Below are 71,615 nucleotides of genomic sequence, written 5' to 3' on the forward strand. Positions count from 1 at the left end.
ACTTAACCAGCATGGCTACCACAGCATTTTGCAGCGATACGCCATCCCATCTGGTTTGGGCTTAGTGGGACTATCATTTGTTTTTCAACAGAACAATGACCCAACACACCTCCAGGCTGTGTAAGGGCTATTTTACCCAGAAGGAGAGTGATGGAGTGCTGCATCAGATGACCTGGCCTCCACAATACACCGACCTCAACTCAATTGAGATGGTTTGGGATGAGTCAAACCGCAGAGTGAAGGAAAAGCAGCCATTAAGTGCTCAGCATACTAGCATACTGTATGTGAGAACTCCTTCAAGACTGTTGGAAGATATTTCCAGGTGAAGCTGGTTGAGAGAATGCCAAGAGTGTGCCAAGCTGTCATCAAAGCAAAAAGTGGCTATTTGAAGAATCTCAAATACAAAATATATTTTGATATGTTTGAGTTTTTTGGTTACTACATGATTCCATATGTGTTATTTAATAGTTTTGATGTCGTCACTATTATTCTACAATGTAGATAATAGTAAAAAGAAAGAAAAACCCTTGATGGAGTAGGTGTTCTAAAACTTTTGACCGGTAGCGCAAGTATCAAAAGTAAATGTAAGTGCTAAAATATACGTAAGAATCAAACGTAAAAATATGGATAACTTAAAATTCCCTATATTAAGCATGGCACAATTAGTCTTGATTTATTTACGGATAGCCAGGGGCACACTCCAACACAGACATACTTTACAAATGAAGCATTTGTGCTAAGCATTCAAAAAGTAACAGGTGTCAGGGAAAAAGTATGGAGTAAAAATAACATTATTTTCTTTAGGAATGTAGTGGATTAAAAGTACAATTTGTCAAAAATATAAATAGTAAAGTACAGATTCTCAAAAAACTACTTTAGTACTTAAAGTACTTTTACTTGAGTACTTTCCCCCTCTGGTTTTACTGTAATGTGATGAAATATCTGGACTCAGGAGAAATTAGACAGTGTGACAATGATATTTTTGTTGAATCAATTAGAGCCCATTCATACAGTCAGTCCTAATGTATGACAACCAGCAACCACAATTCATGATTCGTTCCGTTGCCCTGTGGATAATGAAGCAAAGCCAAGAGCCCCCTGCTGGTTGATGAAAGACATGCACGAAATTGACCTTTGGAAATCGACGTCATCTTCACGCGTCAACAACAGACCATCGTTTCACATGTGAGTTGTTCTATTAGCTAGCTTGATGTTACATTTTCTAACCTTTTAAAATGTTATTATGTGTCTTGTTTTTGAGTCCATTCATATAGCTAGTTTATAAGTTATGAGACAATCAAATATACAGACGATTTGAACTGGAAGAGAACGGTCGCAGTGATCTAGCTTGTGAGCTATTTATTCTTATGGGTTATTCTTGTTAGCTAGCTAACGTCAGCTAAACCAAAACAGTTTATTCTTGTTGTTAGCTAGCTAGCTAAATCGAAGAAGATTCCGATTGTTAATGTATTGACAGCTCCTTGAATTTAGGTTGTTCTTAATAATCAAAAGTGTACTTTCAACTGACAAATATTTTGTCTCATATTCATGGCTGGTCCGTATTAGTTTAAGAGTGACCAGGGGGTAAGCATCTGCTTTTCATCTTATTCAACAACATTTTTTTCCAGACAGAAGATACCAGTACCCAAGTAATCAAGTTGCGTTGGTGTCCTTACTTTAAAATGCTGGCGAAAATGGAGGAAAATAACCAGTGGAGAGAGGCAGGATTGAAGAGGAAGTATCCTGAAGATAGAGCGAGAATGAGAGGAGAAGTGAGTGGAAGAGGAGGAGCGGGAGAAAGAGGAGAAGATGAAGGCAGAAATAGAGGAAGAGAAGCAGGTGAACGAGGAGAAGATGGAGAGGGAAAGAGAGGAGGAGCGGGTGGAAGAGGAGGGGGTGAAGGAGGAGGTGCCAAGAAGCGTCTAGATGCCTTGAGTGTGGGATACTTCCGCAGAGTGGGAGAGAGACTCAGCGAAGGCTTCACAGAGGACGAGGAGAAAGGTGAGAGCCCTTGCACAGGGAAGGAGATTGTGTCAATTATGTGCATAAATGTTTGCATGAGCATACAATGCTGTGACCTTTACAACATAGCTTCACATCTTCATTTCTTCCTCCCCTATAGTTCTCTTTGTGGAGAACGTGCTGACGGAGGTCAAAGGGCAGGCTGCCCTGGTTGCCATGGATGTGACAGGAAGTGTCACCCTCCAGCGTCTGCTCCCATTGGCTAGCCCCGGCCAGGTGGGGGAGGTGCTGGCTGAGCTTGGCGGAGAATCTGGGTCCGATTTTAAGACAGTGTCATGTGACAAATGTGGGGGTCATGTCTTGGAGAGCGCCCTCAGACAGATGCCCAGATGGAGAGGTGAGTCTGATTGTGACCAGTCTGAAAACAATTTCTAGCACCTGAAATGTCAAGATATAATAGAATGACATGAAATGAATCTCCTTTATATTGTCTCTTAGAAAAGAGCTCATCAGAGGAGGAAAAGACAGCTACCACAGAAGGAGATTCCGCGACGGAAGAGGGGGATTGTGGCATACTAGAGGCCCAGGTTCTGTCCCTGTGTCACGTGGTGATGGAGCACTGTGCAGAGTTCATCAGACACACACACGGCTCCCACGTGGCCCGCACGCTCATACATGTACTGGCAGGCTGCCTTGGTCCAGCCCGCACCGACACAGCACGCCCAGGTACACACACACACACGCACACAATTATCCAAACACACTCATACACACAATAACTTATCTTGTCTGTGTATTTTGTTCCAGGTGTAAAGGACAGGAATGTCACCACTCAGCTGACCTACTTTGAGGCGCCCACATCATTCTGGTGGGAACTAAAAACCCTGTCTACCTCCCTGATGGATAATGTCAATGGTAAGTCTTCTGTCATCAAGCTACAATACATTGAAACCCCTCATTGCACTTCGCAGTAGATCTTCATAGTACATATAAGCAAGTCACAATGGCATTACATGACCTATCTCTCCACTTCCATCAGTGTGTGTGACTGATGCCGTGGCTAGTACAGTGTTCCAGACCATGTTGACGGTGTGTCACAGAAACCGACCCAAGCTCTGCAAGCTGCTCACCAAAGGTATCGTGGAGTACCTGACATCACTCAGCTCTGCTCCTGGAGTCAGGTCAGTGAGATTTCCTCGAGACATTTGAGTCCATGTATCTTTGCACTTTTTTTTATCAGGGCCCGGACGATATTGCAATATATTTCCGTGCCAAAAATGAAAACACAAAGTAGACTCTTTGTTCGTTTAAAAACCTGCTGTATGTAAAATATTTTGTGTTGTGGCTGGGAAAATAAATACATGTGGCTGAATGACATCATAATGATGTTTGTTTAAAACATTAGGGCTGTTTTCCTGAAGAATTGAAATCCACTTCGTGTTTGGTTTCCTTGCCACGATACTAACGAGTATCGGTGTACTGGTATCGTCCCAGCCCTACTTTTTATACGTTTGGTTTTATTGTCTTTGTCTCTCTTTTTTGCCTCTTTCTCTTAGTCCTCTCTTGGTCTTTCTGAAGGACCAGGCCTCCAGTCGGCTAATTGAAATAGTCCTCCAGTTATCCCACAAGGCCTTGCTCCGTGACCTCTATAAGAACCACCTCCAGGGTCAGCTGGTAACCCTGGCCATCCATCCAATCGCCAACTTCCCCATACAGAGACTGACAGCAGCCTCCACCAATTACAAAGTGGTATGCCAATATGTATACCCCCTATAGTTATTGCTGTGATTAAGTTATATGTATGCATCATGGTTACTTAAGTGTTATTCATACAGATACCATACTATTAGTCCTGAAATCCATAAGATGGTAGATACTGATTAATTTAATCTGTATTTACCAGGGTGCATGATAAAACAGAACAAAAGTTTACAATGACAGTGGTAACTCAACCTCTACTATTTGTCTCTCCCTCCCTCAGTTCCTGAAGGTGTTTGATGAGCTAGCCGAGGGTTTGGAGGCCATCTTGGCAGCAGGTCACATGGGTGTGATCGTCCAGCTGACAGACAGCTGTGCAGAGCGGGAGGAGAAACAGGGAGAGATGATGCAACGCCTCCTTAATGCTTTTCACTGTGCTGAACCTGCCTCTCGACACACGGCCTGCCTGCCTCTCTTCCTGTCCCTGCTCACACACGAGGTGTACTACAGCTCCGAGGCAGTAGAGGGCAACACACGAACAGAGGTATTGGTCTCAAAGTCCCCAAATGAACTTGATGTTCTGAATGCACCCACCCATCCTACTTTGGATCTGACACCAAGGCTCATTGACGCCAAGCATATTGTGTGTCTATCCATAAAAAGACCAACACTGTCGTCTTTTGTATTCCCTCTTCCCTCCCTAGCGCCCCCTATCCTCTATCTGTTACCATGGCTCACGTCTGGTCCAGTCACTGGCCAAGTTCAAAGACCGCTCCCTGCTCCTGAACAGCCTGCGCTCTCTGACCCCCGCTGACCACCTGACCCTGGGAACCGACCAATCAGGCAGCCACGTTCTGCAGCTCCTGGTGACCTCCTCCAGCGATAAGGGGAGGGGAAAGATCCTGAGGAGACTGGAGGTAGTACTTGCTGGAGAGATGATAACCGAAACAGTACTTCCTCTCATTGTTAGTCATGGTCCAAAGCTGACTGTTTTGTTGATCACATTCTCACAGCAGTCCCCATATCTCCTAATCCCCACTCTCTCCCTGCCATGTCCTTACTTGGCTCCCAGGGCCAGTATGTCCAGATGGCCTGCTCCAGGTATGGCAGCCGTGTGTTGGAGGCAGTCTGGAACAGCGCCACTGTCCCCCAGAGACAGAGCATCGCTAAGGAATTAGGTAAAATCTACAAAAATGTGTTAGTGTTGTTTAAGTTGTCACCCAAGAATGGAGCTGCTAGTAGCTACTCACTAGTTTACTGGTTAGTATTGATTTCATTGTGTTGGGGGTTGTGGCAAGCATATAATCAAATTCTGTCTTAGGTTGGACCACATAGACCAACGTTTCCCAAACTCGGTCCTGGGGACCCCAAGGGGTGCATGTTTTGGTTTTTGCCCTAAAATAATACATTTGTCTTCAAGCTTTGATTATTTGAATCAACTGTGTGGTGCTAGAGCTAAAAACCAAAGTGTGCACCAATTGGGGTTCCCAGGCCCGAGTTTTGGGAAAAGCTGTTTAAGACCATGTGTTTTGTTTTTAATGCCATTCTTGCTCTTTCTCTCTTTCTCTCTCAGTGCCTTGTGAGACACAGCTTAGATCAGGCCAGTTTTCTCGTCACGTTTGGGCCAAATTTGCACTGACCCACTTTGTGAAGAGGAAGGCCCAGTGGCAGGAAGTGCAGACGGGTGAATCGAAGAAGAGGAAACTCTTTAGTGACATTCTGGAGTGAGAAATTGTGCTGGGAATTGTCTTCTATGGAATTTCAATGTGATTTTTCTACTCGATCAAATAAAAAGTATATAAACATCTACTCTTCATTTGTATGCATGGTTAGGAGTGATAGTAAAGTACACTAATTACCAAATCTCACATTAAGATTAACAGAAGTCATGCTTAATTGTATAGAATAGCAGTATATTTTTCTAGCATTTTAGTATGAAAATCCAGACATTTTTTTACTATACCAACACTATTTTAGGGGCCTGTAATAAGGCATTTATAAATTGTGTGTTCACCATTTATCAATCATTACTTTCACATGAATAAATAATTTAATAATCATTATTGTTGCAGTCACTAATCTAAAGTGAGTGCTATTTACAGTGCCTTCAGAAAGTATTCAGACTCCTTGGCTTTCCACATTTTGTTGCGTTAGCCTTAATCTAAAATAGCTTCTCTTTTTTCTTTTTTTTAAGCATCCTCTACACAATACCCCATAATGACAAAGCAAAAACAGGTTTACACATTTTTGCTAATTTATTAAAACTTAAATATTACATTTACATAAATAATCAGACCCTTTACTCAGTACTTTTGTTGAAGCACCTTTGGCAGCGATTACAGTCGAGTCTTCTTGGGTATGACGCTACAAGTTTGGCACACCTCTATTTGGAGAGTTCTCTCTTCTCTGCAGATCCCCTCAAGCTCTGTCAGGTTGGATGGGGAATGTTGCTGCACAGTTCAAGTCCGGGCTCTGGCTGGGTCACTCAAGGACATTCAGAGACTTGTCCCGAAGCCACTCTTGCGTTGTCTTGGCTGTGTGCTTAGGGTCATTGTCCTGTTGGAAGGTGAACCTTCAACCCAGTCTGAAGACCTGAGTGCTCTGGAGCAGGGTTCATCAAGGATCTCCGTATTTTGCTCAGTTGATCTTTCCCTCGATCCTGACTAGTCTCCCAGTCCCTGCCACTGAAAAACATCCCCACAGCATGATGCTGCCACCACCATGCTTCACCATAGGGATGGTGCCAGGTTTCCTCCAGATGTGACGCTTGACATTCAGGCCAAAGAGTTCAATCTTGGTTTTATAAGACCAGAGAATCTTGTTTCTCATGGTCTGAAAGTCTTTAGGTGCCTTTTGGCAAACTCCAAGTGTGCTGTCATGTGCCTTTGACTGAGGAATGGCTTCCGTGTGGCCACTCTACCATAAAGGCCTAATTGGTTGAGTGCTGCAGAGAAGGTTCTGCCATCTCTACAGAAGAACTCTAGAGCTCTGTCAGTGACCATTGGGTTCTTGGTCACCTCCTTGAACAAGGCCCTTCTCCCCCGATTGCTCAGTTTGGCCGGGTGGCTAGCTCTAGGAAGAGTCTTGGTGGTTCCAAACTATTTCTATTTAAGAATGATGGAGACCATTGTGTTCTTGTGGACCTTCAATGCTGCAGAAATGTTTTGGTACCCTTCCCCAGATCTGTGCCTCGACACAATGCTGTCTCGGAGCTCTACAGACAATTCCTTTGACCTCATGGCTTGGTTTGTGCTCTGGCATGCACTGTCAACTGCCGGACCTTATATAGACAGGTGTGTGCCTTTCCAAATCATGTCCAATTAATTGAATTTACCACAGCTGGACTCCAATCAAGTTGTAGAAATATTTCAAGAATGATCAATGGAAACAGGATGCCCCTGATGTCTCATAGCAAAGGGCCTAAATACTTATTTACATAAGGTATGTTTTATTTTTAATAAATGTGTAGAAATGTATAAAAAACTGTTTTTGCTTTGTCCTTATGGGGTATTGTGTGTAGATTTCTGAGGATATATATATATTTTTTAATAAAGATGTAATGTAACCAAATGTGGAAAAAGTCAAGAGGTCTGAATACTTTCCGAAGGCACTGTATATTTATAAATGTCTGAGGGACCAGTGTAATTTCCCACAAACAGATGGGCATGCCATTGGTATACAATCCTGTAGTACCCGGCTATAAGAATAAGCACTCAACACAGGATGATTATTTAAATATATATTTACACGTAAATAGCTAGTTTACTAACATTTACAAATATGGGAGTAATAATTAATAAATGGTGAGCATACAGTTTGTAAATGCCTTATAAATGGTTTATTATGGACCCTTAAAATAAAGTGTTACCAAAATCCTTTATGCAAACTACCATAAAAACTGTCATAAAATACACATTTGTTTATATTATCAAGAGGAAATGACCTAACAGGAAATTGTGACCCTGAGCAGCAGGTGTGTGGATGGCACCTCATTAAAAGGTTCTCTGGTTGTTTGTCAAAAGAGGTGAAAGTTGGAAAACAACCATTAAGGCTCTCCATCAAATATTTAGCTAGTGACAGTAAATGAGGCCTTGGATTTGGAGATCAAATTTAAGGTCTGGCCACAGCTTCTGCAACGACTGCTTGCATCAGCACCGGAGAAGCTCAGCCTCCCTGGAATGTTGAGTTTCTTTGAAAAGGAGTCTTGTTTTGTAAATGCAACAGCCCTAAGAAGCTTTACCAACAACATGACACAGTTTGAGGACACGGGTTATAAAGATTTAGAAGAAGAGAGCTATCCTGATCGCCTGTTGCAAAGGTAAAAAGTCCAGAGTTGTCCGATGGCAAAAGGTGAAAGCTGAGCCAGTTGAAGAGGAGATATCAGCTTCCTCTATCATGACTGATTAAGTGTGAGGATAGAGCTGAGGCCTATCATCATTGAGGTTAGAGCCAGACTGGCCCTCTATCAAGTAACATAAGACCATGAAGTTCAGATTCACGCAGTCTCCTCTGAACAGTTGATGTTGAGATGTGTCTGTTACTTGAACTCTGTGAAGTATTTATTTGGGCTGCAATCTGAGGTGCAGTTAACTCTAATGAACTTATCCTCTGCAGCAGAGGTAACTCTGGGTCTTCCTTTCCTTTGGAGGTCCTCATGAGAGCCAGTTTCATCATAGCGCTTGATGGTTTTTGTGACTTTCAAAAAGGTCTTGAAATTTTCCATATTGACTGACCTTCATGTCTTAAAGTAATGATGGTCTGTCGTTTCTCTTTGCTTATTTGACCTGTTCTTGCCATAATATGGACTTGGTCTTTTACCAAATAGGACTATCTTCTGTACACCACCCATACCTTGTCACAACACAACTGATTGGCTCAAACGCATTAAGAAGGAAAGAAATTCCACAAATTAAATTTTAACAAGGTCGTTTGTTAATTGAAATCCATTCCAGGTGACTAGCTCATGAAGCTGGTAGAGAGAATGCCAACAGTGTGCAAAGCTGTCATCAAGGCAAAGGGTGGCTACTTTGAAGAATATCAAATATATTTTGATTTGTTTAACACTTTTTTGGTTACTAAATGATTCCATATGATTTTTCATAGTTTTGATGTCTTCACTATTATTGTATAATGTAGAAAATAGTAAAAATAAAGAAAAATCCTTGAATGAGTAGGTGTGTCCAAACTTGACTGGTACTATATATCCTCTGGGTTTTTTTCCCTCACAAACATCACAGATGTTATTTGTGGATATTTACTCTCAATTCCGCCCGAAGTAGGATATGTCTCCTCTTCTTACCTTGTTCTCTATGTTTAGCATTTTACTGGTCCTGTGTATGACCTCTATTCTCTTCAAATCTGATTAAGATGGAACACGGGGCAGAAGTTGGCCTATAAAGTTCTGCAAGTGTTCCAACTCCCCTGTTATTACCAAAACCTCAACCAGCCCAATACAGCAAGTTATGAAGATGCAACTTGCACAGGTCCAGACTACTGAGAAGCTCAGTCGACAAAGGTCAACTGTATCCAGACACTAAACCAGATAAGACACATCCAGTCAGAAACGTGTGCTCAGTGTGGGAGAAGCTTTGGAAGGCTCACATACGCACCCATGAACGCAATACGCCTCATTGTACCACATGTGGGAGGAGCTATTGCTAATAAGGATGACCTTGTGCTTCATATGCGACCTACTGGTTAGAAGCTGTTTCCTTGCTTACAGTGTCAGGCTTCACAAGGAAAAGTGCCTTGTTGTATCATGGTCAAAGCCACACAGGTGAGAAGCCGTATCACTGCACTTTATGTGGAAAGAGCTTCACCAAGAGAGTGGCTTGAAAAACCACGAGCGAGCCCACAGTGGATGCAAACCTCATCAGTGCCAAGATTGTAACCCATCTGAAGGAGCACACATTTCTTCACACTAGAGAAAGTCTGTATTCCTGCATTCTGTGTGACACAACATTCAACAGAAAGTCCAGCCTTGAGCATCATATGTGCAAACATGCTGGACAAAGACCCTTCCACTGTTAAAAATGTGTCACGGACTTCCCAAGAAAACATGAGCTTGTTACACATCAGATGATACACTTTGAAGACCGACTGTTTCAGTGCTCGGACTGTGAGAAAGCGTTCCGCCTTCTCATCTCACATCACACATGAGAACTCACACCGGAGAGAAGCTATGTGAGAAGATGTTCAGCTCTCTCAATTGTCTGAAAAACCACCACAGTGTGAGAAGAGATTTAGCTGCTCTGGCAATACACCTCCATAGCCACACCAAGGAGAAACCATACAGGTGCTCCATATTTTACTTTCATTTAACCAGGCAAGCCAGTTAAGAACACATTCTTATTTTCAATGACAGCCTAGGAACAGTGGGTTAACTGCCTTGTTCAGGGGCAGAACGACAGATTTTTACCTTGTCAGCTCGGGGCTTCGATCTTGCAACCTTTCGGTTACCAGTCCAACGCTCTAACCTGCCGCCCCATATGTGAGAAGAGTTTCCGATGCTCGACCACTCTGAAAGGCCATCGGGAAACTCACTCCGAGGACAGGCTCTTCTGTTGTCTGCAGTATGGAAAGACCTTCAAAATGGCTTGACGGCCTCAAATGGCACGAGAAAAGTCATGCCAACCAGAGACTTTGCAGCTGTGATTACCGTGGGATCGGTTTTAATACTCCCATTTCTCTGACATCACATCAGATCGTTCACTCCACAGAGGGACCGTTTCACTGTGGTGAGTGTGGCAAGACATTCACTAGAAAATACACTTTCAAGAAACACCAAGACTTCCACTCCGGTTCCAAAGAGTACAAAATGCCCATACTGCGGGGAAACCCTTAGCTCACCAACAACCTCAAACTCCATGTCCGGAATCACCAATGTGAAAGAAGGCTGTACCATTGCACTGACTGTGAGAAGAGTTTCAGTTCAGTAGCGTACTTGAAGAAGAACCAATAGCTCCACAGTGGGGAGAAGCCCTACCACTGCTCAATGTGGAGAGTCCTAACTAGCCACCAGCTGGGCCACACTGGAGAGAGGGAACACCTCTGTGACCAGTGTGGGAAGACCTTCACCCAGCTGATACACCTCAGAAGGCATGAGAAGATCCAGTCTGGGGAGAGGCCACACCAGTGTGATGTGGAAAAGGTTTGGTCAAGAGGGATCAGCTGAAGAGCCGTCTGCAAACTCATGTCGATAAGGCATGAAGGAAAGGAGGGTTTGTTTGTCACTTGAGATTGATTTCGTTTCACCCAGTGTTTCCCTAAAATAGGCAATTGATTTGACTTACTGCACATTTGATTAGATAGTACCATCTATGGAAGCACCTCTTTGAAGGAGCTATTTAATTGCAAATAAATATTGCATGATTCATGTGACTGCATTATACTTGCATCAAAGCTGCACGAAAAGGATGTCATGCTTATTCAAATGTATTTTTGTTAAGAATCAATAAACGTTTTGGTTAATCAATTTTATTCCCTCCACCATTGTCATTCTAATGATGTTCCACTATGTGCTTGGTCATAATGGTATTGCAACTTGAAGCACCTGTCATAATGGTATTGAAACTAGAACTGGGAGCACTTACCTGATTGTTTTACAAAGGTCTGGTAAAAAGGGCCTCTTCTTTCCAGCTCAGCATTTGAAGAATAAAACAATATGACCACACAATGCTCTATACTCTCCCCTAGATGGCAGTGTGATAGCAAATAATCAGATCATGCATTGACGTCACCATTAATCAGCTCATAAAGCACATATCTGTATGGATAATACTGTGTACATCATTGTAATTGTGAGTTCATTTTCAGTCTAATATTGGGCTTATAGGCTGAATGCATTGGCGGTAAAATAAATGATATTGATTTTGAACTCAAGGCTTTGTTCTCTATGATGGAAGTCCTGGTCTAGGTTCAATAAATGAAACGTAATGTTGACCTGGTTACATAAATACGGACAGTTTAGTTCATTCTCTTCATATTGCGTACAGTGTTTTTTTCTCCAACAATAGGCCAATGTCCAACCATTCAAATCAGTACTAATGTCGTAAACCCATTCTGAATTCTCGAGCCAAAAAGAGCTTAAGAACCGCGTGGCCTTCCTCTTTCCTCTTGACCTGCTATTAATCAACATTAGGGGGATTTAGTGACCATTTAGTGGGAGTTCAGACGATACTGAGGTTGATTTGCCACTTTTGCTCCTACAATGCAATCACTTAGCCTGATGAGCTGTTTCTACTCTGTGGGGCACGATTCTTATGCAACAAAATCTGCATGAATAAGAATAACCCATTTCAGCCACAGTGCACTGTATTTATCCTCAGAAGCACTAGGTTGTTTATTAGTGTCTATTCCTAATCAGCTCTACATGCACTGATGAGAGACGGCAGAACACTGACCTTTGGGGTACAATGAGGCAGTGCCCCATGCATTTAAAATCACATCCATTCCCCTGGGATTCTGTGTTGCAATCACTCAATGCTACTCAATGTCTTAGTTACTTGAGTACATGGCAGCTATTAGTTGCGCAGTACAGCTGCCTTCATCTTTACTCCATCCCCACTCGTGCCAAATTACCTCTTCCATAACATACCAACTCACAAGCACGCATAACATGTGTAGATGTACTCCAATTTACTAAAAAAAGTTTACTTGTCAAGTTAAGATTAGTCAGAATGAAAATTATCTCTGGCATAGATAGTACTACACCTCTCTCTCCCCATCCCTCCGGCTCATTTGCCCAGTCTGTTTCAGTCTATGCCCAGAGAATGAGTCAGCAGAGGAGGGAGAGAAGGTATCTGGCATCAGTCACGATTTGAGACATGATTCTGAAGCCTGATCAGTCTCATTTTCTATTTGCCCTCTGAGCTTCACCCCCGTAGTCCAAAATTGTAGGTTATCATTGTGCCGTGTGTGTTCCGTGTGACAGTGAATCCACAGGTATTTTTAAGTTGGTGTGATTTTGATTTGTTAATGTATATGTGGTGTTTCTCAAGTGTATATTGCTGAATGTGTTCAGGGGTGTGTGCTCTGTCAGTGTTTGAGAGAGATGTGTGTATTTAAAAAGCTCTCATTAGTCCTAGGCTGAATATATGCTTAACCTTTTCCAGCCTACTTTTTTACTTTACCACAGATTGCACCTCACTGCTAGCTATTTCTGTCCCTCTGTCTTCTTGAAAGAAAACAAACAACCTACCCCAAAAGATGCTTAAACAAATAAAAAGACAGATGCCATAGGACTCTGGGACTCCTTGTCTCCTTGACAACAGTCTCCAAGCAACTGTCACTCCTCCATCCCCCCTACCCCCTTTCTTCGCACTCAAGAGTTCACCTGGATCTACTCCAGCTTGCATCCATGAACATCAGTAGCTAATTGAAATACTCCCACTTGCATCCATGAACATCTGTAGCTAACTGAAATACTCCAGCTAGCATCCATGAACATCAGTAGCGAACTGAAATACTCCAGCTAGCATCCATGAACATCAGTAGCTAACTGAAATACTCCAGCTAGCATCCATGAACATCAGTAGCTAACTGAAATACTCCAGCTAGCATCCATGAACATCAGTAGCTAACTGAAATACTCCAGCTAGCATCCATGAACATCAGTAGCTAACTGAAATACTCCAGCTAGCATCCATGAACATCAGTAGCTAACTATCTTTCACCAATAGATCTGTGTCTGTGGCTTCGGCTGTGTACTCCCCTCTGAAACGGAACATGATGATGTATAATGTTATTTTTGCCCACAAACTAGGGTAAAGCAGAAAGCCCTGCGCAGTACTGAGACACTCCAATGCTTTTCCTTTAGGGTTTGTAGGTGTTGGTACACCATGTGGTACACCATGGGACAGTGGCAAATGCCAAGACAATTGTCCTTGATGAAGACTAATGGGCCAATAACGTTCTGGAGGAGTACAACATTTTGACATTGGAGTTATCTCCCAAAGTGTTGAGGTTGTACTTTTGCTAGAAGAACTGACACAGCAGAAAATGTAACTAGGGCACATACCTGCCCTCAATGGTATTTTTATAATAGTTACAGAAGACGCTTTTAGGATGACTTTATTTTACAAAGCCATTACTAAACATTAGATCAGGGATGGGCAACTGGGGGCTCAGTCGGGGTCTCAATTTACTGTTGAGTGTTAGAATAGTAGAATACACGAGGTGCAATTTGGCTGTGGATCAGCGGTTTTTCCAATTGTCAGTCACTCAATTAGCCATGTCAGCAAAAATGATTTACATTGGTAAGTTAGTATAGCTAGCTAGCTAGTAATCATATTCTGAATACCAACCAGGATTCTGACCTCTTGACCCCATTGATGTTGTTAGTCACCCTCACTCAGATCTCATATTAACGTTGCATAAATTATGGCAAAATGTGTAGAATTTCAGGAAATTAGTTTTAAAATGGCAAAAATTGATAAAATTGCAGACAATTTGCTGTAAAATGTTAATACTTCTGTCTGCCCCATGGCAGATTTAGTAGAATTGCATGTTATTTGGTATAAAATTGAGAGAAAAAATAATCTCCACCATATGGCAAAATGTGTGGAATACAAAAAAATTGCTTTAAAGATGCAACATTTTCTCAAAGCCCCATGGGAAATGTGTAGACATTCATTCTCCGCCTTCAAGACGGGGGCCAGTAAAATGTTTTGCCAGCTAGGTATAGGGGGGAACCAACCAAATCTCGCATAGGGCCCCCAAAAGACTAGATCTGGCTACTGGTATAATGCATTTAGTTACAGTAAGAGAGTTAAGTAGAGCCACTGTGGCCCCCGCAAGATGAGTTCATTTTTGTTGTGGCCCCCACCCCAATCAAAGTGGCCCATCCCTGTGTTAGTTTAACACTAGTGTGTGAAACAAATGAGACAAGAACATAGAACACTCATCAAGGACGTCAAACAAAATTTATTTATTATCTTTCGAAAGACAAGTGTGTAATAATAGACAGTGACAAATGAGTGAGCATGTGTAGCTAATGTATGTCAATGTAGTTGCCACACGCGGACAAGACATCCAAGCAACGTTTCCAGAACGCTTATGGTTGTGCTTGCCTGTGTGGCCAGCCCCCACAGTAATGCTCTGTTCTATGGTAGTTCATGTACAGGTAACTGCCAAGATAAAGGAAACACTTACGCAAATGAGGGATACAAAGTATATTGAAATCAGGTGCTTCCACACAGGTGTGGTTCCTGAGTTAATTATGCAATTAATATCCACCATCATGCTTAGGGTCAGTGTTGTAGTACTCGAGTCCGTTTTCATGACTTGTGACTCAACTTGAACTCGACCAGTGGTAACTCGGACTTGGACTCAACTTCAACCATTGGCAGCCTGGTCTCAAAGACTAGACGTAACAAAGTAAATGTAAATTTGAGACACTCAAATAAGTATGATATGTTAGGTATGGTTACATAAGACAGAAGGTTACTTAAGGCAAAAATGAAAGGATGGTGATTGGTCGGGGTGGATGGGTGGGTGCATAATGCAAAAGTCTGGAAATTCAGACTTGTTCGAATCTCATCATGGACAACTTTAGCAACTTTAACTACTTGCTACTTTGCATGTTAACTAACCCTTCCCATAACCTTAACCCTTTAACCTAACATTAGCCACAACAAATTGGAATTCATAATATATCATATGAATTGGATGGGCATCCAAAAATGAATACATACCATACGAAACGTAACATATCACACTAAATGGGGAGTCTCGGATTTACATATAGAATAATACAAAATGATCTGAGACCAGGATGCCATTGTTGACTCGGACTCACCTTCTTGTAACGTTGCACTTGGACTGGATAGGCTACTATGAGACGCAGAATATAAGTGGCACTAGGTGTGCAGAGCAGCGAGGACTCTGCTCTCTAGCAGTGGGAAGCCTGCCACACCTGGCACATGCAGCCTACATCAGCTTGTGAGCTGCGGGGGAGCAAGCGATGTTTGTGGGCAGTCAGGATCCACTCCGGCTCCGATCATAGGCTACACATCGCGCAAGTGTCTCTTGCTTCCCTGTAACCACCAGCCTACTATTTAGCTTTGTCTGCTTTACCAAATTGAAAACAATAGTATTAAGTTTAACAGTAAACCAACAGTCTAGCTATTTGTCTCTCTCCTAGACTATAGAAAAGTAGGCGGTCTTTGAATTTGTCATCTTGCTCTACCCTCTCAATTTCCCCCCTGCATCCCATAGCCAGTCTCCCTTTAGTTTTCACTCTGCAATAAATGAATAACAAATGTCAGTGGGTCGATAACAAACAAGTAGTTGAGAGCCTGACTTACCATTCATTTATGTAGTAAATAAGTAGTGAAACACAGGTATTGAGTAGAACTTGTGAGGTAGTGATGAATAGTAAATTAGTTGGGTTTCCACATGAGGGAGTGACAATATACTGCCATCTGGTGGTGACCAGAAACAATTGCATAATAAGACCTATTACAAATTGGACGTAACTCGACCATTGGTGACTTGGACTCGAATTCAGCCATAGGGACACGACTACAACATTGGGCTAGTATAAAAATGCACATTTTTATACATGACCATTATTTTGGCTCCCATGGCTAGAAGAGTCAGTGATACAGCATTTTCCACCACCATCAACAAAACACCAAATTATGGAATTTCTCGTAGAAGAAGGGTGTCACATCCCTCCAGTAGAGTTCCAGACACTTGTAGAGTCTATGTCAAGGCGCATTTACGCTGTTCTGGCGGCCCAATGCCCTATTAAGATACTATTATCTTGGTGTTTCCTTTATTTTGGTAGTTATCCGTATATGCAAATGTCCTATATGTATGTATGTAGTGTGTGTATACAATTTCAGCAGGTAAAAAAAACACAAAAAAAACAATCTAACATGAAACAGCCACAGGTAGTTGAGTCTCTTGTCGTCTCCTCAACCCTCATCTTCGTCGATCTTCCTGTAGCAACCCAACGTGCTCTGACTCAGCCAGTACTTAGTTGAGTGGGTTCTGCCAGTGTGTCTACACATAGGGACCAGAGTTTTCCCTGATTAGGTCTTCAAGTCATGTGAACAGGAAAAACTCTGGGCCCTAGTTACAACTATTGCTTCTTTTCATTTAGAGCCATTTACTTATCGCTAGGCTCTGCAGTAGCTGCATATATATAGGTAGGGCCTGGAGTTTTTCCGGGTGAGGAAAAACTCCAGGCCCTATTATAGGATCATAACTGAGTGCAGGGATGTTTACCATGGAGTCAGTGTAAAGGTGAATAGGTGGCCAGATTTCATATAACCGCAAGACCTGAGTCTACATTTACTTTCAGAATAGCTACTGTAATATGACCCGCTCCAACCAAGTTCTCGTCTCTGTGGGGTCGCGGTAGAAAAAGAAAATACATCCCAAATCTATACCTGATTTAAAGGGATTATGCAGCGACATGAAAATCGACATGACAACCCACAGTATAAAAAGAGCACGGATGAGGCTTTTATAAAGGGACTTGCATTGGCGATCGCAGGGGAGGGAGGTTGTATACCGTAGCTACCGGCCAATAAGGGAATACAAGACATTATAATAATAATAATAATATTATGAGCCTACGGGGGCAAGTCCTCTCTCTGCAACTCTATTCACAGTGTAACAGCATGCTTTTAAAAACAGGAACTATATATGGGCCTCTATTCAATCCGTATCGCGTATTCACGGTCCACGCTACATATGTCGGCTTAATTGGAAACGACCAATACATTAACTAGCGCGCAATCTGGAACGTTCCGGCGATCCAGATTGAATACAGCCCTAGGTCTACGTTAGATCTCTATCAGTCTCTACGTAATTAGACAGTGCGTGCCTCGTGTGTGTGTGTGTGTGTGTGTTTATTTGACACTCATTATTTTCCATCTTGCACAATCGTTTTCCAATCCCCTTTTTTTTACTTGATTCTTTCTCCAATGTGACTGTTTTTTCCCCCCTCTACATTGCATAATGAGTCGACTAGTATTCATCTCATCCTGCTATTCTAATGACTTCACCTCTCGCACTCTCGTTCCCTAAGGTACAGCTTCATTTCTAACGGCCCCTCCCTCTCCATTGCTACACTTCTCACCATCCCCCCCGTTCCAGTTTTCCCCTCCATAACTCATCTCCCATCCTCTGTTTTCCTCAATTTTTCTCCCTCCCCTTTTCACACACCTCACCTCCTCTCTCAGTCTGTCTGATGTGTCACATTGCACTGAGATCATGGCAGGAGCGCGATTTCTGTCGGAGGATCTTGCTGCCCCGGTGTCTGCTCATCTCCCTGTACTGACCCCTGTCCCGGTCTCCTCGGCCGTAGGACCGCGGCACCAGGCCAGCCAGGAAGCGCTTGGCCTTGCTGGTCAGGCTCTCCCTGCGCCCCGCCCCAGGGTCCCCCTCCGTCCAGCCTGGCCCCACGCAGTCACCCCTGGCAGCCCTCACCGCTCCCTCCAGCAGCTCGGTGGTGCCGTGGTCCAGGGAGGCAGACAGCTCCAGATACTGGCATTCATACATCATGGCACTGGAGTGGGCCTCTGGAACAGGGAGAGATAGAGGGGTGGGGATGTAGAGAATAGAGATACCATGATAAGCCATGTTTAGTGGAAAGGATCAAATCTGATCAGATCAGATGGGCTTATCCTACTACATATAACTGATTGACTGGCGTCTCAAACTGATAACATTGAATTGAAAATAACATTGAATTGAATGGAGCTGAGCTGAGGCAGGGATGAGCCACAATGAGATGAGAGCAACATGAGAACATAGTGTGGCGGTGGCAGTGGCTGGCTGACGTGGAGATGTGAGGGTTGGCCACTGTTCTCTATGACTCAGCAGGGCTTCTGTGTCCCTCACAGCACTCCAACAGCAGACTCCGAGAGAAGGGATGCGACAAGGTAAGGTGAGCGAGAGAGGGGGAGAGAGGTGCAGGGAGGAGAAGAGAGAGGAAGGAGGGGAGGAGAGAGAGGGAAAGATTGTATTCTTTCCCTCCTTTGAGTGCAGGGACAGACTAAACAGCAGACAGTCGCTGTACGATGAAAACGTCGCAACTCAATTTTTTTTTGTGCCAATTTTCTTTTTTTGGTCTGACATTTATTGACTTGAGGACCAATAACATGTATTTAAAATAGCTTCCGAGGTTTCATAATGGTTTGTTAATGGAAAAAAAACCATGGTAATTTTATTACATTTCCTGAAAATGTTCTGTTTTGGAGACGATGTTGTCATCAGTCAGCGACGACATGCAAAGAGCAGCTCGGGCAGATATCAAAGCAACAACATTGTGTAAACAAAGACGGTAGAGCTTCACCCTCGCTGAGAAGATGAATGAAAAACATAATGTATACTGTGAGAGGAGAGAGAAAGAAATGTAACTAATTCCATCAATTCATTTTAGGACCTACAATCTCAAGCACAATATGAATGTTGAGTTGTTCACCAGCCAGGCAAGTTCACTTCCTTACTCGGGCTTAAATATCAGTCAGGGAATCAGGACTCAGAATGCAGAGGTAAGAGATGTAGCATTTGCATCTCAATGACCACATTATTCTTGTAGTTCTCTCAGATGGGGAACATGCTGAGCACATGGGTAAGGAGCAGTATCCTAAGAACAACCCTCCTCTCTCCTTTCCCCCCCTCTCTCTATCTCGCTGACTGCATGCCGAACCCATGACTGAGCATGAGTTCATGCACAACACAGACACACACCCCCTTCCGTGTCTTATGGTGGGCTAGACAACCTATACTAAAATAAAAAATTTAAAAAAGATTTCACCCAAAACAATAGGTCTCACACCCACACAAAAATCCCCACTCAATCACTTTTATTCACATACTCCTGCACCAGCCCTTGTAGCATGGCCATCCCAGGCATCTCTCCTCTCGGTTCATCCCCCTTATCACAGCTTTCCACACGGCACAAGCAGTGTCACCCACACCACACAGAGAGTAGGGAGAGGTGTGAGAATGTGGTTGCCAGCTGGTACGTTTAAGTGCGAGTCTGTGTGTGCGTGCGTGGGTGCCCGTGTGTGCTGGCAGAGGTACACATGAAAAGCGCACACACCACACACACACACACACACACACGTTAAGATAGTGATAGCCCTGTGCGCTAGAGAGATCATCCAAATAAAGTGGGGGAAGCCTCCAAAAACAACACAGAACAGGAGGCGAGGCACACAGCTGAAGTAACCCAGCAGGGGATGAGATAGGAGGGAGAGCTACGTGTCCATAAACACGTATACTTAAGCAATAAGGCCCCGAGGGGGGTGTGCGATAGGGCCAATAAACCACGGCTAAGGACTGTTCCGACGCACAACGCAACGCCTGGACACAGCCCTTAGCCGTGGCATATTGGCCATATCGCACAAACCCCCGAGGTGTCTTATTGCGGTTATAAATACTGGTTACCAACGTAATTAGAGCAGTAAAAATAAAAATGTTTTGTCATACCCGTTGTATACGGTCCGATATACCATGGCTGTGGGCCAATCAGCATTCGGGCTTGAACCACCCAGTTTATAAAAGTAGTTAGAGGTCACTGCTTTAATTGTGAACAGGTATGATGGGATAATAATAGAAGGAAAACAACAACTGGGGGTTGGTGTCCTATTTTCTGTTGCTTACTGTAGGCTATGTGACTATGAGTTTTGCATTGTAATTACGGACGAGGTTACAGCGATATAGACATAGGCATTTCCACTAGACTAGATTAATGTGGTTCCAGAATCAGCTTTGTGCATCATGTCAGAATGGAACAATGGTCCACAGAAAAAAAAAGAAAAAAAAGGTAGCCAACATAATTCCCTGGCCCTAGAGAATGTTGTGCTTTTCAATCCACTGGAAGCCATTTCATAGTGAATCACCGCGCCAAACTGGTGCTTATGGTTTCATTCGGTAACAATTACATGGGTCCATTTTTCTCCCATAAGGAGGTGGCAATGGGAAACATTTCTTTTCCCATATTGCTCCTCACAGCAGCCAGGAATTGATTTTTGGTGATCACAGATAAACTGTCTCTCTGGCTCTCAAATGGAAATACGGTTATAGGTGACAAATGGCATAACACACAGGCACAGATTAGGTGGGCCATGACGAAAGACAGACGGAGGACAAGGGTAGAAAGCAGACACCAATATTCAAAGGAAAGGGAGGGAGCCATGCTGTGCTGAATGTTATGAGGCTCTGCCGGTTTAAACGTGAAAATGGTTGGGAAAGGGGGGTGGGGGGAGTGTTCATTGCATCGACTAAGTATGTACTGCATTCATTTTTACGCAATACTGCATTATCTCTATGCACTGTACGCGATCACATGAGAATGGTGGTTCAAGGTGGAAAGGAGAGACCAGTAGATTGATAGGAGGTACATTATAAAACACTCTGGAGCGCTCAAGGTGATAATGGAGTGTGTTTTTACAGTATAACGAGGGCGTTCTCCCTACCCTCTGTGCTGATCTCCCGAGAGCGGACGAGGTCACTCTTGTTGCCCACGAGGATGATGGGAGTGTGGGGCAGCGACTCCCTGAGGATGAGGCGGAGCTGAGCGGTGCGGTGGAAACTTCTCCTGTCTGTCACAGAGAACACCAGGACAACCACCTCACACTGCAGCGTGGACAGGTCCTACAAACACCAAAACACAGAGAGAGACATTAAATGACAATGATACACACTTCGTCGCTGTCGGATGTGCATTTTTGTATTTACGTACTCTGCTGAGTGGACTGACAGGGGCTTTGTCCCAAATCCGAAACACATGGTGCGCTTATGAACTGGCTTCTGAACCTTTTCGCAGTGAAACACTTTCACTGGGCTTCCATTAAGGTCTCCCTCCCTCTAGTCGTGGCCTTTATCGTACGCTTTGGCTCTGAAGGACAGGCCTCTCAGATTCATTCAGGCACACAGGAGAAGAGCTGCACCCCCCCCTCCTAACCCACCATAGCCAGCCATGTCTGCCTGTGTCTGTTTCTGTCTGTGTGCCCTACATCCACACGACCCTGAAGATGAATTTCAGCCCTCTAGAGAGAGTCTCCGCCTGAAAAATTCACAGCTCCCACAAGCCAAAGAGGATTGCACCCCCACAGCAGGAAATCCATGGTCTCCGGAACCCACTCCATCTCTCTCTGGAGGAGAGGGGAGCTAGCGGCAAGGAAGTGAGCCTGGCCACCTGTCACCTTCTGGGCTGGGCGCGGGGGGGGGGATGAGGAGGGGGAGCAGAACTACCAGGCTTTGTGGAGGGAGAGACACACACACACACACACACACACACACACACACACACACACACACACACACACACTAATCTTTGTAAGCAGCGAAGAGAAACACGGCCACGTCGCAGATCGATTGGCGGCGTCATGACGGAGAGCTCTCCAGGGTAACTGTGACAACGTAAAAGGGCTTTCCATCAGAGGGATGCTTGCTAACTCAACACTGTGTTTGTCCTCCTTTAGTCAGTCAGCTCCTCTGTTCCATTTCACTGCTGTGGCCCAGGCCATCTGTCAGGGCATGCAGCCTTCCCCCCTCTCTCTCTCACACACACACACACACACACTAGGCGAGCTTGTGAGAGTCAGTTATCTTGTCACTTAGCATACGTCACCATATATGATTCAACTCCTGAGTAAAAGCCATCAACAGCAACCTGACATGTATAATATAATCCCTTTATAATGCCTCCCAGACAGTGTCATCGCCTGTATTCTCCTCCTGTGTCCTGTGTTAAACTATAAACTCTGTAGCACTATAAATCTATTTGCCCTAAAGCCACTTCTTTACGAGAAACCAGATGAGTTATCAGAGCTCAAAGTAAAGCAGCTTTTACAGCGTGAACTTGGAAATCAGTTCAGAAATCTCACCTCATAACATCTAAAAACACACAATCACACCCCCCCGTTTCCTGGAACACAAACAGGGACTGGGATTAAAAGAGAAACTGCCCCTGAAAACCAACTTCTCCATTTGAAAATGGTCTATGTGGCATGGATGAGTCAGAAACATTTATTGTAGTGTACATTTTTTTACTACAAAGTGTATATAGGATATTTTTGGTCATGAAGTCAAGTCTCGAGACCAAACTAGCCAGTTCTAGCATATTGTGTTGCTGGACAGCTGCGCTGACTCAAGACCGGGCATTCAACAGGCAGTTGATACCGTTTCCACGGTAACAAGTCTTTACAAATCAAAGTGTATTGGTCCCGTACACAGTTTAGCAGGTGTTAAAGTGGTGCAGTGAAATGCTTATGTTACGAGCTCCTAACAACGCAGTCAAAATGTCAAACAATTCAAATGTAAAGAAAATGACAAAGAGAAAAAAAAAAAAAAAGGCAAGAAATCAAGAAATGGCAGGAACGAATCCAATTAACAGATCCATAAAGCAGCAGTATCAAGATGCAATCTATACACATGTACACCAGGGGGATTTACACAGGATAAACTAACAATGTTATGTACGGCAGTAGTTATATTAGGAGAGAGCTATGTCAAGAATCCAGTATATAAATAAACATTCTCTCACTGTCAACTGCGTTTATTTTCAGCAAACTTAACGTGCGGAAATATTTGTATGAACACAACAAGATTCAACAACTGAGACACAAACTGAACAAGTTCCACAGACATGTGACTAACAGAAATTGAATAATGTGTCCCCGAACAAAGGGGGAGGGGGGGTCAAAATCAAGAGTAACAGTCTGGCTACCAGCTGCAATAAGTACTGCAGTGCATCTCCTCCTCATCGACTGCACCATATTTCCCCAGTTCTTGCTGTGAGATTTTATCCCACTCCTCCACCAAACAACCTGCAAGTTCCCCAACATTTCTGGGGGGAATGGCCCTAGTCCTCACCCTTCGATCCAACAGGTCCCAGACGTGCTCAATGGGATTGAGATCCAGGCTCTTCGCTGGCCATGGCAGAACACTGACATTCCTGTCTTGAAGGAAATCACGCACAGAACGAGCAGTATGGCTGGTGGCATTGTCATGCTGGAGGGTCATGTCAGGATGAGCCTACAGGAAGGGTACCACATGAGGGAGGAGGATGTCTTCCCTGTAACACACAGCGTTGCGATTGCCTGTAATGACAAGCTCAGTTTGATGATGCTGTGACACACCGCCCCAGACCATGACGCACCCCCCCCCATCTCCAAATCGATCCCGTTCCAGAGTACAGGCCTCGGTGTAACGCCCATTCCTTCGACGATAAACGCGAATCCGACCATCACCCCTGGTGAGACAAAACCGCGACTCGTCAGTGAAGAGTACTTTTTGCTCTTCACTGGTCCAACGACGGTGGGTTTGTGCCCATAGGTGACGTTGTTGCCGGTGATGTCTGAGGAGGACCTGCCTTACAACAGGCCTACAAGCCCTCAGTCCAGCCTCTCTCAGCCTATTGCAGACAGTCTGAGCACCGATGGAGGGATTGTGCATTCCTGGTGTAATTTGGGCAGTTGTTGTTGCCATCCTGTATCTGTCCCGCAGGTGTGATGTTCGGATGTACCGATCCTGTGCAGGTGTTGTTACATGTGGTCTGCCACTTTAAGGACAATCAGCTGTCCATCCTGTCTCCCTGTAGCGCTATCTTAGGCGTCTCACAGTACGGACATTGCAATTTATTGCCCTGGCCACATCTGCAGTCCTCATGCCTTCTAGCAGCAGGCCTAAGGCATGTTCACACAGATGAGCAGGTACCCTGGGCATATTTCTTTGTGTTTTGCAGAGTCAGTAGAAAGGCCTCTTTAGTGTCCTACATTTTCATAACTGTGACCTTAATTGCCTACTGTCTGTAAGCTGTTAGTGTCTTAACGACCGTTCCACAGGTGCATGTTCATTAATTGTTTACGGTTCATTGAACAAGCATGGGAAACAGTGTTTAAACCTTTTACAATTAAGATCTGTGAAGTTATTTGGATTTTTACGAAGTATCTTTGAAAGACAAGGTCCTGAAAAATGGACGTTTCTTTTTTTTGCTGAGTTTATATATGCTGCGTGTATAAACAGTGTAAAAAAAATACAATGTACAGTGGTAGAAATATTAGAATAAGCCATGGTCGGGGATACAGTATTTAAATACACAGTGTGAAACGGGAAGCGACCAGTGGTTCAATGTCTCTATAGCATGGGACAGCAGCATTGGCTGAGTGCGTGTGTGTGTACGCATCTGCGTGTGTTCATGAGTATGAGGTGTGTGTGAAAGCTTGTGTGTGCAGTTTGTGTGAGTGTGCATCACTTGGTAGACGGCTAGTGATGGCTGTTCAACAGTCTGATGGTCTGGTAATAGAAGCTGTTTTTTTAGTCTCTCTGTCTTGGCTTTGATGCATCTGTACATTCTCGGTCTGTCAGATGGTAGCCGAGTGAACAGTCCGTGGCTCGGGTGACGGAGGTCCTTGATGATCTTCATGGCCTTTTTGAAACCGGGTGCTGTCGTAGATGTCCTGCGGGGAAGGCAGCGTGGGCCCGGTGAGGCGTTGGGCTGTCTGCGCCACTCTCTGGAGAGCCATGCTGTTGAGGGTGGGAGCGGTTGCCATAGCAGGCGGTGATGCAGCCCAACAGAATGCTCTCATTGGTGCGTCTGCAGAGGGTCTTAGGGGACATGACCAACTTATTTAGTCGCCTGAGGTTGTAGAGGCGCTGTTGCATCTTCTTCACCACAATGTCAGTGTGGCGAGACCATTTCAGGTCCTCAGTGATGTGCACGCTTAGGAACTTGAAGCTTTTGACCCTGCGTTGGGCCAGTAACCGAAGGCTTCAATCCCTGAGCCGACTAGGTCAAAATACTGTCGATGTGCCCTTGAGCAAGGCACTTAATCCTAATTGCCCCTGTAAATCGCTCAGGATAAGAGCGTCCGCAAAATTATTAAAATGTAGCGGACCATCTTGAGATGGCGAGATAGTAAGGAGGTGTAAGGTCCTCAACTTCAAAACTTTCTTCTCTCCATAACAAAGCCATCTTGGATTACCTTAGCTCACTGTACTCACTACTGTCCTTATTTGTTGTGATTTAAATGGCAACGACACACCCAAGAAACACCCACATCAAACAACACCCATAAAACAACTCGTTTGGCTTCAGCAGTGACACTGGATATAATGACTAGATGCTTCTCAAGCTCCCGCCTATTCCTCTCTTTGGATTGGTTGACACATCTAATTATTTGAATATTTGATGAGGGGGGTGTTGACATCAACCGCCTGTATTTAACGGAGAATGAGATGCTATGCTAGCCTCATGAATATGGATAGACCTTCTCGAATTTCAACAGGGGCAACTCAGTGTTTTTTTTCCTCAAGGTTGCCGGGATGACATGTGCATCACACTTATGTCAATACCCTCGTAACAACCTCAGCATTATGAAAACTCTATCAGATCAAATAAGCCTGACGTAAGCCGCTCATACAAAAAACTCCTCACTTGCTTAATAATTCATGATCTGCGCAACAGGATTTTTGGCGGAGTAAACCCGCTCGCGTCGCCGCCTCCTCCTCCTCCTCCTCCTCTCTGGCTTCAGTTATGGCCGCTAGCATTTGTTAATGACCAAGCTTGGAAAAGAGGCCAAATTAGAAAGTTCAGTCATTCTTTAAACAAGAGGAAAAAAATAATCAGTCCAGGGTCCAGATCGTCAGAATAAAATAGGTCAAGAGAAAGATGAATGGAGCGGGAGAGAGAGAGAGAGAGGAGCGGAGATAGATTGGCCCAGAGACCTTCCTCTGGTTGAGGAGTCAAAATCTGATAATTGGATGTAACTCTTTAGTGGAGCTGAGTGCCGGGTTGGTTTCTTGGGGCTGCATCGAGGCACCACACCCCTCCGGGCTGACATTATAGAGGCTAGCTCCGGCCGTACACACACACACACGTAGAATAGACACACAACAATAGATACTGACCGCACTATACAGACACACATAAGACTGCTCTGCATACACAAATATACAACGCCACAAACTGACCGCGTTACACAACACCGCAGAACTGCCACCTCCCTTCACAAATACACACCGATATAGACTGATCTTTCACTACACAAATACGCACAACAAGAGACTGATAAATATACACAACAATGCAGACTGACCAGCCACAACAACCAGTCTACACACAAAGAACAGAATGACCGGTCAACATAAATACACAACAGTGCAGTCTAACAAATATACACATTACTGTAAAGACAAATATCTCCACACAAATACCTGTACACTGACCTCTTTATATAGACACAAAACATCCAAAAATTCTTACTAGAAAATACTATTTTACACACCAAAACAACCCTTCACAAAAAAACACACCATCTAAAAACCACACACATCCTCGTCTCCGTAGAAAATGGCTAATACACTATATATACAAAAGTATGTGGACATCCCCTTCAAATTAGTGGATTTGGCTATTTCAGCCACACCTATTGCTGACTGACGTATATAATCGAGCACACAGCCATGCAATCTCCATAGACAAGCATTGGCCTTACTAAAGAGCTCAGGGACTTTCAACGTGGCACCGTCATTGGATTCCACCTTTCAAACAAGTCGGTGTGTCATATTTCTGCCCTGCTAGAGACGTCTCAGTCAACTGTAAGTGCTGCAATTGTGAAGTGGAAACGTCTCGGAGCAACAACGTCTCAGCCGTGAAGAGGTAGGCCACACAAGCTCACAGAAAGGGATGGGACCGCCGAGTGCTGAACCGCATACACATTTTATGTCCTTGGTTGCAACACTCACTACCGAGCTCCAAACTGCCTCTGGAAGCAACGTCAGCACAATAAATGTTTGTCAGGGGCTTCATGAAATGGGTTTCCATGGCCGAGCAACCACACACACAAGCCTAAGATCACCATGCACAATGCGAAGCATCGGCTGGAGTGGTGTAAAGCTCGCCACCATTGGACTCTGGAGCAGTGGAAATGCGTTCTCTGGAGGGATGAATCACGCTTCACCATCTGGTTTTGGAGGATGCCAGTAGAATGCTACCTGCCCCAATGCATAATGCCAACTGTAAAGTTTGGTGGAAGAGGAATAATGGTCTGGGGATGTTTTTCATGGTTCGGGCTAGGCCCCTTAGTTCCAATGAAGGGAAATCTTAACACTACAGCATACAACGACATTGTTGACGATCCTGTGCTTCCAACTTCCTTTCCTGTTTCAGCATGACAATGCCCCCGTGCACAAAGCGAGGTCCAAACAGAAATGGTTTGTCGAGATCGGTGTGGAAGAACTTGACTGGCCTGCACAGAGCTCTGACCTCAACCCCATCAAAACACCTTTGGGATGAATTGGAACGCCGACTGCGAGCCAAGCCTAATCGTCCCAACATCAGCACCCGACCTCACTAATGCTCGTGGCTGATGATTGTGGAAGCAAGTCCCCGCAGCAACATTTCAACATCTAGTGGAAAATCTTCCCAGAAGAGTGGAGGCTGTTATAGCATTAAAGAATTAAAGAGGGGGGGGGGGAACCAACTCCATATTAATGCCCATGATTCTGGAATGAAATGTTCGACTTGCAGGTGTCCACATACTTTTGGTAATGTAGCGTATATACTGGCTTACGACAACTGACCTCAGACTCCATCCAGGATTTTCTAGTATAACTATTTAATAGTTATTAAATAATTATGGACACCTCCAGCAGACAGACAGTGTATTTTGAGAGGCTGACTTGTGTAGTAATAAATGGCTCCACGCTGAGATCCATTCACTCACAGCTGGCTCAGACCTCCAGCATGGAGAAATCCTGGTGGTGAATACAGGTGAAACTAGCCTGTTATTAGAGAGAGGAAGTACTAGAGAGTCAACCCACAGCCATCAAAACACCTTGGCTCCTCCCATTGACCATGATAGATGCTGATTGGCTGTGGTGTACACAGAGAACGACCCATGGTACAGTAAATGTAACATGTACAGAGGAAATCCTCGGCCTGTCAGGTCACAGCCAAGCATGCACTGGCTATTTTAGGAAACTGGATGACTTATTTAAGCCATTCTCTGCCTGACGTCAAGAGCACTCCAAGTCCCATAGCTAGCTGAAGAGAAACTCGGAGAGCCGCTGTGTGTGTGTGTACTCAGTGAAATCTTCTATGGTGATGTGGCTGGATGGCTGTGAGGGCTGCCCAATGTGAGACTCGGTTGCTTTGACATGGAAGCTTCAACTTGAGTAGCAGCTGGTGTGAATCAGCTGGGAATCAAGGAACCATACACAGCAGTTATCTATTTGTTGATTCTTTTTTTAATCCGATAAAAACACCCAACTATAATTAGCGGGGTTATAAAGAGGTACATGAAGCTAGAATAAAACCAGTGTTTTCCCCCGGGGAGCAAGAAGCTTTGTAGCCCAATGCTTCTACATGATTTGACCCACGAGGGGGGCGGGATTTGTTCAGTCCACTGGTCACCATGGTAACCTGGGGAGGGTGGGGCACCCATGGAATAGGGGACTAGCTAGGGACTCGGGAGTTAGTCAAAATCCTCCGGGGGTCATTGCACACACATACACACTGCTCTACTCTGCTGCTCCTGTCAGTGTCATTTGATGGGCAGCGTGTCGTGGCGCAAGCATAAGCAGTGAAAGGAGGGTGTGGGTGGGCGTGTTTGAGTGACAGTGCGTGTGTGTGTGTGTGTGTTGGGGGAGAGGGAGCTGGTCCAGTCCCCTCGCGCTCTGTGCCGCTGCTGGGCTGGGGCGGCTCCAAATCCCGCTGGCCTGCTTATGTTGCCATGGCTTAATACCAGCGCTTGCATTGGCACGCAGAGAATAACAAATGTAATTGTCTTTCAGAGAGAGTGAACTTGAACAAAAAAAAAAAAAAAAAAGGGGTCAGTTCTGAGTATGACAGGGAGAACACAAAAGAGAGGGGGGCGGAGAGATGGAGTTTGAGATGACACAGCTGTAGGAAAAGAGGTCAACTTGGGAAGAGATAGTGAGGAGAGAGAGGTACTGGAGAAAGGGAGATCAGACAGTTAAAGAAGTGAAAGATAGAGAAAGGCCTTTAAATGGAGTTCCCCTGAGCTAGGTTTAAATAATTCAGACCCGGTAAACCAAGGAGGACTCCTGAGGGGTATCCTACAATGCAAGCTAGATCTACTGAGGGTTTTTGTAAAAGGTAGCCAGCTTCAGTTAGCTTCACATTCCAGCTAAGGCTTCATCCATATTACGATGGTGGATATTGCTCATCCACCGATCGCTTGTAGCTGCGTGTGCATGTCGCACGTGGCTAGTTGAACGCCAAACTCTTCATTGAGACAATGCTGAACTTTCAATCCATGGGCGAGTCAGTGCCACATTTGAATTTGTGCCAAAATCGAAATGAAAGAAAAATTCATCTTGCATATTCATCAGGCTAGTGTGTGAAACAGACTTTAAGGGCCTTCTTTTTATTACTTATTGGTAGACCCCTTTCCTGCAGGCGATGACCAAAAGCGCCATCTAGTGGCCTCATGGGTGGAATGTTATGAATATTTTTCATAATTGCATAGTTAATAAAATCTAGTGTTTCTATGTCAAACAGTTTTGTTATGTCAGTCTTCTGTGATGTATACAACGTGTCATATTGAGATGCAAACTCAAAATGTAATATTTCAACTCTAGATCTGACATGACAAATATGTAATCGCTCGTCTTCCTCAAAGGAAGGGGAAGACGGCGCAATCTTTGCGAGAGGGAGGGAATCTGATTTTATTGGCGCTCAACTCCCGACTCAGACAACTTCATTCAGGATAAATGGAGTCGGCCCTGAGCTAGGCCTGCTCTCCCGAGTTGACGAAAGTTACATCGCTAACTCCTCAAACCATAGGGCTCTGGACTTCTGGTAGAGAGACAGACTCGGGGCTCGATTCAATCCGTTTCGCAGAAGTTCAGTGCTATAGCTCAATTGAAATTTAAAAGGCAACGTTCCCGCGGTTCGCAGAGACTGCATTCACGGTAGACGCTACATATGGACGACTCAATCCGAAATTACCTTTAAAATTCCAATCGTGCTACAGCGTTGCACTTCCACGGTACGGATTGAATCGAGCCCTAGGTAACGTGGCTGTACACACAGCACAGCACTGCACCGACTGCACCATCACATGGTTAATATTAAACTATTACAGTGTACTTTATCATACTGAAATCCTCAGTGACACACACACACACACACACACGAGCATCAGAGCAGCTGTGCTCCTCTAGCCTCATTATAATTCACTGAATACGACAAAACATCTCATTCAAAGCGCATTCAAATTCTGTCTATAGAGAGGATGGTACGCATTCATGCTGTTTGTAATATATAATGAAGAGAAGAACTGGAACAACTGCCCTACAAATATCTGCAGCAAATGAAAGCAATTTCAATTTTTGTAAGTTACCATTTATTTTATTTTTTTCAATAAAAAGGGACCGTATAAAAACCGGTCTGCCACTGCCTCAAGGTGGCCACACACACACGTAGGGTTGAACAATTCTTTAAACGTTCAACAAATTCCCTGGTTTCCTCGAAATTCCGGCTGGATGATTTCCAGAATGAGGAGGGAATAAATTGGAAATCCGGTACCCTCCAACCAGCATTTCTGGAAGCCCAAGGATTTTTATTTAAAGTTCCCGGAATTCTGCAACCCTACGCACGCTTCCTGAAACGTTTCCATTTCAAATGCTGCAGCGTGAACAGGAATACTGGCAGAGGGAATTGCATTCAGAGAGAACGAGACAGACCAAGACAAGACAGTATAGAGAGGTGGCACAACACATTACACATGAATGGAATGTCGGTGTCGTGGGCCATAAATAGCTCACCTGTTTCCAGTTGTCATAAATGATGACTGAACTCTGCTCATCGTCAACTGACACCGTGCGCTCGTAGCATTCTCCTGGAAACAGACGTGCTTGTCACAAACACACACGTCAACATAGTGACACTCAAAACACAAGCTCATAAATGCTTTGAGGTGAATATACAGTACAGGGAAGTCATTCAGCCCATTTGGACCGGTCCAGTTAACCTGGGCCCATACCTGGTATTATTACACAATGACAGCCTGAGGAGTTGTCCCAGATCTGGGACAAGGTTATTGTAGAATACACAAGGGTGCCCCACATAAAACATTGAGGTTACACTTGAAAACAAGTCGACTCTCCAAGCAGCCTAGGATCTACATCCTGTGTGGACTGCCTCTTCATGACATGTCTGTGGCAGCCCCTCCTACAGAGCAATGTGCCCATCCCTTTTCTGGGGCATTGATTGATTGAGTATTTGGCCCAAGACTGGTGTTATTATTACCCTGGCCTTCAAGACGGCACAATGACACACAGTGCTGGCGAATGGCGGCTGGTCTCATTATCGCTCAGCCTTGAGTGCACTCAGAAAGTAAATGGGGAAAGTAACTTTCAATATCACGACTCAGATTGGTGTTGCTCTTTTGTGGCAGCTGACATTAGGTAATTGACATAAAGTAGACACCATGTGCACACTCCAACGTGCAAGCACACACAACACACACACAGAATAACTTTACCACAGGCTGTTTCAGAGTCCACAGACAGTGAGCTGTCTGACAGTCCAGCCAGGGCCAGAGAGAGTGCCGATTTCCCAACCCCATTCTGCCCAAGTAGTACGATCCTTATGGCACTCCCGTGACACCCCTCCGACGCCTGACTAAATGATTCATCCCGGCAAAGGGCGTCACTGATTGGCAGCGTGGCTGGCTCGTCAATCCCTGGTATCCAGTCATGGTCCTCTGATACGGCCTCCTCCCGCCTCAGCTGGTGCTTGATTGGTAGAGGTGTGCTTCCTCTTCTCAGAGGGGGAGCGGCGGTGAGAAACATACTGTACTGAGAGAGACGAGAATGGTAGTGAGTACACGGCCCAATCGACATGACCCTCGTGAGAATGGAGCTGAAAGCATGTTAACACAGGAGAGGAAGTGTTACACAAAGAGTTGATACAGCAGGCCTTCTACTACGGAGACAAGGATGGGAAGAGAGAGGAAGAGCGAGCGAGTGTGTGTGTGTGTGAGAGAGGGAGAGAGGCAGAGAGAGAGAGAGAGGTGAAGCAAGAGACAGAGAGAGATCCACAGAGAGAGAGTTAATATACTATGTAAAAGGGGTGGCACTGTACGACAGGACTTCCCAAACTCCATCCCCTATGACTTCACTGCTGAGCCAAACAACTCAGCTTTAATTATTTGAATCAGCTGTGTAGTGCTAGGAAACCCTGCTGCACAGCTTAGTGACTGATGGGACTCTGGGATGCATTAGCAGAAAGTAGGTCAAAACATGAATGTCCATGACCCCTCCTCCCTCCCATCCTTGCATGTAATACACAAATACACACAGTAAACTGTGCATCCTGTGTGGGCTCTATGTACATAAACAATAAACACCTAAGCCTACGTAAACCTGTGTGTGCATATGCAAACACACACACACTTCACTGTCCTCTGATTTCAACACTAAGGGCCGCTTAGGATAACACTGCCAACAGTCCGCCTTAAACAAAAGCATTGCTGCGAGCGTTCTGTGTGTATGGAGCACCAGGTCAGTGAGATGACCTCCATCAATATTAATACAGCAATTAGTCTAGGTGGAGCCCTCACGCTGTGAGCCAGCAACCAGCCATGAGCAGGTGTGCCTGTGGCTGAGCTATAGAAGCTCCACTCCTCTCAGTGACACACAGGGAGAGAGAGAGTGTGTACTGCTGGACTCAGCCACATAACCAATTAGACTAATTGAGAGGGTCTAATTAATTAATCATGGTCAAGGAGACGCAGGGGAGGGATAAAGAAAGACACAGAAGATTCTGTGACAAGGGTGAGGGGAGCATGTCATCAGTTAATTTCACCCCGACTGACTGACAGGTGATAACTAGGGTAAACAGTAAAACGAGGCAATAACATATTACAGTACAGTAAAGGCAATGCGGTGTTGCTATATTTCTATGTTAATATCATCACTGTAAAACGTCAATTAGCGTAATCTTGCTTCTAGGCTACTATGATGTTTCCCCTAAAGTGCAATACATTAGGCCCACTATTATTATTTCACCCACCGGTGTTCACGTTTCAATTGCAGTGTTGGAATTCCACATTTAGAGTAATTATACTGCAGCATAATAATAATAATAATAATAACACTAATTAGGATTAATTTATTCTAAAAGAGAGAAGAAAAAAAAGACTCAATTGATGTAGGTTCTACATACTGTACATTTCACAACTGAGTGTCCGCATCTTTTGAAGGCGACAGACGAGGGGGATAGATTGAGTTGTGAACATAAGTGTCCGCGTGCTTCTAGAATGCTAGCCTACTTATTGCGAGGCTCTTTTCTTGAGTCGTTCCACTAAAGAGGATGTGTAGCCTACACCGCAATTGTGTGTAATAATTCAATATAGCCTACTGAACTTAAAGAAAACGTTTGACACACGTAAACAGCGAGGTGATGCTAGAAAAAAAGAAAAAAAAGAAGGTATGTCACCTTACCTGGTCAGTCATCGTGTTCAATTCTTCCTCTATTTTTCAGAAAGAAAGTGTTTACCTGCGACCACCGCTATCTATGTCAAGTCATTTGCGATCGCACCTAACTAGTGCGTCTCGACAGTCACAACGGGGAAGTATAGATGCGGGCGAACAAAAGAAGCGCATCTAATGTCAATTAACATTGCGAAACCATTTTCCGGTGCAATTAATTCCTCCGGAAGCCCCTTGGTCTCGATGTGTAGATTTTAATTTAAGAACAATGCAACGCATGTGTCTAGGTGGCCTGCCCTACACCTGCTTCTGGGAGTGTTATGAATAAGCGGCTTTTCTCGTGCACCAAAAAAAAAAAACCTTTAGCACGCCCCCTCCTCATCCCCTCCTCTTGTCCCACGCCCAAGAATGCGCTCCAGTGTGTACCTGAGTTGCTCTCTCTCTCTCTCCTCTTTCTCTATTTTACTATAATAAATATGCATCAGGGCCGCGTCCTTGACTAAAGTCTTGGCTGTCACTGCCAGCATTACTCATGCAATAAAAAAGCAAGCACAACCTGACCGCTCTCCCAGAACAATCTGCCTGCCGTTGATTGCTCGAGCCGCTAGAGGGAAGCAAAGTACAATTTTCTGAAGAATGTTTGTGACGGAAATGGAATAGGGTTTTCGTGCTCCAAGCAACATCTGAATGTAGTGAATTGCTCTGATATGGTGACTGTGAAATCATATGAACCTATTGGTTCTCATCCGTTGGATGTTAGAAGCTGCATCAATTTACGACCATAGTATTTATGACTGTGTCATTCAGGGGCTTAACTAAAATGGTCTGTCTGTGACCTTATAACCTTATTGTGTACTCCCATGACTCACCCTGTATCTGTGATGATCCTGTATCTGGCTGGTTATTAGACCGGGTTGTCTATGCACCTTAAGACTGTATTAGCCCACTAAGTTAAAGCCTGCAGGCATTTTCTCTGGGAGCTAACACAGGTCTGTATATAGGTCTCGGGTGAGGTTTTGTTACTTATCACATGAACAACATTTCACTGAACCACCTCCAACACACTCACTACACCCCGGGGATAATGAACAAGATCCCTGGTCGCTCCTTGTGGTTCATTGTTACATGCTCACGTTGCTGATAAAGCAATTTCCTGTGTCTGTCTATCTCTCTGTCTGGGCCCCAACCTCAGTGGCAGTTAGGTAGCATGTACTGGTTAGAGGAAGACTGATGCGGACTGAATGAGGACTGAATGGGGACTGAGAGACGAGCTAGCACTCCTCAATGGGCCTGTGGAGCTGAGCTTTAATCTGCAGACTTTAATTAAGTCTCATCAAGCCATCAGAGCGAGAGCCGTGTGTGTGAGAGAATCACAGTGCAGACGGATCACTGAGATAACTGCACTCATTTAACGGCAAGCTCAGCCGGACAAAATTCTGCCTGCTCCATATTAATGGTCTGCAAAGATTATCAATAGCGTACAGCATGTTTCCAGCTGAAATAGGTTAGAGCGGTCAAGTGACAAATTGGGCAGATTTGAGACTAAACTGAAATGACTGCAATTTTCTATGTTCATCCCAGCTCGCCAATCTATTTTTCTCATGGTGAGTTTGTTGGATGTTGGTCACAATTCAGATTGGTGATTGAACATTAAAGAAGTGGATGGATGCAAATGTTTTACTTTTAAAACAGAGATGCTAGTTCAGGTCCCAAGAAACAAAGAGATCTGCTGTTGCATCTGACAATTCATCTTGATGGTTTATACAGATGTCTCAAAATAAAACTGTGAAGGACCTTGGCGTTACTCTGGACCTTGATCTCTGTTTTGACTAAATTATCAAGAATATTTCAAGGGCAGCTTTTTACCATCTTCGTAACATTGCAAAAATCAGAAACTCTTTGTCCAAAAATGATGCAGAAAAGTGAATCCATGCTTTTATCACTTCTAGATTAGACTACTGCAATGCTCTACTCTCTTGCTACCTGAATAAAGCACTAAATAAACTTCATTTAGTGCAAAACATGGCTGCTAGAATCTTGACTAGAACCAACCAATTTGATCATATTACCCCAGTGCTAGCCTCTCTACAACCGTTTCCTGTTAAGGATATGGCTGATTGCAAGGTTTTACTGTTAACCTACAAAGCATTACATGGACTTGCTCCTTTCTATCTCTCTGATTTGGTCCTGCAGTACATACCTACACGTACGCTATGCTCACAAGAAGTAGGTCTGCTTATTGTCCCTAGAATTTCTAAGCAAACAGCTGGAGGCAGGGCTTTCTCCTATAGAGCTCCATTTTTGGGGAATGGTCTGCCTATCCATGTGAGAGACACAGACTCGGTTTCGACCTTTAAGTCTTTACTGAAGACTCATCTCTTCAGTATGTACTATGATTGAGTGTAGTCTGTCCCCGGGGTAGGAAGGTGAACGACAAGGCGCTGGAGCGGCGAACCGCCCTTGCTGTCTCTGCCTGGCCGGCCTCCCTCTCTCCACTGGGATTCTCTGCATCTGACCCTATTACGGGGTGGGTCACTGGCTTACTAGTGCTCTTCCATGCCGTCCCTAGGAGGGGTGCGTCACTTGAGTGGGATGAGTCACAGACATGATCTTCCTGTCTGGTTTTGTTCCCCCTCTGGCTGGTGCTGTGGATGAGATATTTGTGGACTATACTCAGCCTTGCCTCAGGGTAGTAAGTTGGTGGTCAGGTCATTTCCCTCTAGTGGTGGGGGGGGCTGTGCTTTGGCAAAGTGAGTGGGGTTATATCCTGCCTGGTTGGCCGTGTCTGGGAGTATCGTCGGACGGGGCCACAGTGCCCCCTCCCCCCGTCTCAGCCTCAGCTTACAGTATCTATGCTGTAATAGTCTCTGTGTCGGGGGGCTAGGGTCAGTCTGTTATATCTGGTGTAATTCTCTTGTCTTATCTGGTGTCCTGTGTGAATTTAAGTATCCTCCCTCTAATTCTCTCTCCCTCCCCACCTGGAGGACCTGAGCCCTAGGACCATGCATCAGGACTACCTGGCCTGATGACTCCTGGTCGTGCTGCTGCTCCAATTTCAACTGTTCTGCCTGCGGCTATGGAAACCTGACCTGTTCAATGGATGTGCTACCTTGTCCCTGACCTGCTGTTTTCGACTCTTCCTCTCTCTCTCCCTCTCTACCACACCAGCTGTCTCGACCTCTGAATGCTCGGCTATGAAAAGCCAACTGACATTTACTCCTGAGGTACTGACCTGTTGCACCGTCTACAACCACTTTGAGTATTATTTGACTTTGCTGGTCATCTATGAACATTTGAACATCTTGAAGAACAATCTTGCCTTAATGGCCATATACTCTTATAATCTCCACCTGGCACAGCCAGAAGAGGACTGGCCACCCATCAGAGCCTTGTTTCTCTCTAGCTGTCAACCTAGGTTCCTGCCTTTCTTGGGAGTTTTTCCTAGCCACCGTGCTTCTACATTTGTATTGCTTGCTGTTTGGGGTTTTAGGCTGGGTTTCTGTATAAACACTTTGTGACATCTGCTGATGTAAAAAGGGCTTTATAAATACATTTGATTGATTGAATGATATCTGAGTGAGAGTGACTAACAAAATCAACAGGGGACCACTGGAGGTCAGGGCCCCTGGGCCTGGTCGCTATTCGTCCACCATTACAACAAGTTTAGATAACTGGCTAGACTAATTTACCAATCTAAACATTGTTAGCTGACATGGCTAATTGAGTGACTGCTGGAAAACTGCTAGTACACAACTGAATTTTGAACTTGAACCTTCTGTATTCTACTATTCTAACTCTCAACAGTGAGACCCCGACTGAGCTTATGTCACTTATGCCTGGAGCTGGCCCTGTTTGTAAGTACGTTTTCCATGTCATTGCGCTGTTAGATTACACTGGGATTTGAACGTTCTCTCAGACTTAATTTCAGTACAACTGAAACACGCACTCCAATCGCACACGCGCATACACTGATGCACACACACACACGCACACACACGCACACACACACACTCTCAGCCGGATGCAAAACAACTGATTAGCCTATCTAATCAGCCTGGAGTTCAAGTGACTCCAGTCTTCCCAATGAATTTTAACTTCCCAATGAATTTTAATCAACTTTTGCTGTCTCTCAATATGAATTGCCTAACATTCAAATCCAATTACCTCTGTTTGTCAAACCAAGCCACTTTAAACACATGGGATGCCCTTTGTGCTGTGTTATTAGACCAGACCCAAGTGTGTTGATCTGATTGCAAATCCTGTCCCTGTACATTTAACAGGTGATTTTGTTCAACCTCCAGATAAAAACAAGACACTTTCTATCAGCACTCATGAGTCGAGGTAGTCTTTCATCACGGTTACTATGCCAACTGAAAGCCCTCAAATAGCCTATATGACATGCTGTTTGTGTGTGCATGTGCGTAAGTGCTTATGTGTGTGTGTGTGTGTGTGTCCTCTGTGTGTTGCCTGTCTGTCATAGGGCTTAGTAATGGGGTTATGGGTCTATATTTCCCGCAGTAAACCAGTGGATATGATGTAATACAGAACCTAGCTACTAGAGGAGGGGAGTTCTTATTTCATTCTGAACACCAACCTCATCCTCTATTCCACAGGAGGCTGCTGAGGGGAGGACGGCTCATAATAATGTATGGGATGGAGTGAATGGAATGGCATCAAACAGCTGGAAACCATGGAAACCGTGTGTTTACATACTTGATACCGTTCCACTGATTCCGCTCCGGCCATTACAACTAGCCCGTCCTCCCTAATTAAGGGGCCTCCTGTGCTGTGTCTTCCTTATCCACTGCTCACTTTACTGCCATTTTGTTCTGTGCTCAATGATTTCACTTTATTCTATATGCAGTACTTGGATAGGTCATGCCTATATATTAGGCAGTGTAGGTCCCTGAAGTGTGATGGAGTAGAGGGGAAATGAGCTGTTGCAGTGGGTCGCTCGTTCAAATTCCCAGAGAGAACACTGTTTTAATGGAATGGCTTAAAGGTTACTGGCCTGGATTGGTTTAGGGAGAACTCCAATGTATAAAGCACGACAAATGTGTGTTATGTGCAGCCAGTCTCGAAAGTAACGTTTCAAACACATTTAGAAGAATTTATTTTGCCAATAATACATTCAAAGGCACATTTATTTTCCCTTTTGTTTACGTGTTGAACAGTCACATAAACACTGAATTTATAGCTCTTCACTCCCATACTGTAAATTGAAAACACAATATTTATCCCGTAAGATTAAGCACAGCATGCGATTGAAGACGACATCCTTCGCTCTGAAACTGCCGCGGCCGTTCGCAATATTACAACCACAAAGAAGTTACTGCAAAAAAAAAACACTGTCCGGACATCATTGCACGCACTGAAGAGATACTGTAGAATGAAAAAAAAACACTGTCCGGACATCATTGCACACACTGAAGAGGTACTGTAGAATGAAAACAAACACTGTCCGGACATCATTGCACGCACTGAAGAGATACTGTAGAATGAAAACAAACATGTAACTGTCCGAAAGAGAGGCTACGGTAGAGTAGCACACAAGGTCTTATCTGATGACCTGGAGTGAGAGATTGCTTAAAACGTATCAAGTATTTTGCAGACCATTTTCATGGGCTTAGTAGTCTCAAATGCAGAGAATTGGCACATCGAAACATCATCCCTGACCCAGACAACTGGGAAAGATATGGAAGAGTAAGTGATATTGAGCAGAGGTATCCATATCTGAATGTAGGCGTACATTTAAGATATGCAATATTATACCACACCCTCATTCCAAGAATTCAACTTACCAGACCTACCAGCACCATCACCCCACTGTCACAGAACAACATCACCCCACTGTCACAGAACAACATCACCCAGTGTCACAGAACAACATCACCCCACTGTCACAGAACAACATCACCCACTGTCACAGAACAACATCACCCACTGTCACAGAACAACATCACCCACTGTCACAGAACAACATCACCCACTGTCACAGAACAACATCACCCACTGTCACAGAACAACATCACCCCACTGTCACAGAACAACATCACCACACTGTCACAGAACAACATCACCCACTGTCACAGAACAACATCACCCACTGTCACAGAACAACATCACCCACTGTCACAGAACAACATCACCCCACTGTCACAGAACAACATCACCCACTGTCACAGAACAACATCACCCACTGTCACAGAACAATATCACCCACTGTCACAGAACAACATCACCCACTGTCACAGAACAACATCACCCACTGTCACAGAGCAACATCACCCACTGTCACAGAACAACATCACCCACTTACCCCAAGGCTTACCCTGTCCCTATTTTTGGGGGCAAGCTATGTTTTTAAAACTGTTATATCTGCATGATTATTTCCAGGGATAGACAACATTCTGAAATATATGTAGATATATTTATATTTTTAAGGAATATTACATTTCCATTGATGTAGTGATGCTGAATGTAAAAAATGGCCCAATATACCTCACTCTCCCCTATTTGGGAGGCATGTTAAGAATACCAACCATGTTGTTCAATTACTAATGGCATAAATGCGTCTCACCTGTCAATCGTGTTGTTGTTTTCTAGGTGGGAGAAACACTAACAATATTTCACCCCCTTTTCTCCTTCATTAATGTAATTTTTATTCCACACACACACACACATACCGCTTGATCAGCTCCTTGAATCTGTGTCTTGGTTATCCTCTCTTCCTTCTCTTATCCTCTCCGTCTCTCTGCCAGCCCCCCACCGAGTCTCTCCTTGTTAGATAAAGCCCCCACTCTCTCCTTGTTAGATAACTCTGCCAGCCCCCACCTAGTCTCTCCTTGTTAGATAACTCTGCCAGCCCCCACCTAGTCTCTCCTTGTTAGATAACTCTGCCAGCCCCCACCTAGTCTCTCCTTGTTAGATTACTCTGCCAGCCCCCACCTAGTCTCTCATTGTTAGATAACTCTGCCAGCCCCCACCTAGTCTCTCATTGTTAGATAACTCTGCCAGCCCCCACCTAGTCTCTCATTGTTAGATAACTCTGCCAGCCCCCACCTAGTCTCTCCTTGTTAGATAACTCTGCCAGCCCCCCACCTAGTCTCTCCTTGTTAGATAACTCTGCCAGCCCCCACCTAGTCTCTCCTTGTTAGATAACTCTGCCAGCCCCCACCTAGTCTCTCCTTGTTAGATAACTCTGCCAGCCCCCACCTAGTCTCTCCTTGTTAGATTACTCTGCCAGCCCCCACCTAGTCTCTCATTGTTAGATAACTCTGCCAGCCCCCACCTAGTCTCTCATTGTTAGATAACTCTGCCAGCCCCCACCTAGTCTTCTTGTTAGATAACTCTGCCAGCCCCCACCTAGTCTCTCCTTGTTAGATTACTCTGCCAGCCCCCACCTAGTCTCTCCTTGTTAGATAACTAAGCCCCCACCTAGTCTCTCCTTGTTAGATAACTCTGCCAGCCCCCACCTAGTTTCTCCTTGTTAGATTACTCTGCCAGCCCCCACCTAGTCTCTCCTTGTTAGATAACTCTGCCAGCCCCCACCTAGTCTCTCATTGTTAGATAACTCTGCCAGCCCCCACCTAGTCTCTCCTTGTTAGATTACTCTGCCAGCCCCCCACCTAGTCTCTCCTTGTTAGCTAACTCTGCCAGCCCCCACCTAGTCTCTCCTTGTTAGATAACTCTGCCAGCCCCCACCTAGTCTCTCCTTGTTAGATTACTCTGCCAGCCCCCACCTAGTCTCTCCTTGTTAGATTACTCTGCCAGCCCCCACCTAGTCTCTCCTTGTTAGATTACTCTGCCAGCCCCCACCTAGTCTCTCCTTGTTAGATAACTCTGCCAGCCCCCACCTAGTCTCTCCTTGTTAGATTACTCTGCCAGCCCCCCACCTAGTCTCTCCTTGTTAGATTACTCTGCCAGCCCCCACCTAGTCTCTCCTTGTTAGATTACTCTGCCAGCCCCCACCTAGTCTCTCCTTGTTAGATTACTCTGCCAGCCCCCACCTAGTCTCTCCTTGTTAGATTACTCTGCCAGCCCCCACCTAGTCTCTCCTTGTTAGCTAACTCTGCCAGCCCCCACCTAGTCTCTCCTTGTTAGATAACTCTGCCAGCCCCCACCTAGTCTCTCCTTGTTAGATAACTCTGCCAGCCCCCACCTAGTCTCTCCTTGTTAGATTACTCTGCCAGCCCCCACCTAGTCTCTCCTTGTTAGATAACTCTGCCAGCCCCCACCTAGTCTCTCCTTGTTAGATTACTCTGCCAGCCCCCCACCTAGTCTCTCCTTGTTAGATTACTCTGCCAGCCCCCACCTAGTCTCTCCTTGTTAGATAACTCTGCCAGCCCCCACCTAGTCTCTCCTTGTTAGATTACTCTGCCAGCCCCCACCTAGTCTCTCCTTGTTAGATTACTCTGCCAGCCCCCACCTAGTCTCTCCTTGTTAGATAACTCTGCCAGCCCCCACCTAGTCTCTCCTTGTTAGATTACTCTGCCAGCCCCCACCTAGTCTCTCCTTGTTAGATAACTCTGCCAGCCCCCCACCTAGTCTCTCCTTGTTAGATAACTCTGCCAGCCCCCACCTAGTCTCTCCTTGTTATATTACTCTGCCAGCCCCCACCTAGTCTCTCCTTGTTAGATAACTCTGCCAGCCCCCACCTAGTCTCTCCTTGTTAGATTACTCTGCCAGCCCCCACCTAGTCTCTCCTTGTTAGATAACTCTGCCAGCCCCCCACCTAGTCTCTCCTTGTTAGATAACTCTGCCAGCCCCCACCTAGTCTCTCCTTGTTAGATTACTCTGCCAGCCCCCCACCTAGTCTCTCCTTGTTAGCTAACTCTGCCAGCCCCCACCTAGTCTCTCCTTGTTAGATAACTCTGCCAGCCCCCACCTAGTCTCTCCTTGTTAGATTACTCTGCCAGCCCCCACCTAGTCTCTCCTTGTTAGATTACTCTGCCAGCCCCCCACCTAGTCTCTCCTTGTTAGATTACTTGTTAGATATTACTGTACTGTCTGAACTAGACGCACAAGCAGTTCTCTACACTCACATTAAACATCTGCTAACCATGTGTATGTGACCAATACAATTTGATTTGATTTGATTTGATTCTATGAGCCTGCTAACTGACACTTGCAAGGTGAAACCTAAGATTGTAAGATTCTAAGCCTCTGTTTTTATGACACACCTTCACATTTATGACACTTTAACCTGTCTCCTCCCATTCCCCTTCTACACTGACTGAAGTGGATTTGACAAGTGACATCAATAAGGGACCATAGCTTTCACCTGGATTCACCTGGTCAGTCTATGTCATGGAAAGAGCAGGTGTTCCTAATGTTTTATACACTGATTGTATGTAATCACAATCTGTTGAATAATTGCGCGTGTGTGTGTGCGTGTTCATCTCACTGGATCAGCCTGAGTGGCAAGGTGTGGTGTGTAGTTACAAAGTAGGAAGAGGGCGGAGGTGAGGAAAACGTGGTGGTGGCGCGGGGGTGATAGGTGGTCGCAGGCTTCCCAAGCATTTCCTCAGCGATGGCAGGAGGGCACGGAGCTGACGCACCGCCGGGCGAGACAACAGGAAGTAGAGGGGCGGGTTCCAGCAGGGCGCCAAACACACCAACAATATGGCCGACAGGGACGCCACCTCCCAGAGGAGAGACACCTCCGTGTCCCCCTCCGTGGGTGGGGACAGGGACGCGGACGAGTTGAGGGAGGAGGAGGTTTGCTGACTGATAGGCGAGGCAACGAAGCTGACGTAGGGGGACATGACATTGACAAACTCCAGGGCGTAGTAGGGCAGCCAGCTGATGGCGAAGACCAGTGTGGAGCCAATCAGGAGCGCCGTAGCCTTCTTGTTGCGGCGGTCTGCGGCCAGCGTACCCCGGCAGCGGTGGAGATGGGTGATGATGAGGCCACAGTTGAGGGCAATGCAGAGGAGCGGAGCCACGTAGTAGACCAGGAAGGCTGGCACCAGGAAGCCCAGCCACTGGCCACGCCCCACAGACCATGTACAGCCACTGTCAAACTGGATGTATGTGACCTTGGGAAGGGCCATGGTGACAGAGACTAACCAGATCACTGCCACGATGCCGGCTCTGAGAGAGGGGGGAGAGAGGAGGTTACATAGCTGAGGTGGGCCTAAATGTGTGCAGATGAATGGTTTAATTCCGTACTCACACTTGTGTGGGACTGGGGGGCGGTCTAGCAGGTGGGGCCACTATGCGGTACCTGAGCACCGACAAGGCGGCCAGACTAAATATATCCACTCCAGCCGTCAGGGAGGTCATGAAGCCCAGCAGCACACAGATACCGCCCCCTAGCTGCCAGTCCTGGGAGCTGGCGCTGAGTAGGACGCAGGGCAGGGTGAGCAGGGCTCCCATGTCAGCCAGGCTCAAGTTGAGGAGCAGCACGGAGCTAGGTTTGGAGCGTCGCCGAGGGTTACGCATCAGCACCAGCCACATGAGTAGGTGACCTCCGACCCCCACCAGGAGGGAGAGGACGCTGACCAGAGGCAGCACCAGGGAGAAGGAGATGGTGGTGTTGGTAGACACCGTATTGAAGAGCAGGTTCACTATGGCCGGCATGGTGGTGGGAGAGGGATGGAACGAGGGATGGAAGGAACAAAAGTATGATCTAGCTGCTCCCGTTGGGGATGGACTGAGAGAGGAAGGTGGGAAAGAGGGATGTACATAATTAGAAAGGCAGACAAATTGATTTGAGGGATGAATAAGATGTTTTAATAATTGATGTTATTCTATCCCTTTTATTATTAATCTATGAATAGTTTCTGTTTGTCTGGTGCTGGGTTGGTGAATCACCTGGCTGCATAATTCACTGGGCCTCCCCTTAAAGTGGCAGCTGTGATGACTCAGAACCAGGCTGGGATGACTCAGAACCAGCCTGGCAGGCCAAGTCATCTCGTTCAGACACACAACGCTGATGGGTAGCCTGAACAGTCTGTGTCAGTCCTGTGCCGCTTCCCCTGAGAGCAGACATGATGTCTTTTTGTGTGGCGGCGTGTACTCTGTCTCCATCTCTCTCTCTCTCTCTCTCTTTCTCTCTGGGGAGAGTACACCTTAAGAGCATAGATTCAACACAGGCCAGCACACGTCGTCACACAAACTGAAAAAGACATCACATCTGCTCTCAGGGGAAGCGGCAGCGCAGCAACAGCACTGACACACAGTGTTCAGACCACTCATCAGCATCACAGCGTTGTCTGTCTGAATGGGATGCAAGGTGAGGAAGGGAACAGGAACGAGCTGACCACTGGGAACAGACTGTGACTGTGGTACACTACCTTGACAGCTTGATGGGTGAAGTGAACTACTCTATCTAGGGCTTGACATTTGGAATGCTGTTGTTTGTTGGGTGGCAGGTAGCCTAGCGATTAAGCGCGGTTGGGCCAGTAACCGACAGGTCGCTAGTTCGAATCCCCAAGCCGACTAGACAAAAGGTCTATCCAGGTGCCATTGAGGAAAACATTTAACCCTAAATGGTCTAGATAAGAGTGTCTGCTAAATGACTAAAAATTGAAATAAAAGTCCAAAAACTAGCCCAAAGGGAATAGCTTATGCAGATCTTTCCATCCACACTAGTCATGTATACAAATACTTTTAGTGGCCCTGCCGACTCCACACCTTTTTTCTTATCCATTCTATATACACCGTATCATCACCCTTCTGTAGATATGATGATACGTTCAATGATGACGATACGCTGTTGGCAGATCCACGCATACAGATACATTATATCTCTGCTTGAATACATGCACACTAAAGAGATGCTAGTAAATCACACTGAACCACCTGAGAGAGAATAATCCCTGCAGCGCCTCAATCTGAACGTTGTACTGGGATGCAGCTACTGACAAAAACCTACTGTGAATGTGTGTCTCAATACGTACCTTTCCCCATTCAACCAATGTGTCAAACACACTGCAAATATTACAGAGAGAGTGAAGGGAGGAGAGACAGAAGTGGCCAAATATAGGATAGAGGAGAGGGGGAAGACATGGAATGAGGTGAAAAGAGGGAGGAAGACAGCAGCACATGAGAATTTACGAGCGACATAAACGTAGCTAATGGGAAACAGAGGGATAAACTAATTGTGCATTATTTTAGACACATTGACCTCCAGCTGAACCTAATTACAGCAATTTATGGCCGGCTATTAAATCCTCTTAGTATCCATGTTCATAATGTCATACATTTATCCAGGATTGTTTCTTTAACACTTTGCACCAATAATCCAAGGGGAATTGGCTCTTATTAAATTCCCTAACCATTACATGACATTATATAATTATGTCTTCAATCACTAGAACGCCCTAGCTGGAAACTTAACTGAATATAAAGACAAGAGTCTGCATGCTGAAATGACAGTAGGAAGATTGCTAAACAGAAAAGGGGTCAGTGAAGGACAGCAGCAGTAAGCAGAGAAAACCTTTCTTTAAAGATGTGTGTCACACTCACTGTGGCCAGTGTTCTGCTCCAGGGAGAAGTCATCCTTTCACCATCAGTGGCTTTGTTGCATAAAGAGGCACAGAGAGAGAGAGAGAGAGAGAGAGAGAGAAGCGGGCACACACCTGCGTCCTGCCCTACATCCTCCCTCACTCGCTTCCCACCATCTCTCTCTCTCTCACACACACACACACACACACACACACACACACACACACACACACACACACACACACACACACACACACACACCACCACCACCACCACCACCACCACCAAAAGGGTGTGGGGGAGGGGGGCACACCAGCTCTGGGGGCCCATGTGCCTGTAATCGATGTCTATTTTTTATTTATTTAATAAATCATTTTGACAGTAACACTCTAAAAAGTACTTAATATACCTTTTCTATGTCAGTATGTACTAGGAAGCTACGTGTTTGCTTCTTGGGTGTCAGGAATGTGGCTGAAAAAGTGCCTTAGACCCTTTTTTTTAATGATTGAAAGTATAAGGGGATATCGGTGAACAAATATTGGTCGCGGGTACGACGGCGCATGTGCAATAAGTGGAGCTCACTCAGATGTTCAAAAGTGCCTGTCAGACCGAGAGCCTAATGCTTCTTAGGTAATTCTTCATTAGTTTTATTTCAGAGAACTCTCTCTCCACAGAAGCGACAGTTACAGGGATGGTAAGAACAACGTGATGCTGTAGCAACGTCAGGGAAACTGGGAAGAAGGGAATGATGCTTCAAATACAGCAGTTCTGCAACATCTTTAATTAAACCACTCATTCTTCTTAATTGCCGGCCTCAGCATGTTAGGGAAAGAGATGAAGTGTATAGGAAACTCTGGGGACAGGTCGTCTGGATACTGATGCAAACAGGTTATCATCGTTAGTGAACAACAGTTCTTGAAGGCTTGAACCAAAAAAAAAAACGCTTTGCGATTTCATTCATACTGGTGAACCGACGTTTGAGTTGTGTGGTCGCAATTTCAACAGTCCTTTATCGCTGGTATATCTTGGCATGCATCCTTCAAGACTAAGTTTAAATGTGTGCAGAGCAATAGGCATAGAGTATAATTGTCACGTTCTGACCTTTATTTCCTTTGTTTTGTCATTATTTAGTATGGTCAGGGCGTGAGTTGGGGTGGGCAGTCTATGTTTGTTTTTCTATGTTTTGGGGTATTTCTATGTTTCGGCCTAGTATGGTTCTCAATCAGAGGCAGGTGTCATTAGTTGTCTCTGATTGAGAATCATACTTAGGTAGCCTGGGTTTCACTGTGTGTTTGTGGGTGATTGTTCCTGTCTCTGTACCAGATAGGACTGTTTAGGTTTTCCATGTTTATTGTTTTGTAGTGTTCATGTGTACATTTACATATTAAAAGAACCATGGACACTTACCACGCCGCATATTGGTCCTCTGATCCTTTTCGCCTCTCCTCTTCGGAAGAAGAGGAGGAAATCCCTGACAATAATGCACAATGTCTTAGGAAAAACTGTCTGGTTTGGCAATACTCAGTATAGAAAACGGTCCGTGGGGAATCATTTGCACACACAAAAAGGAGGCCTTCAGGAGACCAGGGGAGTCTCTCAAGTTGGATTGGATTGAACTGACCTTGAATATTTCAGGCCACTATTGGATGCGATTAGCCAGGCAAAACCCACTGAGTTCAACAATAAGTAGTGGCTGAATTGCTGACTACTTTTTTTTCTCATTGTTAGGCTATTTGATGTGTAATGTTTTATAAAAAGTGTATAAATAGCAGATAAATACCGTATGCAGCTATAGATAGCACAACGAAACAATCCCTAGTAAGATAGTGTTTTGAGGTTGGACTGACTGTGTTATTTGGCATTAATAGACTGGTTTTACTCACAACAACTTTCTATCCGAGCTGGGAGAGAGCGTGAGGACGGCTCATGTCATTCACACCTGACAACACTTAACAAGAGAGGATAGAGTGAGTTTTGCTGATGATGAGAACGGAATGTATATGTTTTTTAGTGCTAAGCGATTAACCAAAAGGTCTGTTATGTTTCCAGCTATTTGACCAATCGGGTCAAATATTTGAATTCCATTTTGTTAGGTTTTGTTCGGTGAGCTCAATGTGCACATTGCGCAGTTTCTCTAGAGATAAATCAGATCCAGTCTGAACCGTGCGATGTAGTAGGGAGTTGTAGTTTCCATCAGGCCAATATTCCACATTAGTTCAGTGCATAAAATGTGGTAATTAAGTACAATGACCATAATCCATTGCCCATCTACTTTTCCCGGGCTTAAGTGATAAGCAGTAATGGACAGTCACTACCATCATGGGACTTTTATTAATTGTTTTATTGTGTTGTTGCACCATTCAACCCAAATAATCAAACCCGCACAGGTAAACAGGTCAACATTCACAAAGCAACGGGGCCAGACGGATTACCAGGACGTGTACTCCGAGCATGTGCTGACCAACTGGCAAGTGTCTTCACTGATATTTTCAACCTGTCCCTGACCGAGTCTGTAATACCAACATGTTTCAAGCAGACCACCATAGTCCCTGTGCCCAAGTACACTAAGCTAACCTGCCTAAATGACTACCGACCCGTAGCACTCACGTCTGTAGCCATGAAGTGCTTTGAAAGGCTGGTCATGGCTCACATCAACAACATTATCCCAGAAACATTAGACCGACTCCAGTTTGCATACAGCCCCAACAGATCCACAGATGATGTGATTTATCTTGCACTCCACACTGCCCTTTTCCACCTGGACAAAAGGAACAAATATGTGAGAATGCTATTCATTGACTACAGCTCAGCGTTCAACACCATAGTGCCCTCAAAGCTCATCACTAAGTTAAGGGTCCTGGGACTAAACACCTCCCTCTGCAACTGGATCATGGACTCCTGACCGGCCGCCCCAGGTGGTGAGGGTAGGTAGCACCACATCTGCCACGCTGACCCTCAACACGGTGGCCCCTCAGGGGTGCGATCTCATTCCCCTCCTGTACTCCCTGTTCACCCATGACTGCATGGCCAAGCACAACTCCAACACCATCATTAAGTTTGCCGACGACACAACAGTAGTAGGCCTGATCACCGACAACGACGGGACAGCCTATAGGGAGGAGGTCAGAGACCTGGCAGTGTGGTACCAGGATAACAACCTCTCCCTCAACATGATCAAGACAAAGGAGATTATTGTGGACTACAGAAAAGGGAGGACTGAGCACGCCCCCATTCTCATTATACGGGGCTGTAGTGGAGCAGGTTGAGAGCTTCAAGTTCCTTGCTGTCCACATCACCAACCAACTATCATGGTCCAAGCACACCAAGACAGTCGTGAAGATGGTACGACAACGCCTGTTCCCCTTCAGTTTTGGGTCCTCAGATCCTCAAAAAGTTCTAGAGTATCCTGACTGGTTGCATCACCGCCTGGTGTAGCAACTGCTCGGCCTCCAACAGCAAGGCACTACAGAGGGTAGTGCGTACGGCCCAGTAGATCACTGGGGCCAAGCTTCCTGCCATCCAGGACCTCTATACCAGGCGGTGTCAGAGGAAGGCCCAAAAAATATACTTAAGCATCAAAAGTAAATGTAATTGCGAAAATATACTTAAGTATCAAATTCCTTTTATTAAGCAAAGTGGACGGCACCATGTTCTTGTTTTTAAAACATACGGATAGCCAGACGCACACTCCAACACTCCAACACTCCATCGCTCCAACACTCCAACACTCCATCACTCCAACACTCCAACACTCCATCACTCCATCACAACACTCCATCACTCCAACACTCCATCACAACACTCCAACACTCCATCACTCCATCACACTCCAACACTCCATCACTCCAACACTCCAACACTCCATCACTCCAACACTCCAACACTCCATCACTCCATCACACTCCAACACTCCATCACTCCAACACTCCATCACACTCCAACACTCCATCACTCCATCACTCCAACACTCCAACACTCCATCACTCCAACACTCCAACACTCCATCACACCAACACTCCATCACTCCAACACTCCAACACTCCATCACTCCAACACTCCATCACTCCGACACTCCGACACTCCAACACTCCAACACTCCGACATTATTCATAAAAGATGCATGTGTTTAGTGAGTCCGCCAGAACATAGGCAGAAGGGAGGACCACTTGTTCCCTTCTTTGGACACTGTGTTAACAACCCTCCAGGCAAGCTTTAATGCCATACAACTCTCCTTCCGTGGCCTCCAATTGCTCTTAAATAGAAGTAAAACTAAATTCATGCTCTTCAACCGATCGCTGCCTGCACCTGCCTGCCTGTCCAACATCACTACTCTGGACGCCTCTGACTTAGAATGCGTGGACAACTACAAATACCTAGGTGTCTGGTTAGACTGTAAACTCTCCTTCCAGACCCACATCAAACATCTCCAATCTAAAGTTAAATCTAGAATTGGCTTCCTATTTCGCAAAAAAGCATCCTTCACTCATGCTGCCAAACATACCCTTGTAAAACTGACCATCCTACCAATCCTCGACTTCGGAGATGTCATTTACAAAATAACCTCCAATACCCTACACAACAAATTGGATGCAGTCTATCACAGTGCCATCCGTTTTGTCACCAAAGCCCCATATACTACCCACCATTGCGACTTGTACGCTCTCGTTGGCTGGCCCTCGCTTCATACTCGTCGCCAAACCCACTGGCTCCATGTCATCTACAAGACCCTGCTAGGTAAAGTCCCCTCTTATCTCAGCTCGCTGGTCACTATAGCATCACCCACCTGTAGCACGCGCTCCAGCAGGTATATCTCTCTGGTCACCCCCAAAACTAATTCTTTCTTTGGCCGCCTCGCCTTCCAGTTCTCTGCTGCCAATGACTGGAACGAACTTCAAAAATCTCTGAAACTGGAAACACTTATCAACCCTCACTAGCTTTAAGCACCAGCTGTCAGAGCAGCTCACAGAGTACTGCACCTGTACATAGCCCACCTATAATTTAGCCCAAACAACTACCTCTTTCCCTACTGTATTTATTTTATTTTATTCATTTATTTATTTATTTTGCTCCTTTGCACCCCATTATTTTTATTTCTACTTTGCACATTCTTCCACTGCAAATCTACCATTCCAGTGTTTTACTTGCTATATTGCATTTACTTTGCCACCATGGCCTTTTTTTGCCTTTACCTCCCTTATCTCACCTCATTTGCTCACGTTGTATATAGACTTGTTTCTACTGTATTATTGACTGTATGTTTGTTTTACTCCATGTGTAACTCTGTGTCGTTGTATGTGTTGAACTGCTTTGCTTTATCTTGGCCAGGTCACAGTTGTAAATGAGAACTTGTTCTCAACTTGCCTACCTGGTTAAATAAAGGTGAAATAAAAAATCAAAATAAAATAAGTGCGTGAATTTTCCTGTGCTGCTAAGCATTCAAAATGTAAGGAGTACTTTGGGTTGTCAGGGAAAATCTATGGAGTAAAAAGTAAAATATTTTCTTTAGGAATGTAGTGAAGTAAAAGTTGTCAAAAATATAAATAGTAAATTAAAGTACAGATACCCCCAAAAACTACTTAAGTAGTACTTTAAAGTATTTTTTAGTAATATTAAGTACTTTACACCACTGCCTAGAACATTACCAAAATGAAAATTAAATCGAACCATGTTTGACCATTTAGGAAACATTCTGTGAAAGTAATGAAATACCAAGCTACCAACTTTTTTTTGTCAAGTTTGTGAAATGTGCTGAGAATGATCCAAAGCAAATCAGCTAGCCTGCACCATTCCCAGATATTTGGGGCAAGGTTGTACGCAAAATAATCATAGGAAAACCACGCTCTCACCAAGCTCTCAGAACGCTCTCACCAAGCTCTCAGAACTGAATCTGACGTGCAATATTTCACTGTCTGACCTCTCAATAAAAAAGTTATATTAACAGTTTCATTGACAGTTACTGAGAGAGAGGATAGTCCTCCATCTCCCACTGTGATAATCTCTTTTTCTCTGTTCTTTCTCTATCCCTTCTACTTTTCCCCCATTCCCTGCATCCCCCCACACACTGACCTTTCTATCTCCCCTCACTTTCCCAGATTATGTTTCACTTGATTTTCTCCCTTCACCCCCCCCTCCCACTGCTGACCTTTCTGTATCTCCCCATCCCTCCCTCTCTCTATCCTCTGTTTGATCCTCTCTAATCCAGTGGCAGTCTGGGATCATGAGATTCACCTGTTGTTAAGGAAACCCTTAAGAACAAACATACCCAGGTGTGGAGGGAGAGAGAGAGAGAGAGAGAGAGAGAGAGAGAGAGAGAGAGAGAGAGAGAGAGAGAGAGAGAGAGAGAGAGAGAGAGAGAGAGAGAGAGAGAGAGAGAGAGAGAGAGAGAGAGAGAGAGAGAGAGAGAGAGAGAGAGAGAGAGAGAGAGAGAGAGAGAGAGAGAGAGAGAGAGAGAGAGAGAGAGAGAGAGAGAGAGAGAGCACTATGGTGCTCTGTGGTACACAGGGTCATATAAACTCATTATGAGCCTTCTGGTGTTTACACAACCATGTCAAGTGCCTCGCCAATATAACCCATCTGCCACTGTCACCCCCCACCACTCTCTCTTTGTGTGTGTGCACATGCATGCATGCTTGTGCGTTAGAGTGTGTGTGCGCACGTGGCATCTACTTTATGTCAATTGCCTTATGTCAGCTGTGTGAGTGTGCATGCGCGCACATGTTTATATGGGCTCATGCATGTGTAAAGCTTCCAACATGGCATGTGTGGGTGTGTGTGTATATTAAATGCTTCCACTCTAGTGTTGAAAGGAAGTAGGTCTAATCAGAGCTGGCAAAGCCAGGCCTGGACCACCCCAGATTGAATTTGTGTCCCCACAGTTTTGTTTTCCCATAAACATAACACAATGGTATATGAATTACCCTGCCCGGTTTTGCCAATGTAGCGCTACCGGGCCTGCCAGTAGAGCAGACCAGGACAGAGGCTATATTACAGGTGTTAACTCATGATCTGAGGAGGGGTGGGGGAAGGGGAATGTAATATTATCATACTGAGTCATTAAAATAAAATGCTTCTGATTGGCCATCTAGCCATATAATTTCATAAGGTACTGCCTCAATTACCTTGTTTAGGAAGCTGATTGGATCCCATGCCGTTTTTTTTTCTCACAATTTTGCAGACTACTAGCTTTATTACGTTTCGGTAGCAACACACTGAATATTTAATGCTAGCTGGCTAATCATTGATCAGCATGGATATCCAAAAATGTCTGGTCACTGCGAAGAGCAAAAAAACTGGAGGACCACCATGTCGAGGGCGATGCCAAGCTCACCGACCAGCATGCAGGCCCAACCACGGATTGTAATACCTGCCCATTCCCCACGCCGCCTGCTGACCAACAAGATCGAGAAGAGCCAGGGCCTAGCACCAATAGCATGAGGGTAACATCACAACAAGCAACTGAACCTCTGTTAACCCAGCCACTAGCACCTGACAACCTGTTGATTCTAACCAAAACAGAACCAGTGGAAGCAGAGTTTATTGTGGCGCGCACATTCTTGGAAAGTGAAATCGTAACCACAGTCAGCAACAACAAATGGGCCCCACTCAGTGGTCTTAAAGATACGCCGACAGGCCCTTTGTCAGCAATGCCGACTGTGGTGTTGGAACTGAAACATGATTAACATTTTTGTGGAATCCACAGCAATGTGCAAAACATTTATCCACCCTGAAGAACGTATTCAGTGAATACAGACTCTGTTACATCAACGAAAAGCCCAGCTTGTCCAGCTGACATTTGAGAGGGACCTGACAAGTACATTTCGCCAGGAAGGAGAATGGAATCAGAAACTTCCCGTGTGGCTGCATCAAGGAGACTGCAACTCTTCTAAATAGTAAGCAACAACCTTTTTGGCCCTGGCCACCGTGCCAGAATGATTTATTCATTGGTTTGCCCTCATGTAAGCCTACTGGTTGTTTGCCAATTATTTGTATGTAATGTAAAGTTTAGGCCTTTGCTATTTACTTCAATGCATCTTTTAATCTGTGATTCTTAATGTCATTGCTTGCTTTTGCAGGTTTAACTGCTATTGATAGATATACATCTTTGCGTTATTTGATGGGTATAGGGACAATTGCCAATGTAGCCTAATTGGTTGTGCTCTGAAGTGAGCCTTGGCGCAGTGCTCCTGTTGTCCTGGCTATCCACTCCAGTGGTGCTGAAATTGGAAGTGCCTCTTAATAAATCCTCTCATGGATAGGCGTCCCACTAGCGGGACAACTTCCGGTGAAACTGGAGTGCGCATAATTCAAATTAAATAATCATAAAAATGATGGATATTAAACATTTAGGTACATACAAGTGTCTTATATCTGTTGAAAGCTTAAATTCTGCACTGTCCGATTTACAGAAGACATTACAGCGAAAGCATGCCATGCTATTGTTTGAGGACGGTACCCAACATCAAATCTTTTTCCACTGGTACAGGTTTCATAAATTCACAAAAAGCGATTCAAAATTCACATACTTTTTGAACATCTTCCTCTGATTTGTCATCCAAAGGGTCCCAGCTACATGTAGTGTCATTTTGTTAGATAAAATCCTTTATATCCCAAAAGGTCTGTTTAGTTGGCGCCATCGATTTGAGTAATCCACTCGTTCAACATACAGAGAAAGGAATCTGAAGATCTACTCCTAAACTTTTTTAAAACAAGTCAAAATACATGTCAATGTAATCCTCAGATACCCTAAAATGTAATCAAACTATAATATTTCTTACGGAAATTAGTATGTTCAATAGGAAACCGATTTTAGCAGGTGCGTCTTGTCTTCATGGCGCGCGAAAACACGAATTTCCAAGACTGTGTCCCTGTACTAAAACGTTTATTTCTTATTTGTTTTGGAAGTTACAAGTCTGAAACCTTGAACATAGACTGCTGACACCCAGTGGAAGCCTTATGAATTGCATTCTGGGAGCTAGAATTGAGTATGCCCTTATACTTGCCTTTGGAAGAGCGTGACAAAAATAATTTCAAAAATAATTTCTGGTTGGTTTTTCTTTGGATTTTCTCCTACCATATCTATTGTGTTACACTCTCCTACATTATTATTATTTAACATTTCTAAAAACTTCAAAGTGTTTTCTTTCCAATGATTCCAATTACATGCATATCCTGGCTTCAGGGCCTGAATAACAGGCAGTTTACTTTGGGCACGTCATTCAGGCGGAAATTGAGAAAAAATGGGCCTAGCCCTTTCATCTTGTTGACTGGCGGTAACCTTCTGTCCATGATCCTGCTTATTGAGCGCATCTTGGGCTACCAGTCTTCGCGAGGCTTCTCTTCAACATCCTGTGTGCAAAATGACAGTTGTTGTGAATATGGCTGCATTTCAGATAGGCCTACATTATTGTAAGCCTACATTTTGTATGTCGCAGTAGTAGGACCAATACCGTGTGTAGCCCACTGAAAGAAGTAGGCAAGCATTCACTCTATAACCATTCATTTGCATTACACAGTTGTTGAGTGATAGGCTACAGTAAAAGTGATGTGAATACTGTAAAACTCCACAATAGCCTACTTTTTCGCCCACTCCCTGTTCTCTTGCTATAGTGTGTGCGTGAGTAAAACTCCCCGAACACAGAAAGTATTTCCCACTTGGAGAAGTTGAGGCTTGTTTACGCTCATTGCATATTATCCCCAATTCGACAGCAACGTAGCCTAGTTCTGATGGTTGAAGTTGAAGTTATGAAGCCTGTAGGAATCTTTAATAGCCTATTGGTGCTCATACTGTCGAGCTGATCTGTAGTGTTGGTAGGTGCAAATTATGTGCAGCTTCGGATACACTAGTCTGTCAGCAGGCGCATATCTTTATGATATATAAAACGATGGTTTTTGATATGTACGGCTACATTTCAGATACATTTTTGTACATTTGAACAGTAGGACTAATCTACCTTATGTTATTAGGGCTCTAAAACAATACTAGTTGTGCCAATACTAGTTGTGATTATGGATGGGATATGTTCTGCCCTGATGAACACTGACATGTTGATATGAAGTCTGTCAAGGACACACAGAGACGGAGCTTTGATTTTTTGTTGTTGTAGCATCTAAGGTATTATCGCAAGAGCCCACAAGACAGAATTCATAGCTGTGCATCTTGCATGAGGGCACCATCATATCAGGCATAACTAGAATGAAAACTCACCGTTAACAGACGGAACGCTAATATAGTTCAAGTAGTTTATTTGCCATTTGCAAATATTAAAAGTAACACATACTGCACATTTGAGTTCATTGTGTAGATCTAGTCTACACGCCGCATTTAATTGGTCATGTTTATCAGATATGCATGTTGTGAATTACCTTTGATTTTGTTCTTGAAATTATGCAAATAGAGTGCATTCGGAAAGTATTCGTACTCCTTGACTTTTTCCACATTTTGTTACATTACAGCCTTATTCTAAAATGGATTACATTAATTGTATTCCTCAATCTACATACAATACCCCATAATGACAAAGCAAAAACAGGTTTATAAAATGTACCACATTTAAAAAAAAAAATGGAACAGAAATACCTTATTTGCATAAGTATTCAGACCCTTTGCTATGAGACTCTAAATTGAGCTGAGGTGCATCCTGTTCCCATTGATCATCCTTGAGATGTTTTGCAACTTGGAGTCCACCTGTGGTAAATTCAATTGATTGGACATGATTTGGAAAGGCACACACCTGTTTAAATAAGGTCCGGCAGTTGACAGTGCATGTCAGAGCAAAAACCAAGCCATGAGGTCAAAGGAATTGTCAGTAGAGCTCAGGGACAGGATTGGGTTGAGACCCAGAAGGGTACCCAAAAGTTCTACAGCATTGAAGGTCCTCAAGAACACAGTGGCCTCTATCATTCTTAAAAGGAAGAGACTCTTCCTAGAGCTGGCTGCCTGGCCAAACTAAGCAATAGGGGGAGAAGGGCCTTGGTCAGGGACGTGACCAAGAACCCAATGGTCACTGACAGAGCTCGAGTTCCTCTGTGGAGATGGAGGAACTTTCCAGAAGGACAACCATCCACCAATCAGGCCTTTATGTTAGAGTGGCCAGGCGGAAGCCTCTCCTCAGTAAAAAGGCACATGACAGCCCTCTTGGAGTTCGAAAAAAGGCACCTAAAGGACTCTGACCATGACAAACAAGATTCTATGGACTGATGAAACCATGGCCTGAATGTGTCACGACTTCTGCCGAAGTCGGTTCCTCTCCTTGTTCGGGCGGTGTTCGGTGGTCGACGTCATTGGTCTTCTAGCCATCGCCAATCCATTTTTCATGTTCCATTTGTTTTGTCTTGTTTTCACACTCACCTGGTTTCAATTCCCTAATTACATGTTGTATATTTTCCCTCTGTTTCCCCCATGTCCTTGTCGGGAATTGTTAATTGTAAGTTCTTGTGCTATGTGTTACTGGTGCGATACGGGTTTTGTACCGATGTGTTTGTTGTTTTATATGCCGTTAGTTTTATATATTAAACTGCTCCGGCTATTCACCAAGTTCTGCTCTCCTGCGTTTGACTTCCCTGCCACCAGTTACGCACCCCTTACAGAATGCCTAGCCTCACATCTGGAGAAAACCTGGCACCATCCCCACTGTGAAGCATGGTGGTGGCAGCATCATTCTCTTGGGATGTTTTTCAGCGACAGGGACTGGAAGACTAGTCAGGATTGAGGGAAAGATGAATGTAGCAAAGTAGAGAGATCCTTGATGAAAACCTGCTCCAGAGCGCATAGCACCTAAGATTGGGACGAGGTTCACCTTCCAAAGGGACAACGACCCTAAGTACACAGTTAAGACAATGCAGGAGTGGCATTGAATGTTCTTGAGTGGCCCAGCCAGAGCCTGGACTTGAACCCCAATTAATAACATCTCTGGAGCAACCTGAAAATATCTGTACAGCGATGCTCCCCATCCAACCTGACATAGCTTGAGGGGATCTACAGAGAAAAATGGGAGAAACACCCCAAATACAGGTGTGCCAAGCTTGTAGCATCATACCCAAGACACAAGGCTGTAATCGCTACCAAAGGTGCTTTAAAGTACTAAATAAAGGGTTAGAAGTGTTTAGAGGGTTAGAAGTGTTTTTAATACATTTGATATACATATTATACAAATGTCAACCTGTTTTTGCTTTGTCATGGGTTATTGTGTAGTGTCGGGAAAATTAATGTATACTAAGAGAGATTTGGATAATTATTCAAACAATCTTTAACATCGATTAATTATTGCAATAATGAAGCTGGTCGACCGCACACTCTGAAGTGTGTGTTGCAGAGCTTAACCTTCCAGAGGAATCCTGGTTCTTATATAACTGACACTAAAAATGCTTGGTCATGGCTGTTTCCACCCCTCCCTTGCAGATCGGGGGGCATCATAAGCCATCTTTGGGTTCATCTAGTGCAGGGCTGCCCAACCCTCTTCCTGGAGATCTACCATCCTGTGGGTTTTCAGTCCAACCCTCATTTAACACACCTGTTTCTACTAATTTGCTGCTCAACCAGACCTTAACTAGCTGAATCAGAACCGCTAAATTAGGGTTGGACTGAACCTACAAGGCAGTAGATCTCCAGGAAGAGGGTTTGGAAGCCCTGATCTAGATCTATCTGCTCCTGGTGTTTTAACCCCCAACCTGGCCCAGATGCCAGGTTGATTAGGAACAATGAGGGTTTGTTCTAAATCCTTCTGGCTCTCTTGGTTACACCCACCACATCTTGTCTATGAAATGCAGGCTTTAGGTTTTAGCACCAAGTCAACTGTCAGCTCAAGCCCCAGGTGCCCAACTCAGTACCACAGGCACGAGTACTCCGCTTTGATGCATAAACAGTATTAAACAATCACAGTAGATTGAGATTTTTTGGGGGGGGATCCATTTTAGAAGGCAATACCGTAATAATGTGGAAAACATCAAGGGGTTTCAGTACTTACCAAATGCACTGTACGTTAATTGTGTTTGTATGATAATGTACCTTTAAGTAAAACATGTTCAATTAAAGGGGATATCAAGACCACGATTAATCACTACCTGAAATTGAATTTTATTCAGGACTTTACTTCATTTCCTTATCTCTCTAACAAAGACTGATGTCATGGGATGAGAAATAAAAGTACAGTTCTGTAACTCCAAGACTATGTCACCAACAGCCATTAGATACGGGCACTCACGGAGTCTAGATTGACAGCGTTGATGGGAAAGGGTGCTGCACTGTTGCGATTACATCCTTGACTCAGAATAGGAATCTCATTTCAATGTAAATTGTTGCAGAGCATGTTATGTTCGGTAGGGTAGCCTAGTGGTTAGAGCGTTGGACTAGTAACCGGAAGGTTGCAAGTTTAAATCCCCGAGCTGACAAGGTACAAATCTGTCATTCTGCCCCTGAATAGGCAGTTAACCCACTATTCCTAGGCTGTCATTGAAAATAAGAATTTGTTCTTAACTAACTTGCCTAGTTAAATAAATAAAGGTTAAAAAAATAAAATGTTTGCAGAACGGGTTGTATGGCATTTAATAGTCTAGATTGACATCCCTTACAAGAAGCTGTAACCACCACAAGTATTGCTCGTTCCTTGTGCAACCAAGACAACATTTTAAAGCGGGTCATGTTGGCTATGAGCCATCACAGGTGTTTTGTAGTGAGAGAGTTACTCCTGACTGCAACATGTATGCTTACCTGGATCATGTTCTTCAGGGCACAGTAGTATTAAAATCAATACAGTAAAAAAAATCAAATTAATGCTACTGGTTTTTCAAAAAATGTTCTTTACACAGCATGAATTTTAACACAGGGTAGGGTTACAATCAGTCTTCTGCATAAAGCTCGCCACGATTTCCTTCAGCTTCAGGTGATCCGACTCATCCTCCTGAAAGGCTTCCCTGTATAACTACTGAGTCGGTCATCCATACATTTCTGGGAAAAAAAGGTCAAAAGTAATATTCAGGGGCCTCGAGGGTGGCGCAGTGGTTAAGGTCGCTGTACTGCAGCGCCAGCTGTGCCACCAGTGACTCTGGGTTCACTCCCAGGCTCTGTCGTAACCGGCCACGACTGAGCGTCGTCTGGGTTAGGGAGGGTTTGGTCGGTAGGGATATCCTTGTCTCATCGCGCACCAGCAACTCCTGTGGTGGGCCGGGCGCAGTGCGCGCTAACCAAGGTTGCACGCTGTTTCCTCTGACACATTGGTGCAGCTGGCTTCCGGGTTGGATGCGTGCTGTGTTAAGAAGCAGTGTGGCTTGGTTGGGTTGTGTATCAGAGGATGCATGACTTTCAACCTTCGTCTCTCCCGAGCCCGTACAGGAGTTGTAGCGATGAGACAAGATCGTAGCTACTAACAATTGGATACCATGAAATTGGGGAGAAAAAGGGGTAAAATGAAATTGAAAAAAAACTAATATTCAGGATCAGTAGTGAAACAAGACACTGTATGAAGGAATGAGGCCTTAAATTCATGTCAGGGATGAGGATGTTTGCATTTTGTGGCACAGAATTCATATTTGACGATATAGCATGCTACAGACAGATTCCCATACAGGACTGACTTCTACGGTGGACAGGTGTTCGAAAGCCGTGGTGAACATGCTGGCTAGGTTCAACAGTCCGCTGTGCCTCTGGTTTCTTGCAGCACAGTCTGGTACCTGTTAAGAAAACGTAAAAATGACTGGGAAAACGTGCATTTCCATGTTAGTCTTTCCCTGTAAAATGACTATGCGCAACGGATTACATTTTTTTATTTTTTTTTATTGCCGACTTCATGTGATAGTGGCCAAAAGAGTGCGCACTGTTGCGTGGCATCATCGTATCGTAAGGTCACCTTCTCCAGTAGCGTCCTGTGGTTCTCCACGTTCTCCATCTCAGCAGCCCACTTATGTTCCTCACGGTCCATCTCCTACACACCATGGAGAAGGGAAGGAGAGAAACCTACTCACCTTTCTGCAAACCATTTTGCTACACCATTAAACATGACAGCACGCCGGTTCCCATTATGACACATGGACAGCCCTAGGCCACACGTTTGTTTTCTACATTTGGTGGCAGTGGTGGGATCCAATGGCTGCAGGGCATCAATGTCGTCAGAATAAAGGGCCGGGCACAAGGTCCTTATTCTACACACCCGTGGATGAAGACGATAGCCAAGCGTAGAAGTAAACATTTGTGATGATAGCATGCCTGTTCAATGTTGTGTTCAAGCTGCTTGTCCACCTTATGAATGTGGGATCAGTTGTTTCGAAGTCTGTTGCCTTTTCGGAAATATTTGAATCAACCTGAAAGAGAACGAGACCATATTAGAACCTCGAAGCAAAACATGCATGTTCCATCTTAAACCAAAAGAATGTACAGACTGGTCTCACACCTGTTCCACAGACTGTTCCGGAACAGTGTCTGTGTCAGCCGACTACACTCTTCTTCCAGGTCAGTCATCATTTTCTACAGTGGATTCTGTAAAAGAAATAAAACAGCTTCTGATCCTATGCAGTGCCCAAAAGATATGTAAAAAAGTGAGCAAAAGAATCACACTTGAATCTGTGTTCTGTATTGGACCATAGTCGATGGATTGTATTCTGTCGTGGTCCTGATCTCAAAGTCAGTTATGAGCTTCAGTTTGTAGGCCAGCTTGTTGTACGCGGTTAGCGTCGCTTCAGCCTAAACAAGATGAGAGAATATTAAATACCTATTACGTATTTTGTATAAGCATTGGGCAACACCAGGGTCATTTTCATTAGGCACCAAATGGCAGAAAAACAGACTAAATGGGAAGAGAAAAAAGTTGTTGCAAAACTTTCAGTAGCATGTCCTAATGAATGCACCCAAGTTAAAGTAGCCCCTCTAACATTCTCTTCACTTACCGTCTCTTTGACCTTGGCCAGAGCAATCTCTTTCCACATGTATTGCTGAGCCAGCTCCAGGCTCTTGGTCTGATGCAACTCCCTTTTCTCAGTTAACCCACTCAATGTATGCAGGGGTGAACTTCTGGGTGGAGAGGATGTGCTGGAGCCTCGATTGCTCCTGTTCCAGGGTGTCCTGAAACAGACGGCAACTGTTCAGCATTTAAAGAATAGCAATTGCCAATAGTCTTCCAACACCCAGTGACAGGACCAGGGCTCGTATTTAAAAAATATCTAAGGCAAAACTGATCCTATGTCAGCACTGCTGAGCCAGGATTTAACATGTTACAAGGAACAAGATTTCACCAGGGGATTTCACAGTGGTGTAAAGTACTTAAGTGCAAATACTTTAAAGTAAAACTAAAGTAGTTATTTTTGGGAAACGATTTATATTTGACAACATACTTCACTAAATTCCCCCAAATATTCCATACCCCTCCCGCACCCAAAAGTGTCAAATTCGTACACTCAAGAGAATATCCCTGGTGCAGTCCATGAGGAGGAAATGCACTGCAGTACTTAATGCAGCTGGTGGCCACACCAAATACTGACTGTTACCTTTGATTTTGATCCCCCCTTTGTTCAGGGACACATTATTCAATTTCTGTTAATCACATGTCTGTGGAACTTGTTCAGTTTATGAGTTTAGGACAGGTTAAGCATGAGAGGCTATCTGATCGGAAAAAGTTAAAAGGGCAAGACTGTACAGCTTCCCTGTGAGAAACCAACCGAATCTGTCTAACATGAGCTCAAAGCACTTGGCCCCCAAGGACCATACAATTACAACCGATAAACTGGTTCTACAATGTAAAAAGCAATTCTCACATCCATTGCTCCATGTCTTAAATCAGATGTGATTATTTTTAATGCTATTTCATCACTACGCATACATGACAACAAAGCGTTCTATGCGCACCGAGGCGTGCTCTCCTATCACCCACAAATCAATTAACGTATGTCAGAGTTCCATGTGTCCTAACAGAAAATATGACCAAAGGAAACCATACATTGAATTACATAAACAGAAATTCTACCTCGTGAGTCTTGCAAACATTGATGTGCACTACAAACATTGTGTCCACTCCGAGCAGGGTAAGTAATGGTTAGCTAAATGAAAATGTATCATAAACGTATCACACCTGAAGCAATAAATGTGTGGGATGGAATGATGAAACGCTAGCAATTATTTCAGTATTAAATGTCATATAGATTTAACACATAGGGCCTGTGCATTTGAACATGTGAAAGCAAACATTTCAACAAGAATAAAAAGCCCTCCACTGGCAGGAGTTGAGAGTCTTCCCACAACAGGCTAATAATTCATTTGAACAATACCAAATGTAGCTTCATAGGTAAATCAAACACTTAAAGTAATTGTTACACACCAAAAGACCAGTACTCCTATGCTGGTAATTGTTGCCCCACAGCTAATCTGTTACAACTGTCTCTGGCTGAGTGTAGAGTAATCCACGTGTGGCAAACTACAAAACCTGGCCAGATAATGTCAAGTCAGTCTCAAGTCAAATACGGAAAGTTGTTTAAACTGGCCAGAGAAAATAAAGGGCAGTCGCACGGCATTCAAATGTAAATATATGTTCAACCTCATTGGTTTACTCAGTCATTACTACTGGTAGGGGATTGACATTTGACACTATTTGCAGGTGGAATTGTGACATGTAGTACTTGTAGAAAGAGTCAGTCATCTCCTACTGGGCTGTACTTCACAGTATCAATGAGCCAGGTCAGAGTCCCTAAAACATGTGGCCAGGTATGTGGAGCTCCCACAGCGAACATGGGACTTTTAGAGAGTGCAAATGGATACCTGCCTGCAGAGAGTTAGTTGTCAGTAGACATGAACCTGCTAGCATGCGAACATGTAGAAATTGTCAGTTGATGTTTGAATCACATGATTTGCAAAATGATTGATTTACCCCAAGTCTTTGAGAATCCTGGGAACCTCCTCCACTTCGGAGGTTGGCATCTGGAAGGTGGGCTCAATGAGGCAGTAGAGGAACTCAAAGATCCTCAGCAACGCCTTGCTGGAGGGACGCTTGAGAGACTTTACTGACACCATACCAGGAAACCACTTCTCTATCTTCTCTAACTATAGGAGAACAAGGGGGAAACCACTGTCAGCAAGACAAAGGAGCTGTTCATGGACTATAGGAAATATCGACGGGACTGAGGTGGTGCAGGTCGAGAGTTTCAAGTTCCTTGGTGTCCACATCACTAACAAACTATCATGGTCCAAACGCACACCAAGACAGTTGTGAAGAGGGCACGACAACACCCCCCCTCCCACCCCCACTCCCCCAGGACACTGAAAAGACTTGGCATGGGTCCCCATAAACACTTGTTTATGTTTTGTATTATTTTCCAATTCGGTGTCCTTCTGCTCCCTTTTGCAACGAGGGAGTGTACCTAACCAGATTCGTGCAACCGACACCACGCAGTGGAGAGCTTCTCCGTGCCGAGGTCAACAAGGATCTGGAGGTCAGGGCCAAGGCTCAGGCTACATACTCAACGTGAGGGATAACTTACTGTATAAGGTCCCCAAATGGTCTAAAAACCAAGAGTAAATCATACCTCCTACTGATATCTCCGATTTGATTTGGAGATGTGCGGTTGTCTGTTTTGCCCCCTTGCTAGGATTAATGAGGTCATCATCAGTGAACCTTAGAACATCACCAACCACAGGACCGGACCACCCAATGGGAGTTTGTAATTCAGTGGAATGCCACTCAAGATCTGGAGGAACATTTCCCCATTTGCTTCATTGCTGAGGAGGCGGACAGGTGAGTGTCATGGCATCATGTTTCATGGTCCTGCAGCATCACCAGAACAGCTCTGGTACTTTGATACTTTCTGCTACTTCCTGCTACATTCCTCTGGAGAATCATCTCTGTTATGAAATTGTAATTTCCCAACGCAGCTGGAGAGAAGTTCTTATTTGATGTGGGTGTTTAATAATACAAATATGACATCTGTGTTTTTTTTTTTACCCTGATCCTCTCTGTCATGTCAGGCATTTATCAATCAGAGATGAGCTGGGTCCTGGTGGACGCAGTAATGGGTTGTAGATTATTTTATGATCAAGGATGATCTATGTTGGAGTGTAAATAGGCATCTTAACAGATAAACCTGTGGACATGAGTACATACTAGTACTACTTATTCCAATATTTATCAAAATCATATTCATCATGATACTGATTGACTTTTCAGATTGTGCCCATCATTAAGAAGAAAAGTTCAAATGGCCCAAACCTAAATCATGGTTTTACAATCCCGTTGTTTTGAATAAGACGGATACATTTTACAATAACAAGATACAGTGTCTCCTGTGTCAGTCACAGCCGAAGGTGGTTTGCCACGAGACGAAGATGACAGTGGAAGTGGAGAAGTTCTCTATCACTGGAATTCATGAGGACCATCTCCGCCTCGACAACCCCAGCAACTCTGCCCGCAACCCGGCAACGCATCTCTAACAGCACCCACGTCATCGGAGTCACCCCCCCCCTAAATGCCTGTGGCACTCAGACAGAGGTGAGTTTTAACTGAACTGGAAGTAGCAAATAGCCGATTAGCAGCATGAATGAATTTCTGCTTTGCAGAGAGGGTTATTGAATGAACAATTATCTTATGGCTGCAGTCCACAAGATGAAATTGCATTGAGTCACATTCATTAGATCCTTTGATTTTCCGTCCGTAGGGTGGGCAGCATCTAGTGTAAAATATTATATGGGGATGATGGCTATATGGATATCTCTTTGGGTGAAACTTATTCACTCCTGGGTGTTTGTCTGTGTTATTAATATTGAACCTGGTCGAATGAAATATTCGCCCCCAAAGGACAAAGCCTGACTGATTTTGAATTGGGTTCCCTTAGAGAAAGGGTCAATACGTAGGGTTTTGGTGAGGAGTGGGCCAGTGGTTCCTGCTGTCCTGTGTTACACTGACACACAACCCTCACACATTCACAAACACTACATACGCACACGCATTGAACACACACACGCACACTGACACAACACAAACACACATGCATACGCACACTCTGTTCTTTATTTTACTCTTATTGTAATCTTTCTGAATACCGAGTCACTTTACCCTGCCTTCATGTACATATTTACCTCAAGTACCTCGTACCTCTGCACATTTCTCTTGTACTGTCACTTCCTGTATATAGCTCCATTCTTGTGTCATTTCTTTTATTCATTTTGTGTTCGTTACTATTTTATATGTTATTTTTACTTTTAAACTGCATCGTTGGAAAGGGTTTGTGAGCAAGCACTTCACTGAAAAGTCTACACCAGTTGAACTCGGCATACACGATAAATCCAGTTTGATTTAACTACGAGGACCTAATTTCCAAGAACGAAATCCACACCTTCGACAACCCCAAACGACATCATCACCAGGCGGAGATCCATTTCTACAGCCAGTACGCCGAAACATGGTGATGTGACCCTGGGCTTCAACACACACAGGGATGTTTCTCAGTCATGGAGAAAGGCTTCGGCATGTTCACTCACCAGTTTGAGTTCTACCAAACGAGCCAGTGTGTTTCCCCTGACTACCCGCCAGACTGGGCGGTGAAGTAAATAATCTACAGTGGGGCAAAAAGTATTTAGTCAGCCACCAATTGTGCAAGTTCTCCCACTTAAAAAGATGAGAGAGGCCTGTAATTTTCATCATAGGTAAATGGGGACAGACTGCTGGATGATTCTGGGTGATACCCCCTCAGTTCAGTGACCTTTGAGCTCTCTGGCTGTAGGTGTACATCAGCTGTTCAGTAATCCTGTGTGAGGCTGGGAACCTCAACACCCGGTGTGCCCAGGGCTGCGTCAACTCAACCTCCCCCAGTCTGCTGGTCACCACCACCGCAAGAGAGAAGCCCTTATGCAAACTGCCAGGGTCCCAGGGTCCTTTGTGCCCGAGACTTCCGAAAGCTTAGGTAACTATAGCTGAGGGTAACTATAGCTCAGGACAAGCTAGAAGTCAAATGTTGTACTTTGAATGGTTGAAGTTACAACAGTTCTTATCTGCAAGTCTAGTCCTAACAGGCATTAGCATCTCAGCCTACATCTCAGTCTGGATGGAAAGGTGTTTTTGTGTTTCGCAAAGAGTTTTGGTGAAAAAGGTGTTGACTTGTTTTCTTGTCCATCCAGTGACCAACATGAGCATGGTGTTCATGGCTGGGTGTCTCCTAACAGCCGTTGCCAAAGCAACAGGGGTCAAATACCAGTTAGGTGACAGCCATCCTCTCACATGTAGCCTGCAATATTTAGAGAAGAATGAGGGGAAACATGCTGTCTATCATTTGGCACAGCGGTCTCGAACTTTTACAATGATTATGTCAACCTCTTGGGATCAATGAAGTATTCATCCATGAACATACTTAGTGGACACTCCCAATAACATGTTTTAAGAGTTCAGTGTTCGTTTCTTACCATCATCTACAGCTGCAGGATCTTCATTTGATCACACTGAAATATAAAACGTATATGTGTAGGTTGTAAAAGGCTTCTGAAGTTTGTCATTTCCACTTAGAAATCTCAGACTTGGTTGTCCCTTACAAAAAAAGGTACAGATCTTTGTATATTTAAAGATGGAATCCGCAGTAGGGGGAAACAGCGACACTGTCCACCCCCACGGGCGTGGGTCTGTTTTTTTGTTCTGTAGACAAACTACAGGTGCATCGCGCATCATGGTTTAAAAATAAATAAATGCATTTCATATGCTGATGCTCTATCGCGCTTGCAATGATCACAAACGGACGTGGCAGGTTCACCATTCAGGATTCCAGATTTAAACTAGCTTATCCCCCCATATTGACTAATTAGTGTGATTAGCAAAGCTTCTGAATGTTCACTCTATCAAACTCAGGCGTGAAAGAGGAGCTTTTGGCGGCAGAGGACAAGTGCTTTCTGGTCTTTTAAATCCAAATTGTGTGTGTGTGTGTGTGTGTGTGTGTGTGTGTGTGTGTGTGTGTGTGAATTTTGTGACATTATTCATGACATGATTAATGAATGTGGACATTTAACACAGCCAATTTAATATTTGCCTAATTCATTGATTAATGTATTCTTGGCCCGTCTGTCAGTTGAAATCCCATTTAAGCCTACTTCAAACAAATGGACGCTACCAATTCTATGATATATATTTTTTTTTACAGACATTGCTCAGGCTTAGTCTGTGCCTCTAACTTGTGTTTCATCCAAGTCTGTTTCATCACTCAGCTTTAAGTATTTAGCGCCCTCTGCTGCCCACTTCATAGTACTGCTCCAAAGTCCATCGATGTCATTTTCATAGAGGGTCAAATCCTAATCTTGCACAACAAACATGAGTTCTTGAAGAAGATGTCAGGTTAGGGTTGTTTTCACCTGAGATAGTGCATCATCAGTTTGGTTCCTTTAGTTAAGTCAATTTTATTGATTGATTCATTTATATTAGCATTTTTTAGAAAATATACTAATTTCAGTCCTGTAAAATATGAATAAAACAGACTAAAACTGCCATTGTTCTATTGACCAACTACTAGACTACTGTAATAATGATAAACAATACACGTCATTACCATCTTCTCAATAGGAAAAACATCCTTACAACACACTCACATTCATCTTAACCTTATTGTAAAATAAAAGCATGAATGTTACCCGTTACCATGTAATGACTTGGTAATAACAATGGTTAGTGCAGAGTTTGTTCACTTATGTTCAATAATTACATAATACTAGTTTCGAATACATACCGACTCATTCTTACAGAAACAGGGTCACAGATTGTCAATAAAAGAGAGACGAGGGAGAATCAGAAGTATGATCAAAGATTTTTGTACAACAAGAAGTGCAAGAAATAACAGCGGCATGAGAATACCAGAGGGGCCTCAGAGACCTCTCTGTGTGTGTATGTCTGTGTGGATAAGAGTGTTGGCTAAATGACTCAAATATAAAGGTAAAAATTTGTGTGTGTGTGTGTGTGTGTGTGTGTGTCCCTCTGCAAAGGAATGAAGACGAGTGCAACTAAGTATGAGGGAGGAAAAAAAGCAGAGTGTACATGCATGTTTCGTAAAAATGAAGGAAATGAATGCTGTATACGAGGATAACCACAGTTGGGTCTATGGTGATCAAGTTCATCATTTCCCTTCTCTCTCCATCTCTTCACTCTCCTCTCCCTCCAGTTGTCCAGAATGTTGTCTTCGCCTCCGGTCTGTTGTTGTTGTTATGACGACGTCACACCATTGTCGTTGGCGGGCTCTGGACTCTCAGGACCTAGACAGAGAGAGATCTGAAAGTCAAGAGTCCTTGTTCGGCCTCGTCTTATCTACCACTAAGTATTAGAAAGGTGACTCTCCCTCATCTCCCCAAACAATGCCTAGGCCACAGTCAACAGGATTTTAATGGCCCAGCACTGCCCAGTGTTTTTTTCTGATCATGTGACACATTGGGTAGACAGTCAATACCATGTCAATTCCCTCTTTCACCACTGAGTCATGAAAAGGAGGCTTACAGTATAGTAGCTTATGAACATTCCCATGCTTGCACATACTCATACAGTATGACACAGAGAGGGGTCCAGAGAGCAGATACATACAGACAGTCCTGGGGAAGTCCAGAGATCTGTTTCTGTTCTCTGGGAGTCTGGGTCTTTTCACAGGGGGTTTGCGATCTGAGGACCCCGTCTCCAGATCGTTGGGGCTATTCCGTTCCATGCCTGAAGGGAAATGATATGAGACATACACACAGGGCCACACAGACGGTGACTGGTGACAGGGGGTAGTTGCAGTAATGTAAGAGTCATGATAAGCAGAGATCTAGTCCCTGGCAGAGGGATGGTCAGCGTACCTAACAGCGACACAATGAGTCAGCATTCAATGACTGAAATAGCAAGCAAATAAATGCATCAAATCACAAATTGGAATTCAAACATCGGAATTCAAAATATAGTGTAAAACAAGCGTATGCATGCAGGGATCTGTAGAGACAAACATGTATGTGCAGACGTACAGCACACATTCACACATGCAGTGAACCCACACACGCTCACCCTCACACATACCCATGTCACATGAGTCTGCCTTCCTGTTGCGATGCGGCTTCAGTGGATAACCATTTCTTCCTCCCTCCTCATCTGATTAAATAGTCAAAATGTCAACCTGCCGCCATCATCATCATCATCATCATCAACAACAACAACAATAATACAATATTAATAGCCATTGATCATTTTTGGGACTGCATGCACATTTTTATTTCCATTTTTGTCATTCAGCAGACGTTCTTTTCCAGAGCGTTATCAATTATCACTACAATAATTTCTTAATAAAACCACCTTCAGTGAAATTCAATCATAGTAGTACCTTGACAACCAGCATGATCAGGAGAGTCAAACACAGGCTTGGTAGAAGCAGGAGGCACAGGAGGAAGGCTTTTCTTCTCATTAGTCCCTTCGTCTTGACTGACAGGAGCTTGAGACAAATCAAAAGAGGGCTTGGCAGAGGCAGGTGGAACAGGAGGTGTGGTTTTCTTCTCATTGGTGGTTTCCTCAGGTGGAGTGACAGGAGGCAGTGTCTTTGGAGAGGTCTTATCTCTACCAGGCTGTGGAGATAGATTGTACGCATCGTTAAGTCATTGAGACAGACACAAACAACAAACAGCGACACAAGAAACAAGGAGACACAGACAGACGAAACAGACACACCTTTTCAGGAATGGGGGGCCGCTGCCCCTCTGCCCCTCTTTCTTTCTGCACACCCTCACGTCTCTTTTCATTATTCTCCTCTTCTACCCTGTCTCCCTCTGTCCATCCTATACCATCAGTTGATTTCTCTAAAAAAATTAAAAAGTGTGAAACAAAAGTGATATTGTAATTCTGTAACGACTCTACATCCACGTTCTAACACATGCAGTAGCCGGAGCCAAACGCGGCCGACCGGCTCAAATCGGTCTTATGTAGCAAAATATGAAATTGTGTTTTTTACATTGGATAAAAGTAGAGTCTCAGAGCTATTTAATACACCTCTAGTTAATACACCTCCAGTTATTTATGTTGCAGTACCGGAGCTTCCCTGCAGGTGTCTCTGTTTAATGCTGGCCAGGCTGGGCTTGCTGCTTTGAGAAGGAGGTTCTGGTTTCTGTCCACAGGGGGCACCCT

The 71,615-nt window shown here is 44.5% G+C and overlaps 4 protein-coding genes and 1 pseudogene across 11 annotated transcripts in view; 1 reads left to right on the plus strand and 4 right to left on the minus strand.

Moving 5' to 3' along the window:
- The first annotated feature begins 1,053 nt into the window (after nt 1–1,053).
- On the plus strand, nt 1,054–5,465 carry LOC112226691 (nucleolar protein 9). Of its 3 annotated transcripts, none has more exons than XM_024391180.2 (11): nt 1,054–1,185; nt 1,629–2,001; nt 2,123–2,359; nt 2,461–2,688; nt 2,770–2,877; nt 3,002–3,143; nt 3,519–3,711; nt 3,944–4,204; nt 4,365–4,577; nt 4,733–4,838; nt 5,234–5,465. In XM_024391180.2, exons 2-11 carry the CDS (start codon nt 1,683–1,685, stop codon nt 5,386–5,388), a joined length of 1,962 nt encoding a protein of 653 aa, XP_024246948.1. In that variant the 5' UTR covers nt 1,054–1,185; nt 1,629–1,682; the 3' UTR covers nt 5,389–5,465. The 3 variants fall into 3 exon arrangements, with proteins under 3 accessions (XP_024246948.1, XP_042164154.1, XP_024246949.1); XM_042308220.1 differs by having other exon boundaries at nt 1,159–1,185; nt 1,633–2,001; XM_024391181.2 differs by lacking the exon at nt 1,054–1,185 and adding an exon at nt 1,196–1,350.
- Nucleotides 5,466–14,563: 9,098 nt separating this feature from the next.
- Nucleotides 14,564–34,432, minus strand: LOC112226694 (GTP-binding protein REM 2-like). The gene is made up of 5 exons (XM_024391183.2): nt 34,105–34,432; nt 32,142–32,457; nt 31,423–31,496; nt 21,102–21,279; nt 14,564–18,194 (listed from the first exon to the last, which is right to left on the minus strand). Exons 1-5 carry the CDS (start codon nt 34,114–34,116, stop codon nt 17,869–17,871), a joined length of 906 nt encoding a protein of 301 aa, XP_024246951.1. The 5' UTR covers nt 34,117–34,432; the 3' UTR covers nt 14,564–17,868.
- An 8,929-nt stretch (nt 34,433–43,361) lies between these two features.
- si:ch211-119o8.4 (somatostatin receptor type 3) lies at nt 43,362–46,672 on the minus strand. The gene is made up of 3 exons (XM_024391182.2): nt 46,567–46,672; nt 44,270–44,749; nt 43,362–44,187 (listed from the first exon to the last, which is right to left on the minus strand). Exons 2-3 carry the CDS (start codon nt 44,674–44,676, stop codon nt 43,533–43,535), a joined length of 1,062 nt encoding a protein of 353 aa, XP_024246950.1. The 5' UTR covers nt 44,677–44,749; nt 46,567–46,672; the 3' UTR covers nt 43,362–43,532.
- A 14,319-nt stretch (nt 46,673–60,991) lies between these two features.
- LOC112227346 lies at nt 60,992–65,477 on the minus strand (annotated as a pseudogene).
- A 3,390-nt stretch (nt 65,478–68,867) lies between these two features.
- Nucleotides 68,868–71,615, minus strand: part of LOC112226695 (capping protein, Arp2/3 and myosin-I linker protein 3-like) — a 48,018-nt gene continuing 45,270 nt past the window's right edge. For 3 of the 6 annotated variants that reach the window (XM_042307907.1, XM_042307905.1, XM_042307904.1), the window contains 6 exons: nt 71,520–71,615; nt 71,163–71,290; nt 70,822–71,059; nt 70,509–70,592; nt 70,056–70,175; nt 68,868–69,733 (listed from right to left, as the gene is read on the minus strand). The exon at nt 71,520–71,615 is cut by the window's right edge and continues 340 nt beyond it. In XM_042307907.1, the coding sequence (XP_042163841.1) occupies nt 69,684–69,733; nt 70,056–70,175; nt 70,509–70,592; nt 70,822–71,059; nt 71,163–71,290; nt 71,520–71,615 (716 nt within the window). In that variant the 3' untranslated portion in view covers nt 68,868–69,683. The remainder of the gene's footprint in view (nt 69,734–70,055; nt 70,176–70,508; nt 70,593–70,821; nt 71,060–71,162; nt 71,291–71,519) is intronic. The other 3 variants (XM_042307909.1, XM_042307906.1, XM_042307908.1) reach the window with 2 other exon arrangements.

This window comes from Oncorhynchus tshawytscha, linkage group LG28, assembly GCF_018296145.1.
Source record: "Oncorhynchus tshawytscha isolate Ot180627B linkage group LG28, Otsh_v2.0, whole genome shotgun sequence".
In the NCBI taxonomy this organism is placed as follows: Eukaryota; Metazoa; Chordata; class Actinopteri; order Salmoniformes; family Salmonidae; genus Oncorhynchus; species Oncorhynchus tshawytscha.

Coding starts and splice junctions, on each gene's coding strand:
- LOC112226691 (XM_024391180.2), top strand. CDS start 1,683: ATGCTGGCGAAAATGGAGGAAAATAACCAGTGGAGAGAGGCAGGATTG. Junction 2,878..3,001: donor CCTGATGGATAATGTCAATG/GTAAGTCTTCTG, acceptor CACTTCCATCAG/TGTGTGTGACTGATGCCGTG. Junction 3,144..3,518: donor AGCTCTGCTCCTGGAGTCAG/GTCAGTGAGATT, acceptor TCTTTCTCTTAG/TCCTCTCTTGGTCTTTCTGA.
- LOC112226694 (XM_024391183.2), bottom strand. Junction 21,280..31,422: donor TTTATGACAACTGGAAACAG/GTGAGCTATTTA, acceptor TGGTGTTTGTAG/GACCTGTCCACGCTGCAGTG. Junction 18,195..21,101: donor TCGGGAGATCAGCACAGAGG/GTAGGGAGAACG, acceptor TCCCTGTTCCAG/AGGCCCACTCCAGTGCCATG.
- si:ch211-119o8.4 (XM_024391182.2), bottom strand. CDS start 44,676: ATGCCGGCCATAGTGAACCTGCTCTTCAATACGGTGTCTACCAACACC. Junction 44,188..44,269: donor CCCCCCAGTCCCACACAAGT/GTGAGTACGGAA, acceptor CCCCTCTCTCAG/AGCCGGCATCGTGGCAGTGA.